Source organism: Dipodomys merriami, unplaced genomic scaffold, assembly GCF_024711535.1.
Source record: "Dipodomys merriami isolate MVZ:Mamm:240054 unplaced genomic scaffold, mDipMer1.0.p SCAF_171, whole genome shotgun sequence".
NCBI classification, from domain to species: domain Eukaryota; kingdom Metazoa; phylum Chordata; class Mammalia; order Rodentia; family Heteromyidae; genus Dipodomys; species Dipodomys merriami.
The window spans coordinates 2,204,477-2,276,565 of NW_027203060.1; the positions used below are offsets into that span (position 1 = coordinate 2,204,477).

Sequence of the window (72,089 nt, forward strand, 5' to 3'; positions counted from 1 at the left end):
ATACATACACACACACACACACACACACACACACATATATATATATGCACGCGCGCACACACGCGCGCACACACACACACACACACACACACACACACACACACACACACACACACACACACACACACACACACACACACACACACATTTTGCCAGTCCAGGGGCTTGAAGTCTTAGTCCTGGAGCATGAGCCTCTTTGTGCTCAAGGCTAGCACTCTACCACTTGAGCCACAGCACCACTTCCGGCTCTGTTTATGTGGTACTGAGGAATCAAACTAAGGACTTCGTGAATGCTAGGCAAGCACTCTACCACTAAGCCACAATCACAGTCTTTTGGTGGTTGTTGTTTGCTAGTCCTGGGGCTTGAACTCAAGAAATGAGCACTGTCCTTCAGCTTCTTTTTGCTCAAGGCTGACTCTCTACTAAGTCACATTCCCAGCCCCTGGCCTCAAAAGTCTCAGTCTGATTTTCCATCAACTTCCAGGAGCTGGGATTATAGCTGAGTAGCACCTCTTTCAATATGCAATGAGAATCTGAACTCTTATGTCTGTCACTGATCTTCATTGTGGAATCTTTGAGAAAAGGGGAGAGGATAAAATAAGTGTTGAGTTAAGACATAGGTGGATGCTTGCTCTGCAAGACCTGAGCATTTATGATTAAAAATGGGTTGAATGCTTCATCTGGGATCACTTTCTCAATCTCAGAGAATTTTCAGTTTGGTTTATCACAGATCTATCTTTCTTACTGATTTTTTCCTATTATTATGCTGATGTAAATGCTAGTGATTCCTTTCCTTTATGATTGTGTTGCTTCTGCCTTTGTTGGGTAATTTTGCTTTTGTTTTGAACAGTTTTGTAATATACATTAAAATTCATTAATTTTATACAATTTGTCATGACTACTTAAAACATATTTTACCACATTTTCAAATGCCTTGCCACCCAATTCCTGGATTGGGAATGTAGCTCCCTGGTGGAATATTGCCCAGTATCCACTAGACCCTGGCTTACATCCCTAGAACTCCAAAAATTTATATTTAAACGTCATCCATTATTAGCCAGGGTGCTGGTGGCTCATGTTTCTAATCCTATTCAGGAGAATATGAAGATTGCAGTTCAAAGCCAGCCTGGGTAGGAAACCCCTGAAACTTTTATCTATAAATAATTACCCCAAAATCCAGAAGTGGAGCTGTGGCTCAAATGGTAGAGCTCTAGATGTGGGCATAAAAGTTCAGGGACAGCATCCAAGCACTGAGTTCAAGCCCAGGACTTGAGAAAAAGTCATCCATCATCCAAATAGTGAGCATAAAATAACAAATACTCTCTCAGCTCTTATACACTTTGCCCTTCAAGCCCTTTGACAGAAGTTGAATGATATACTTTTTTCTGACTTTTCATTAACAAAATAACGTTTGAGTCTCATCTACATGGTAGCATATAACCATTCTTAGTTCTTTTTTGTTGCTCAATAGTATTTTGTATGGAGGAAAGTTGTTTATGTAGTCACAATATTATAGGTATTTGTGCTATTCCAATTGGGTATGTGGACTATGTATCCATAAGTATTCATGAGTGCATATGTATTCATTTAGTGTGAACAAACTATTGAGTAGAAATATCAGTATAAGGTAAATTTATGTCCAGTGAAAAGAACCTTCTAAAATATTTTATGAAGTGGTTGCATTGCTTTATATTGCCACCTACAATACTCCTATTTGTTCTAGTGGATGTGAAGAAGTTTAGATCTTTTCTTCATTTGAAGTTCTTTTGCACCCAAGAATCTCCATAGTTTTAGTATCACGTAAAATCACTCTAGCTATGGTGATGAAAATTTCTAATCCTGACACTTGGGTGGGTGAGGAAGGATGGTCAGGAGTGCAGGCCTATCTTGGCTACATACTTAGGTGGCTGCCAGGAAAAAACAGAAACAGAAAAGAAAAAAAAAGGAAGAGGGAAAAAAAAGCAAGCCCTATGAATCATTTGTTTTCCCTCTGGTTTGTAATCTAGTTATAAGACTTGTTTGGCTTTTTGTGTGTGGCTTCTTTCAGTTAACAGGTTTTCAATGTCTATCCATGTCATGGCATGTAGCACTACTTCAGTACTCTCTATGGTTGCATAGCATTCCCTTTATGAATATAGCATGTTTTGATTGAGTGTTTTCTTCTATTGAATGGTAGGTACTGCTTTGCATATCTTATTTTCTAATTTTTGTTAGAACTCTTGTTTTCCATTTGGTTATAGATTCAGGACTAGAATTGCCAAATGAGATAATTCTATATTTAGTTTTTCATACTTTTATTTGCATCAGTTGTAGAAGGGCTGACATATCCATATATGCATATAATGTACCTTGACCACACCTACCTCCTTCAAACCAATATCAATAAGCCACACCATTCAATTTTCACACACACACACACACACACACACACACACACACACACACACACACACATACATATATATATAATGTATTTTGATCGTATTAACTCTTTTTCATTTGTCTATTCACTCGTATCATTCAGGATAGGACCTATTTTAAATTCCTGTCACTCATCTTTTAAGAGTGTGTCAATTGTCCAGTCCAAAGGGGTTGTGCCAATTTCACACGTGCATATGTTGTCCTTCAAATCAGATTAATCCCCTCTATTACTCTAACTTTCCCCATATCCCCAACCTCCCATTATTCAATAGCTTTCATATGAGCTTCATTTTGCTATCTTCATTCATAAATGGAATGTGTTTGTTTTCTTTCCCTCTTCTTATCACCTCAAACATTTCCAAGTTTACAAACATTCCTATATGCTAACATACATTTTTATATTTTATAGGTTGCATCCACATGAGAGAAAACATTTCATTTTTTAGTGGCTGAAAAATATCCCTTTGTGTATATGTTCCATGTTTTTAAAATCTATTCATCAGTTGTAGGGTATCTGGGCTTAGCTATTGTGAATAGTACTACAAAGAACAAGGTGCACACATGATTCCATTGCATTCTGACATAGAGTCAGATATATGTCCTAGAGTGGTATTGCTGGATTATTGGAATTTTCAGTTTTCTGAGAAACTTCCATACTGATTTTCATATTGATTTATATTCCTTCTAAGAGTTTCTAAGCGTTGCTTTTTCCTCTGAGTCCTTACCAGCATTTGTTGATGTGTTCATCATGATGGCCAATCTGACTAAAGTGACACAAAAATCTCAATGTTGGTTTGACTTGTGTTTCATTCTTGGCCTGAATGTTGAGTATTTCCTCATGTGGCCTCTGTGAGCATGCCTTAAGAGCCCTAAAATGGGACCAACATCTGTGCACTCTGCTGAAAACTGATCACCAGCTACATGGTTACCTTAAGATTGACAAAAGCCCTGTGAGCCAGAAACCATCATACTGAGCAATTTTGAAGGCTACTCACCTATCACACACAGCACTGTCCCACTGTTGGGCCTTGATTCTTGGCATAACCTCTACAACAAAAGCTTCTGGTTTTATACCTCAGTTGAGATTTCTATTTCAAAGGTTGTTTCTTACACATGGACTGTATCACAAATAAAATTAAATGTTGGTTTTATTTTTATATTGAATGGTATTTTTCTTGTTGTTAGGGATTAAGAACAGGGCTGGTCCATGTTAAGTACACTAGGTCTAATATGGAGCTACACTCCAGAAAATAGAGGAGTTTTTATTTTGATACAAACAGGTAATCCCTTGAAATGTTTGGAGGATTTAAAGATAGCAATAGTATGGTATGATGACACAGGCCATTAATCCCAGCAGGCCAGTCTTGCATTATCATGAGACCATAACATTCAAGCATTAAACAAAATGTAATATAAAAGAATATGGGTATTATACTGGCAAGTTTCTGGAAGTAGAGTAAAATAATATCATGTAAATCATTTCCTTTCTCTGAACCCTATTCAATCACTATGGAAGTCACTATGTCGATTCCTCAAAAACAAAAAACAAAAAAAAAAAAAACAGAAATAGAATTCACATTGGCTCTAGCAATACAAAATTTGGGCATTTACCCAAAAGACTGAAAGTCAGGATACTGTAAATGCAGCTGCACACCCATGTGCATTGCAGCACTATTCCCAATAGACAAGTTAGGAAAACAGCCCAGATGCCACACAAGCAATAACTAGATTAACAAAGTGTCTTATATGTATATAATAAAATGGACTTTTATTCATCCTCAGGAACAATAATATAATGTCATTTTCAGGGAAGTTTAACAGATCAAGAAATAATCATATTGGTTGATGTAAGTCAGGCTTAGAGAGACAAATGACGTGTTTCGAGTTTTTTTATTTTTTTTACTCATCGATGAAAGTTAGGCTCAAATATGAACATACACGTGAAAGCATACAGTGCCACAGGCAAATATACACAATCAAACTGACTAAAGGATCATATATGCAGGGATGAGTTTCCATGGTATAACTCTTAGACTTTTTGACTGGTCTCTTAGAACAGTTATCGGACAGTTTAACAAAATGAACACCAGGAAGCTGAAACATGTCTTGAGGGATGGAGATAAGGGGAGGTACAGATTAATGGAAAGGGGAATGGAGAGCAAACAGGAATATACTCAATGTGTACAGATGTAAGGGGAATTAGGAAATCTGAGGAGACAGATGTGGCTAGGATGGATGGGAGGGTGAGGGAGAATGATAAAAAGGGTAACACTGATCAAGATTCCACATACATATAAATGGATGTGTTAAATTAAAACCCCAACATACAACAATTTGAAAATAATAAACAAAGAACATAGAGAAAAAGACAACATTGAAATATGAAAAGAACTGCCAGAAACTTCCAGACTCAATTAAAAGATCATATTTTATGTTATCAGTACTGAGGAAGGGAGAAGATAGCTAAGTGCATACTCAATATATCCAACAGATTAATTGCAGAAAAGTTACCAAATATTGAAAAAGAGAAGCCCATCAAGGTACAGGAAGCATTTATAACACTCAATAGACCACACCAGGGCAAACCTCCCTTAACATATTATACTTGAAACATTGAGCACAGGAAAAAAGAAAATGAAAATCTTTAAGTAGAAAAACTAAATCACTTACATAGGAAAAGGTGTTCCGATAGGATTGGAATAAGAGTTAATTACTCAACAGAAACCATAAAAGCAAGGGGGGGAAATGGAATGATGAATTTTAGCTTCTGAAAAGTAAACAATTGCCAGTGTAGAATACTCTATACTACAAAGCATTCATTCATAACTGATGGCCAGCCCTATGATATGCTGGTTACTTTAGAGATCAAAAACAGATGATTACAAAGGAGGGGGTAACAATGCTCAATAGGAAATGTACTCATTACCTTACTCATGTAACTGTAACCCCTTTGCACAGTATTTTTACAATAAAAAAGATACTCAGTGTAAGTTTTGTGAAGGTAATGGTTGCTTTTGTTGTTGGTGGTTTTGGTTTTTTTTTGTTTTGGGTTTTTTTTTTTTTGGCCGGTCCTGGGTCTTGGGTTGAGGGCCTGGGTGTTGTCCTTGATCTCCTTTTGCTCACGGCTAGCCCTCTACCACTTGAACCATAGTTCTACTTCTAGCTTTTTTGATAGTTTAGTGGAGACAAAAGTTTCACAGACTTTCCTGCCTGGGCTGGCTTTCAACTGTGGTCCTCAGATCTCACCTTCATGATTAAATGTATGATTAAATATAGCTGGTATTAAACGCATAAGCTACCACTGCCTAGCTAAAGATGATGGGAAATTAACCCAGGTCTTCACATATGTTAGGCAAGTGCTCTGTCACATCCTATAGCCTTAGTACAATACATATTTTTTAAGTTCACTCTTTTTGTGTACAATGCATGGTTAGCATGTACAAAGCTGCAAAGCGCTGAATTCAGTCTCCAGTACAGAATGAAACCAGAAGCAAGAGCAGTAAGAGACAGCAAGAAACAAGAAAAGGAAGAGGATGAAGAAAAAGGAGAAAGGGGGAGAAAGGCTACCAATCCTAAACAGTGTATTGTTACTGAAGTTCAACCTCTTGGGGAAGATTTAATAAGCCAGATAATCAGATGGATGTTTCATATTTTTGAATGACTAAGTTTTCACCTCACAGCACAACAGATGTACTTACTTCTCATTTACAATGAAGAATTTCAATTACAGGACATTATGTCAAGTAAAATAGATTGACAAGAAAGACAAGTATGATATGTTCTCTCACACTTATGGACCAAAAAGTAAGAAACTGTAGGTGGAATAATAATTATCAGAAACTAGGAAAGGTGACAGGAATATGGGTGGAGTAAAAGAATGAAGAAAGTATGGTTGAATATTCTTTTTGCACTTTTCATTTATGTATAGAAATATCATACTATGTCCCATTAATATGTACAAGTACTATGTGTTAAAAAAAGAAAAAGTGTGTGTTTGTGCATGTGTATTTGTGTTAAGATGCTGGTATCTTATGCTGCACATTTCAAGAGTAGCCCATTACAAACTATTAGTTTTCTTTTTGGTTTTTATTTATACTAATTTCTAATCAAAAACATGAATTACTAACTGAAATAATTGAATGAGTTACTTAGTACCTCATATTAGGAAAAAAAATTCTCTTTAGCACACAAGAACAGCAAGAAAGGAGAGAATAGCATGGGTTGTCCAAGAATAGCAGAGGGGAAATTATTACAACTGCTGAAAGAGAGCACTGTTGATTCTAACTGGAATTTACATCCTTGTGCAAAGGAAGAATTTCATTTCATAGTTCTACATAGAGACAATAACAATAATTAAGAGGGAAAAAATAATTAAGAGGATTCAAAGCTAGGCACCAGTGGCTCATACTTTTAATCCTACTTAGGAGGCTGAGATCTAAGGATCACGGTCCAAGGCAGTCTGGCAGGAAAGTCCATAAGAGTGACTTCAAATTAACCACCAAAAATCTGAAAGTAGCAATATAGCACATGTGGTACAGCATTAGACTTGAGGGACAGTGCCTAGGCCCTGAGATCAATACCAGAACCAACACAAAACAGCAACAACAAAAACCAAAGCCAGGTACTAGTGGCTGCTCAAAACTTTTCATCCTAGCTACTCAGGAGGTTGAGATCTGAGGATCATAGTTCAAACCCAGCCTGAACAGGAAGTCCATAAGATTCTTATCTCCAATTAATCACCACAAATCTGGAAGTGGAGGTATAACTCAAAGGTAGAGCACTAGCCTCACGCACAAAAAGCTCAGGGCCAATATCCAGGCCCTGAATTCAAGTCCCAAGAATGGTGCGTGAGTGCACACACATGGACACACACACACACACACACATACACACACACACACACACACACACACACACACACACACACACACACACACACACACACACACACACACACAATCATTGCTTACATTGTTGTCTGTCTTGATAAACCCACAGCTGGAATTGTCCCAAAAGGTTTCATAAGGAAGTACATCAAACGGCATGGACATTGGTATACTGTGATTCTAAAAAGAGAAGTACTGGAGGTCAAGTGATCTGCCTAAGTGTTTATCAGAGGAAATTATAGTGGAAAACATCACCAATACCAGGTATGATAAGGGAAAGGATGTGGTAATAGGCGTGTCCACTGAGGGGATCAGTTTGTGCTAGTGGGGACACGTGGGGGGAGGGCGGGGGGAACTGTTAGTGGGAATGTGAATCAGTGCAGCCAAAAAGAAAATCAGTAATGTCAGTACTTCAAAAAACTTAAAAATAGAACTATCATTAAGACCCTGTTGTACAACTTACTCTTAGTGTGTAGCTGAAGGAATCAGTACTAACATATGGTAAAGATATGTGCATGTTCTTGTTTTTGGCAGGGATATTTATAGTAAGCATATCAGGGAATCTACCTAGGTACACATCAACAAAAGCATGGGTTAAAAATAGCAATGCACAAACACAGTGAAGTTTAATTCAGACACATAGAGGAATAAAACTGTGGAAAACAGAACTGGGTATCAGCATGTAAAGTGAAGAAATAGGCCACCTGAGAAAGACAAATACTGCATGTTTTCTCTCATATGTGGAATCTAGTACAAAAAACAAAGACATGTGAAAACAGGAGGGAAGAACTAGGAGAGAGCAAGAAGAGTGACATTGTCCAAAAAGAAATGTACTCTACCTAACTTATGTAACTGTAACCCCTCTGTAATCACCTTTGTAATACCAATTAAATTAAAAAAAAAAAAAAAAAACAAAGACATGAACTGAAAAAGGGATGTGATTTAGAAGACGAAGGAAAACATCAGGGGGGTAGGAGTGGAACAAGAGAAGATTATGAGAGCAGGTATAAATATGATAGAAGTCCACTGAATACCTGTATGAAAACACCATGAGGAAACCCCTAATTTTGTAGAATGCAAAAAATGTGCTCTGACTTCTTATTTAAACAGGGGGAGAAATGTCAGCCTTTCTTCTTTTGGTCTCCATTCCTGCCCAAATGAAATACCAAAAAGAACAAGAGTGTCATCTTTGTATCTGACAAAATTAGGAGACAACTGTATTCAGTGGGCTTCCAGAAACATAGACAATCAAGAGCTGTGAAGAATTCATAGCATGCTGGGGGCCACAGATATGAAGTGGCAAAGACTAGGACTCATGGCTGAGGGTGGACATATACTCCAATGTAGGACCACAGGCAGCTGTGGTAACTATAATAAAGTTTATAGCCAGTCAGGAGGTTTTCCAGACCATGTGAGGTCTGAGGAATAATAGGCAGGAGCCATAACAAGGAAAAACTCAGACAATCCTTATTTGTGAGTAGTTTGTAAAGATAGGAGAAAGAGTTGGAGGAACTAGAGGAAAGAAGAGGCAGAACTTCTCCTATTTCTTAACTTAGGAGTAGTAAAATCTGAAACAATGGACAAATTATTTTGGGAAGTTCTCACTTGCTAGAAAATCCACTTCCCAAGGTGGTAGTGGCTCAGCCTGTAATCCTAGCTACTCAAGAGGCTAAGACCTGAAGATCATAGTTCAAAGCCAGCCAGGGCAGGAAAGGTCAGTGAGATTCTTTATCTCCAATTAACCAACAAAAATCCAGAAATGGAGCTGTGGCTCAAATTATATAGTGCTAGCCTTAACAAAAAAGCTGAAGGACAGAACATAGGCCCTGAGTTCAAGGACCAAAACACACACACACACACAGATCTGATCTGCTTAGAATGTGCCTTTGGTGTGTTCCCTCACATGAAACTTCAGTGAAAAGCAGGTCCAGGAATAAACCTTCCATTCAATGAGAACCACTTAAAAGTTAACAAAATGAGCTGGGTGCTGGTGGGTCACACCTGTAATCCTAGCTACTCAGGAGGGTAAGGTCTGAGGATTGAAGTTTGAAGCCAACCTAAGCAGGAAAGTCCATGAGACTCCAATCAATCTCCAATTAATAAAAAAAAAACATATAAACAAAACACACAAAAAAGGTCCAAAGAGGAGCTGTGGCTCAAGTAATAGAGGGCTAGCCTTGAGCAAAATGAAGCTCAAGGACAGCACCCAGGTTGTGAGTTCAAGCCTAGGGCCTGTAGAAAAAAAGTTAGCAAAACCGAAAATGTATTTTAAGCCAGGATTTCCATTCCTAGAAAGTATATACTCACATAGAAGGACTGCAGGTGCACAGTGAAAAAAAAAAGTTGGCAGTTGTCCAATGTCATCACCAAGGTTTTGCTTCCCAGATCCATGATATATTTTTATTGTAAAACAAACTCCTGGGCAGAGAAAAGGAAAAAGTGAAATATTTACTTTCGATAAGGTAGTACATCCACACAGTGCAATTTTCAAAAGCTATGAAAAAGACACACACTTGTCTTCTTCCAACTTGACTTCCCCCAAGCCATCGCCTGTCCCTTCCCTATGATCAGGAAATTTGGGTTACTAGCTTCTTGTATCTTTTTCCAGAAACAGTTCATACACATGCAATCAATGAATAAACTGAAAAACCACTGTGCATAACAACTGATATTCAATCAACCAACCTCAAAGGCAGATAGGAATTATAAACTTCCTGAGACTGGCAAAGAAAATGATTCTCAGATCAGCCGGGACCACCTTACATGAACCTAGAATCATTGAAACTAGAATGCCATTTCTAATTTAGGATGAACTGTGATAGTTGTGCAACTCTTTCCCCGATTTTTTTGCAAGTTCTGGGGCTTGAAATCTGAGCTGGGTGCTATCCCTGAGCTTCTTTTGCTCAAGGCTAGTGCTCTACCACTTGAGCCACAGCAACACTTCTGGGTTTTTTAGTTTATTGGAGGTAAGAATCTCACAGACTTTTCCCGCCCCAGCTGGCTTCAATGGTGATCCTCAGATCTCAGCTTCCTGAGTAGCTAGGATTACAGGCGTGAGTCATCGGTGCCTGGCTTCTTTATCTTAAAAAATTATTTTTATTTCATATACTCACATCCATTCACATACGCACACAGACACACATTTTTATATGGTATAAAACATAAATCTTTTTTTTGTCAGTCATGGGGCTTGAACTCTGGGCCTGGGCGCTGTCCCTCAGCTCTTCAGCTCAAGGCGAGCGCTCTACCACTTGAGCCACAGCGCCACTTCCAATTTTCTAGTGGCTTATTGGAGATAAGAATCTCACAAGTCAGTCTCTCCAAAGGACACAGTACAGATGGTGACAAATAATTTCCTAGGTGAGAGAAAATGATCACAGCCAAGAACCACAAAACAGGATGTGTGCTGCCAATTAAAAGGTCATGCCTGTAAATTACTGTACTTGTGATTCTCCAGCCAACATGGTTATTCAAGAGGAGTATCCTTAATGGAAGTCCACAATGGAAGCTGTGTAGAACCTGGAGTTGGGCAGGGTTTACATTTATAAAACATCTAGGAAAGTTAGACCTTTGACCCTGCATGTGCCCTCCCAGACTGTCATTCGCTCCCCAAATTATCTTCCAACAAAATGAGCCTTCTTGGCCAGGTATTGGTGGCTCATGCCTGTAATCCTAGCTACTCAGGAGGCTGAGATCTGAGGATCGAGGTTCAAAGCCAGCCTGGGCAGGAAAGTCCATGAGACTCTTATCTCCAATAAACCACTCAGAAAAACAAAAGTGGTGATGTGACTCAAGTGGTAGAGTACTCACCTTGAGCAGAAGAGCTGAGGGATAGCACCCAGGCCCAGAGTTCAAGCCCCACGACTAACAAAACAAACAACAACAACAACAAAAGAAGAACAACTAAATGAGCCTCCTCCTCTTGGACTCTGATGGTTAGACATGGCCTAGTCACTGTCTTTCATGCAGGACTGGCTGACTGGTTGCTCTTGGTGTTGCTACAGGGAAGATGCCCAAAATGCCTAGAAACAACTATTTGACCTTCCTACAGCCAATAAAGGACATAGTTCAGTGGGGTGGGGGCTGGAATGCCACGGGTGGATTTGGACTTCTGTTTCCTGGAAGTCATATGGCCACCTGGTGGGCCACACGTGTACAAATGGAGGTGAGGGAGGCCAGACCTAGAGAGGAAGAGATGAGGATGCAACACAGGATGAAACAGATGGGCTAGAATTAGATGAGGACAAGTATAGCTGAAAGTAATGAGGGGCAGAGTAGGCTGAATAGGAAAAATGAGAGGAATAGCCAGGGAACTGAGGTTCTTGAGAGTAGTAGCATGTGCCCTCGGTCAGCCTAGACTCCAAGCTGCCCCATTTACGCTATTTGTGGTACGGCATTTCCTAACATTTGCAACACAGAATTAACATCCATCTTCAACCATTTCCCTAGACTCTTCAAAGATGACTCAGCATTCCTAACATGAGCTTTGTGAACTTTAGCCTATAAACCACCAACGTCCATACTTGAGTTTTCATATTTTAAACAATTATTTCACCATATTGTCTGGCATATTTAAGTAAAATTGCCAAAGTATGAACTGTGATCCTCTTTACCTATCTTCTGAGTCTGTTAATCTGAGAAAATCCCTTGAAGCCATGATAGCATCTCATATGCTACCTTTTACACCACTAGCCTAGAACTCCCAGAACAGAAAGGATCATAGATCAAATGCTCAAATCATGGGCTTATTAAATCAACTTAAAAACACAAAATATTTAAAAAAGAAAACCCAAGTAATAGAAGGAAATTATGATACACTAAGGACAGGATGCAAACAGGGTTGAGGACCACATTTTGCAAAGCAGGTGTTGCACAGTGTTTACAGACTCCGCCTCTTCCTCCATCTGTCTGTCTATTGCATCAACTTCACTAAGCAGAGCTGAGAATTGAACAAGGGGCTTAATCAGACTGAAAGTACACCGAGCTTACGACATACCCTGCTTCCCTCCGCTGTCACTCACCTCCCGAGAGATGGATTTTTTTCTCTATTATTGGGACAATACTCAGTGTCCTCAATTAGTGGCTAATTTAGATAAAAGGTAGTTCAGGTTGGAAGATGCCTTGACTTCATCTTCCCGTGCCTTTCTAAGTAATGTATCTTGGTTCCCTTATGTTTTTTAGCTGTTTTTCAGCATGTCTTACTATGAAGTGACTTGTTAAATATATTTACATATTTACATATATTTACATTTTGTGAGTATGGCCTGTCTCAAATCTACTTGCTTATCATCTATATAGCATACAGCCTGATTTTTGTTCATATCTTATATGCTCCTAGCTTGCTTATTATGTTTAAACTTTCTTACAAGTTTCTTCTGTCATGTTTTTGTTATGTCCTTCGGAAAACAAACAAAAAAAATGAGAGCTAGTGCTTTTATAATATGAGTAGGGGCCTTTATAATGACTGAAAGAAAATAACCAAGATTTTCAAATGTCCTTGATATAGTGGTCTTCACTAGACTATAATCATTTAGAGGATAGAGAAACTGGGAAATGACTTTATGCCAATGACTTTGTCGATGCAATAAAAAAAAACAACTACAATGACAAATTGTCAAACCAGGGATAAGAGAAAACTACTTTGATAAAAAGTGTGTCCAAAAAAAAACCCATAGGGAAGAAATATCCTGGAAAATAGAAATGAGGAAAGGAAGGATGTGTGCTAGGCCTGCATCTATTCAACATCATACTGCAAGTGTGATAAAGCAAGAAAAAGAAAAGGAAGCTGGGTGCTGGTGGCTCACACCTGTAATCCTACCTTCTCAGGAGGCTGAGTTCTGAGGATCATGGTTCAAAGCCAGCCAGGACAGAAAAGTCCATGAGACTCTTATCTCCATTAAAACACTGGAAAACTGGAAGTGGTACTGTGGTTCAAGTGGTAGAGTACCCACCTTGAGCTGAAGAGCTCAGGGACAGTGCCCAGGCCCAGAGTTCAAGCCAACAGAAAAAAGAAAAAGAAAAGGAAACGTGACTGGAAATGAATAATGGAAGCATTTAATCTCTGAAGATGACAGGCACATAGAAAAGATGCTATTAGAATAGTGGAATTCATTGAGGTTGCTTAATACGAGGTCAACCTAAAATATTCCTTTCTTTATAGAATAATCAGAGCAAATAGTGATGCCATAATATCGTATTTCAATTGGGGGGGGGGGTAGAAGCAGGGAGAAACCCTGAGTCCATTGAATGGAGACTTTGGAAGTATGAGCTGAAATATGGGTGGGGTGGTTTCTGCTTGTGAAACACTAGGAGAAATCACTTTGAGGCTTTCTCAAAGATGCAGAAGGTCTTTAAGAAACAAAAGGTACACATGTGAAAAAGGACACATCTATGAAGTATGAATGCATAACAACTGGATGGAGAGAGTGAAAAGACTAGGGATGTTTCTGAGGAGGAGAAATCAGACAGGCTCTCTAAATCAAGGAAAGGATGAGAGCTGTGCAGATCTGCACAGATGTCCTGTGCCTGCATAAATGGGAACTCTCAGAGGCTGAAATTTTTACTTTAAGGGTTCAAAATCTGACTCACTGGCTGGCAACTTCCTTGCATCTACCACCCCAAATTTCTAGTATTCACTTGCCCCTTGAACTTTATTTTTTCCCTTCCACCGAAGGCTCTTTTTTCTGATATGTAAGGAATTATTCAAGATTTCAGACTACTTGCTTAGGCTTGAGAGCCTCTGATAGCTAAGGGCTTAGAGGGCTGTGCAATAAAGCAGTCCATTTGCATGATGGCCAAACCTACCCATACTGTTGGGGAGGAGATAAAACTTTCTTCCAGAACAGGAAGAGGGACAGAGGAAGGAAAGAAGGAAAAGCAGTGAGGAAAAGTTGGAAGGATGGACAAAAGGGAGACAGGCAGGAGGGAAAGAAATAGAGATTACAGAAACCTTCTTCTCTGGGTCCCTCAACACTGCCATTAATGAAAAGGTGAGAAGCTTCCATGCATCTTTTCCCCAGCACCTAGGGTTGGACACTGTGCATGGAGCCATCATGTACTGTCATAGAAAACAGAGATATGCAAGGGTCAGATTAAGAACTCTACCTGGCAGTAGTGTCACAAACAGGACCCCGATCAGAGGACTGTGTGGAGATGGCATGTGGACACTCACAGTCACCTAGTTGCAGGGGCAGACAGACTGCCCAGGGAATTTGGAAGTGATGTAGCTTCTATAAACCACCTTCCTTCCCTATCTCCCAATGCCACTCATCCTGCACCAACACAGATGACTCCATCTCAGGTGGTCAGCCCTGAGTGATGAGGAAAAGACAAGAAATTTCTCTTCTGCCCTGTTCATTAATGGGATGCCCATACTTCCACTCAGGAGAAGAAACAAAACTGGAGGAGAAACAAAATTCTCATAGAAACTGCTGCTTTTGGTGATGGATACAGTAGTTTTCAGCAGAACCATGTTGCCAGGGGAAACCACTCAAACACAGGTGAAAGATAAAAAATATTCAGAGGCATCAGAAAGCTTCTGTAGCACCTGAGATTTAAGAGGCGATGGCATCAGATAATTAGAAGCCTAAGGTGGTCATGCATAGTGACACACACCTGTATTCCCAGTACTCAGGAGTCTTAAGTCGGGAGGACTATATGTTCTGGCTGGCCTAGTCTACCAAGTCCAACCCCATCTGAGAAAACAAAGCACAAAAAGTTGTCAGAGAAGATGGCCAAGTCTGATTAAAGCATGTGCTACTTAGAAGAGTCATGGCTTTCCTCAATGCTGTCCTTAGATGCCACAAGAAAGTGCTCTGAGTTATGTGAGAGGGCCTGGATCAAGTTTTCAAGGTCTCCCTGCAGTACTTGACACTAGCTGGGGCCAATGTTGCCCAGACAGATCACTGTGCCAGGTTCCAGTCCCTCCAGATTTCTCTCCTTGCATTACACCAAATTGCTTTCATGGGATCTCGTGAGATTACACTGACAGAATGGTGCTAACACAGTTGTATAGTGTGATGCTCACATAACACACAGGTGTCTGGCCTAATTATATGGGTTCACCACAAAACATTGGGCTTGAATTACAGGTGTGGGTCTGGATCCAAGCTCTTCTGCCAGGATTTTTCGTGTTGCCTCTGCTTTCACTAAGAAGAGCAGAAAGTATTTATTGTGAATGTGCAAAAATATAGAAAGGACAATGGAAAAAGATAGACACATTATACAAAGATGAACCTAAGAAACTGTATGTGTCTATACTGGCTAGACTGGAACTTTGTCCTCTAACTCAGATGTTCCTCTTATCCATAGCTTTGCATTCTATCATTTTGTTAAATTTAAGTCTAATTTGCCTGTAAAGATTAAATGGAAATTTCTAGATACAAACAATTGTTAAGTTTAAATAGTTACCACTCTCTTTTTTGTCAGTTGTGGGGCTCAAACTCAGGGCCTGGGCACTGTCTCTGAACTCTTTTGCTCAAGGTTAGCACTCTACCACTTTGAGCCATAGTGCCACGTCTGGTTTTTGAGTGGTTAATTGGAGATTAAAAAAAAAAAGTCCCATTGGGACTACTCTGCCCAGGCTGGCTTCAAACTGTAATCCTCAGATCTCAGCCTCCTGCATAACTAGGCTTACAGTACCTGGCTCAAATTGATGCCACTCTGAGTGGCATAACTCTCTCATTAAATCTTATGATATCTTCATCTTATCTAGTGTATCCACACCTTATCTGCTACCTGCTCATCAGTCACTTAATAGCTGTCTCCATTATCAGATCTACTCTCCCAGTACTGCAATGCTTGTGTGAGATAACCCTTAATGGGTAACCTCATTACTTATGAATGGCTACAAAACAAGGGTATTGAGGCTGGCATTCAGACATGCCAACATGAAGTCAAAAAGTGCTTCCCTTATGTAAAATGGTTAAAGTCTGCTCCTTAAAAAAAAGTGTAATGTGAAATGACTAAGAAATCCCTACTTTTGCATTGTACCTCAAATATGAAAGCCATGGTACATTAATATATAAATGCATATTTAAGGTGTTAAATCATAGGGTTCATTGCTTCCTGGGTTTTAAGCATCCAGTGAAGACTTGAAATTGATCCTTAGTAGACAAAAGGGCACTAATGCCTCGCCAACTGAATGTTTAGACAACAAACATTTATGATGAGCAGTTCTAGAGAATAGAAAAGCTGAGATCAGTACACTAACAGGTTTGAGATCTGGGGAAGGCTCATTACCTATCTGAGCATGGCATCTTCTTGTTGGGACTGGATCTAGGAGAGAAAACCAAGCCTAGCATGTTTAACCTTTTACAAAGACACTCATCCCATCATGGGGCTCCACCATCAGGACCTTATGAAAGCTCAATCACTGCATAAAAGCACCACAACCAAGTACCATCCAACTGGGGGACAGGACTTCAACTTACCAGTATTGTAGAGGGAACAGAAGATGGACCACACAAACACGCTCTGTAACCGTATCCAAATATTTTTCCCCATGATTTTTATAAACAATATTTCATTATTTCAAAAAAACCATTAAAAATGAAAAACAAGGCAAGTGTTGCCAAAATGATTATGGATATAAACTGTGATAGCAAGAACATTAAGTAAGAAAAAAAGAGGTATTTAACATTAGTAAAAGTAAACATGCATCTAAAAGCATGATGGAAATGCAGATTCATGCATTTAAAAACTTTAAATGAGTTTAAATCTTTAGGGGGCTGGGAAGGTGGTTCAGTGGTAAAGTGCTTGCCTTGTATGCATGATTCCCTGGGTTCTATTTCCCAGTACCACATAAGCAGAAAAAGCCAGAAGTGGTGCTGTGGCTCAAGTGGTAGAGCACTAGCCTTGAGCTGAAGAGCTCAGGGACAGCACCCAGGCCCAGAGTTCAGGCCCCACAACCACAAAAAAAAAACCATAGATTTAGTTTATAAGTTGCTAAAAATAAAAGTATGACATGAAAAATATTTGATGAGAGTTCACAGAAATGAACACTCATCTCTTAGCATATCTGTAAGAAATGTAACAATTCAATGATAACAATTCATAAAGGTGACAACGTAAGTGCTTTGTGGATATAAAACTACAAACCATTGAATTCCAACGCTGAATTCACAAATAGATATAACTAAATGGAATAGCACAAACATGTTTTGAAAAATCAGAAATATTTTGTCTAGGTACAAAACAATTTTTAAATGGAAAACATCTGTCACCTTAAATTAATCTTGTGTTTGAGGGAAAATAAATTATAAAAACTTTAGAAATAGAAGTATATACATTACATATTAAAATATGAGGAAGTGGACAACACTTTTAAATAAAAGAAAAATGCACACATTTAACTCATAGATTACAAGTGCAATTTAGAAAAAAATAAGCCAAACATTAACACAAATGCAAGAGAATAAATTCCAATATGGTAAAAAGTAGTAATAAGGATTAAATGAGATACCACTATTTGATTCTAAAATAACTAGGTTAAGATTATACATGTTCAAAGACATCTCATTAAAATAGACAAACTATTACATTAAGAATAAGAAAGGGCTGGGTGCTAGTGGCTCATACCTGTAATCCTAGCTACTCAGGAGGCTGAGATGTGAGGATCAATGTTCAAAGCCAACCCAGGCAGGAAAGTCTGAGATTCTTATCTCTAATCAACTACTCAGAAAAAGCCACAAGTGGCACTTTACCTCAATGCTAGGTAAATGCTAGGCTTGAGCAAAATAGCTCAGGGTCGGTATCCTGCCTCTGAGTTCAAACCGCAGAACCAGGGGAAGAAAAGGAAATAATATCACATGCACAGGGGAGATATTAGGTACTAATATACCTTAGATTTCCAAAAGAACTCAAACTTCTCTGTCCTAAAATAGAAACACTGCCTTAAAATAATAATTAAAATAAAAGCTGACTGCCAGTGGCTTATGGCAGAATCCTAGCTATTTAGGACACTGAGAACTGAAGATGACAGTTCCAAGACAGCCTGCACCAGAAAGCACATGCCATGACACTCTTATCTACAATTTACCACTAAAAAGCCAGACGTAGAGCTGTGGCTCAAGTGGTAGAGCACAAAAGCTCAGGGATAGAACCCTGGTCCTCAGTTCAAGTTCCAGGGCTGGTAGGCACACAAAATTACTGATAAGCCCCGCTAAAATGAGGGGAATGGGAGAGGAACTTAAAGTCATGTTAAAATCTTAGCAAAGTAGAAATAGATGAGACCTCCCTTAATCTGAAAAGGGGATCTACTGAAAACTGACAGCAAACATCCTAGTAAATGGCCAATAAGTGAGATTCTCCACACATACATAGAGTAAGAATCTCCTATCAGCAGATCTATCATCATCATCATCATCATCATCATCATCATCATCATTATCATCATCATCATCATCATCATCATCATCATCATCATCATTTCTAGTTAGGACTGAATCAGCATTCTCAGCCAATGCAATAATCAAAACAAATAAGTAAATGTTTAGGACAGGAAGTTGAGATGAACATGAGGTGACTTGCAGATGACATTTTAATGAACTGAAAATATCTGAAAGGCTAGACTCCAGTGGCACACACCTGTAATCCTAGCTACTCAGGAGAATGAGACTTGAAGATTAGCATTTGAAGCCAGCCTGGGAAGGAAAGGTTATGAGATTCTTATCTCCAAATAACCAACAGAAAACCAGAAGTAGAGCAGTGACTCAAAGTAGAAAAGCTAAGGGACAGGGTCCAGGTCCTGAGGTCAAGCTCAATATCTTTCTCCCTATCTCTCTCCCTCTTTCTACCTCTCTCACTCTCTCCCTCTCCCTCTCTCCCTCTCTCACACACACACACACATACAAAATAAGATCCAAACATGCCTTTAGATGATTAAAAGTAATAAGTAAATCTGACAAGACTTCTGGATAAAGTGTCAACAAACAAAACTCCATCTATACAATGGTTTTTCTACCTATTTATTAGAAATGCTAGACAATGAAACTTTGAAATGGTGCTACTTACTATGGTATTGATTTTTGTAAGTCAGACAACTAAATTTAAAGCTTGTGCAAGACTTCTGCAGAGAAAATTACAAACACTATGAAAACAATGTAAAGATCTAAGGACACAGTGAAGTAGTGGCATAGGGACAGACAAGCAGATAAACAGAAGAGAATCAAATGTCTAGAAACAAACATACATGCAGATGATCAGATTATCAACCACAAATCCCATAAGAAAATGTAGAGGGGGAAGAAATGTTTCAGTGTCCATGATGCTAGAAAACGCAGGTACACAGGTAAAGATATTTTCACACAAAAGATCAATGATGTTACAGAGAGGATCCTAAGTGGCCCCTGTTTGTTTCCTCTTCATAGTAAGCCAAGAACCATTAGCTCTGAGCCTTCTGTACCAAACTCAAAACCTTACACATCTAATTAAAGACATCTCAATTACAATTCATAGTCATTTAGAACCTGCTTGCTTTGCATACACTGCTAAACTCTGCCCAATATCTATAGATAAAACCAGCCCAAGAGGCTACAAAGGACCCCCAAGGAGCTGACAAAGAGACTAGCCACTCTGCTCTGAGGAACATCATCTAGATACATAACCCCTTCTCCAGTTCCGCTTCTTACCTGGACTTTCACGGCCCACTTCCCTTACTGGGTGATGGTCCCTGCTATCATCTCAGGAGGTCTCTGCCTTCTCATAAAACCAGCAGCACCCAAATGATAGTTTGGTGTGTAACACTGGTAGGTTTGGGACTATGTCCCTTCATTGATGATTCCGAAATCCTCTAATGCATTACTCACTGCAGTAAACATGGGAATTTGAAGATGATTAAGGAACTTCTGTGGATTAGTAGGATAATCAATTGGCAAAGGATCCTGGAAGGCCTCAAAAAGTGTGACTCAAAATTAGGAACACCATTGAGACAGTTTGACCTGACACTGCTCTGTGTTCTATCTTCTTTGCTGCTCTACCCGTGTCTCTCCAGACAGGCCAAATCATAATCCCACTAAAACTTGCATGAGTCAACCACTTTGTTAGGACTGACTTCTGAAGATCAAAGGGGCCAAGAGGTCTGGAGAAGGAATTAAGCCATACATTTGGGACCCACTAGGCCAGTGCTGGACAGTATGAGAGCCATGGGCCTAAACATAAAGAGTGCGGTATTGTATGCACCTGGAGTGAGAGTGAGCTATCCTGACCCCAGGAGATATACAGTGGGAAGAGTTCCATGTGTGGGCTACTGATATAGGAAATTCTGAGAGGAGATGAGCAGAAAAATCTCATCCTTGGTGACCATAAATAAAGGTAAATAAGACAGATATGACATACTGGGCTAAGGGGCAGCCCTAACACTGTCAGAATGAATTGTCCAAGCAGCTAACATCAAGGGCTAAGACATTTTTCTGTGGATGACATCACTCTAGCCTCTACTTTGAGGGGTAAGGAGATCCCAACGCTTGAGATGATCCAATTAAAGAGTGAGTTAAAGAGCATAGAGGCAGGGACATTTATATATACTCAGGGACTCTGGAGGAGGTGGCTGCCCTTCGCACTTCAACTGAGAAGCCTAGATTGGGTCTTGCTCACACCAGCTTTTTACCAGGAAGTCACTCAGAGAAGAGATGTATCCAACACCCCTGCCCCAAGAACATACATAGGGCTGAATTGTCACCCTAAGCAAGGGCAATGGAATCCCTACAACATTGTGCACAATCAGTGTGGAGGGGGAATGACAAGCCCCAAGAGGATTTAGACTATGGTCCAGCATCCTCAACACAAGGGCAGCAGTGGTCTTTCTTTTCACAGTGGAAAGAGCTTAAGGGGACATTCAATGGATGGCACACCCTGTCAAACCCTATTCTGACACTTCAGTTGCCCTGGGTACTAAGCTGTGTGTAATTCTAGCATGGAGGAGCCCTTAGTAAACACTGTAAGAAGGGACTGTACTGATTCCTGGTTAGTGGATAAGACACTGACTCCTTGTCAGGGATTTGACAAAGTCAGGGTTTGGAAATACAAGCCAAAGATCTTTGGGATGAAGAGATATAGGAGCTGGGTGCTGGTGGCCTCATACCTATAATTTTAGCTGATCAGGAGGATGATATACGAGGCTCGTGGTTGAAGACAGGCAGGAAAGTTCGTGTAACTCTTATCTCCAACTGACCACAAAAAGCCAATGTGGAGCTGAGGCTCAAGTGGGAGAACTCTAGCCTTGAGCATAAAAGGTCAGGGACAGCACCCAGGCCCTGAGTTCAAGTCTCAGGACTGGCATAAAGAAAATAGATGTAGGGAAAAAATGACCAAAGTAGCCCCTGCTCCATCCATGTTGGTGTGCTCTACTTATGCTCACATCAACCAAGACATGGAGGATTTGAGACAGACTCCCCCAGATGAACTAATCAAAGCAACAAAGCCAGCAAAGTCTTGAAGGAGAGGGAGTCCCCAGCTCTTTGGAACAAGCTACCTTACTTGTTCTATCAACAGGCAGTGAGGTAAGGGCTCTGCAGCACCATAGAGCTGCAGAAATGGAGTGCTACTACAGGAGTTGATCCAGTTAACTTTCCACTCAGTCATTAGAGAACATACAGGTGCCAGGCATCTAAACCATGGGGCTACTGCATTGGAGGAAACTTGAGAAAGAAACTGGGCTACTGCAGAACTGGTAAATAAGTTCCTCGCACAGCAACAGGAAGAACTAGTCATAACTTAGTGATGGTACAACACTGCGCAGGTGCCTGTGGCTCACATTCTGCTAATGTAGCTACAGAGGGTTCACTTGGCAGCTTTATGGATGTTGCACAAGGTGTCATCAGATCCAGGCTCCTGCTTTACTACAAAGTAAAAATAACACAATCACTTTGATTATCCAGGAGGTGGTAGCTTACACCTATGATCCTAGCTAGTCAAGTGGCTGTGATCTGAGAACTGCAGTGAGAAGCCAGTTGGAGCAGGAAAGTCTCTTGAGACGTCAATTAAACACCAAAAAGCCACAGGCAAAGCTGCGGTTCAAGTAGCACAGCACTAGCCTTGAGCACAAAAGCTTATGGACAGCACTCAGGACATGAGGTCAAGCCCCAAGACCAGCACAAAACATAAATCACTTTGCTTGAGACAGGCAATCTAGAAATACATTACAATAGCTCATAAGTTTTCTAGGTAAGGACTACTGAGAAATCTGACACCATAGTCCTGCAAGATCTCAAAATACTGCCTATACCAATTGTATTATATCTCCCTTCCACATCCAAACTGTACCATATTGAAATGTCTACCAAATAAGGAGAACAGTGAAGGAACTGTGGCCAGTGCTGCTTCATGCAGAAACACAATTACAGCTTCATGTTCACAGAAGCCACAACTCTGGAATTCACAGCATAAAAACCTGCACCTCCAGCCATTTCCTCTTGATAATGGTGCACCCCTGATATGGACCTGATCTTTGGGACCCTTTCCAGCTCCCATCCATGCCTCATTCAGCATTGGCAAAGCACACCACCCAAGACTTGGTACAGAGAGGGATTTCATTGCTCTCATGTACTGTGCTCTGTGAAGCAGAGGAGGCCTACTCTCTATATCTATGAGGTAGCCCTGTTTCTCCTGGGCCAGGTGACCCTACTTGTGTGATTTCTCAGTGGTCCATCAGATGTCCCGCTTCTAAACACAGGTGACCTGGTACTCAACATCAACTTCTGCAGCCTCTGACCTGAGAAACACTTTCCATCTCCAGTGGTGACTACACATCTACTGCTGGCCTACACTGCCCTGGGGACAGTGGTGACTACACATCTACTGCTGGCCTACACTGCCCTGGGGACAGCAGGGTTACTTAGGAACCAAGCCATATGCACAGTGCACAGACAGGTAACACAGGGCAGATAGGTGACAATGGCAACTCTGCTTCTGGTATATTTGGGATAGTCATTTTCCTACTAACAGGACCAGACACTAACACCAAGGCCTTCACTCCTCTTCCTGAGTCTACTACTACAGCCATCACCCATTCCAGCTTAGTGTATGATCCAGGGGCGTTTTCTAAGTCCTGTGATACAACTTTGACTACAGACAAGATCCAGTAATCAGCTACTAACCAGTGCCACCAATCAGAGCAATGAGCCACTGTATGTAGTCCCACTGACAGCAGGCCCAGGGGGAGCATGCTTCTGACATTAGAACGAGGATGCTCAGGATTAGTGCAGTGAAATTAAAATTTTAAGCTTAAAAAGAGTGCATTTGTAAGCATAATGTGATATCTAGAGATTGGGCAGGGTGTGGAAAGGCAGGGTGGGAATGTGAAGGGTGTGTGTTTGTGTGTGTGTGTGTGTGTGTGTGTGTGTGTATGGAAATACTACACTGAACCCATTATTATGTGTAATTAATACATGTTAATTAAACATTTAATGAAAATAAAAAAGAGAGGTACTGGTGGATCATGCCTATAATTTTAGATACTCAAAGTCTGAGAGCTGACGATCATGATCCAAAGCCAGATTGGATACGAAATTCCTGAGACTATCTCCAATTAGCGTGCAAAAAAAAAAAAAAAGAAAAGAAAAAAAGCTGGAAGTAGAGCTATAGGTCAAATGGTAGAGTACTAGTCTTGAGCACAAGAGCTCAGGGAAAGCACCCAGGCCCTGAGTTCAAGCCCCAGGACCACCATAGAAACAATGATGAGAAGAAGGAGGAAAAGGAAGAGGAAGAAGAGGAGGAAGAAGAAAGAAGGAGTAGGAGGAAGATGATGACGACCCAAAGATAACAATAAAACATCAGTAGTTCTAGTTACATACCAAATTGTTAATGTAATACACCTGAAGATAATAAAAAAATGAGAATATGAAACAGTTAAAGCATGTAATACAGGGCTGGGAAGGTGGCTCAGTGGTAGAGCGCTTGCCTTGCATGCCAGAGGCCCTGGGTTCGATTCCTCAGCACCACATAAGCAAAAAAAAAAGCCAGAAGTGGCACTGTGGCTCAAGTGGTAGAGCGCTAGCCTTGAGCTGAAGAGCTGAGGGACAGTGCCCAGGCCCAGAGTTCAGGCTCCACGACCGGACCCCCCCCAAAAAAAGCATGTAATACAGATGTAACACAAAGCAACTTTATGGGAGTACACGGATGCAGCATGGTAGATGTTGAGGATGTCCTGCCAAGAATGAATGCACCAATAATGGCTGGCTTTTGTCCTATTTATGACAATGCTCTCTTCCCAGCCTTCAAGTATCCTACTTGGTGAAATAATAAACCAAAAGATCAGGGGCATCTTCCCATCCACCACCTCCCTGGTCATCTTGCTACATAGATGGAAAACAATTCTCAGCACTGAGGCCTATATATCAGAGCTTATGGCCAACTTGGAAATTCTTCCCTAACCCACCCCATTACCAACCCGTTTCCCCATTAACACATGACTTTTATATCACTCCTTAGAAGTGAGCTCCGTGATCAAAAAGCTGGCTGTTCCAGAGAACAATGTAAGCATGGGTGTTTCTGCAAAGACAATTCTTGTAAAAGGTGGCTGACCCCCAGGGAAAACCCTAAGCAATCTGTGCATGGGTAGGGCCCATCCAAATGGACAACCACTGTCTTAAGCTACCTGTTCCCACACACCCAGTCCAAAAGCTGCTGATGTCGGGCAAACGGCCACCTACAACAGCTTCCTCTAGATCAGAAGTGATGCAGCATATGGTCTCCACCAAAATACAGCCATGTCCAGATCAGTAGGAACACAAAGACTCATACGTGTGATATAATCCATGTCTACCTCTTAATGAATATAGCCTCTCTGAGGATCCCATATATGAGTACCCCTCAGTCCAGAGTTTATTGTATTATGTGACAAAATAGAACAACACATTGCAATACAAAAAATTCACAGGACACCTGTATAGATCATGTCATGACATACAAGTACACCTATGCTATTTACAAATGGCTGTTACCAGGAAAATGAAAGTCAGTGCAAATGTATAGAAATGAAGGAACACAATTGCCCACCAAACCAAAGCAGTATCTAACTTAGCCATAGCCATCCTCACATGGCAAACTGAACTGCATGCTGGGCTCACGGATACCTATCAGATCCTAGTCTAAGTTGGGTAGTACTCTCCATTTAGTAGTCCATTTAGTATTTAGTAGTACTTCTCTTATAACCTTGAAATATCAAGGTAAGCCTCGCCTATAATCAATGACATCCAACAACTGTATCCAGAGGCCAATCTCACACGAATATGTGGCCAGTTGTGGGCTGCATCAGTAACCAATTGATTGACTCAGACTCAGAATGCAACTTTGTCTGGTGAAGAATGAAGTTATATCATCTGCAGAAAAAAAAACAATGGAACTGGAGATCATCATGTTGAGATAAAAGTCAAGGGCAGTGTGACAAATAGGACATGTTTTTGTTCCTCGGCAGGATTTAGATCCACAATAGTAATTATAATATTGATAGAAGTATGATTGCACCAAGGCATCTATATGGAGGGAAAAAAAGCCAGTGAAGGCAATGGGGGGACAACACAGATGGATGAGCTAAGAATGTGACTGAAGAACTCGTGTGTGTGTGTGTGTGTGTGTGTGTGTGTGTGTGTGTGTGTAATTGTATAATGAAACCCAACACAAACAAAAATGAAGGGAAAACTAAAAAAGGCTGGTGTGTGTGTGTGTGTGTGTGTGTGTGCATGTGTGTGTGTAATTGTTTAATGAAACCCAACACAAACGAAAATGAAGGGAGAACTAAAAAAGGCTGGTTTTAGGAAGAATAATCCAGGGGGGTGAATTTGATCAAAGTACACTGTATGCCATCACACCCTCTGTACAACATACACTAATAAACATTTAGAAAGGCAAACAAACCAGAAATACTGTAGGAAAAAGTGAGTATGGGCCAGTAAAGTTATCTTTGGAAATGCCTCCATTCCCATGCCACTGTAAATATCAGGTTTCATGGCACAAAAATGGTTGCCACCCCAATACTAGCTGGGAGTCCTAAGCAACCTCTTCAGCTCACCAAGCAGATCACAGTGCATCTAGGAACAAGCAGTACTGGTACAGTAAGCCTTCCCACAGGGTGTGAGAGAGAAACATATAGGCATACATGAGCACACAGAGAGACACGATCACCATACATCCACTTCCCAGTGGTTGGCTACTGGACAGAAGAGAGGACAGACTTTGGGTCTTCTCTCTGGGTCCTGTACCACCTCCCCTGACTTATATCTCACCAGCAGATGAAAATGTATAGAGTGCTCCTGTTCAAATGACTCAAAGAATCAAAGAATGCAGTATAACTCAAGATTGATTTCATCATCTACCTTGCCCATGCCTGCCCACAGTACCACCGCATGGAGCACCAAGCTCAACCTTCAACGTACCTTCCTGTTTCCTGCCCTAGCATCTAACTAGTCAACCCTGCCCTTTATCCTTGTCCTCCTCATCCCTCTGACTATGACTTCCATCACACCAATCGCCCTTCTCCCTTCTCGCTGTGCTGCTCTGAGTTCTTGGTTCTCCTACCCTCCACTTTACTCAGACAGGATAGGCCTATGAGGGGAAGCCTGTGTACCCCCCTGGATGGCCAGACAATTGCACATTTCCACAGGCATGCTGCACAGTCTATCCACACCCAGTCAGAAATTAAGAACCCGACTCACTGGGATGCCCTGATAATCCCTCAGAGCTTTTCACACATGACACTGGTCAATTAACACTCACCTGTGGAACAGTCAAAAGAGACAGAGCCAAGATTATTGCGCATCCACTGAGTCACAGGCCTTGGATGAGGAATTTCAGTCTATATCCAATTCAGCATTTTTGAGTCTGCACATGGCAAAGGTGAATGGAAAACTGTTATGGTTGAAGTTCCTATAAAACAAGGTCCACAACTAACATTTTTAAGTACCTACAAATCCCAAGATTCATTCAAAACAAAGACTATTATGCACTGACTATTTCTAGAAGAGCACTGCTATATTTCCAAAAGGATAAACTCTCTCCAAAGTATGTATAAATCTCAAGGGAAGTTTCACAACATCCTGGGCCACAACAATATTCACTAATTCTATTAATCAGGATGTTCCACTGACCAGACAATCCCACTCCACGTGATGCTGAAAACAGCCAGTACACTGTAGGATATAACCACAACACTTGGGCATAGCACAAAACAGGGAAACTTAGAAAGCAATGAAACCGGGAGAACACACTCAACAGGCTAAGTACCATAGACTGATGGCTGGGAACCCCTGGGTAATGCATTCTGAGTCAATCTAGAAACTGAGCCTGCCTCATAAAGATTACAAGGAAGACTTGAATTGGCTCAATTGCTGGCTGCATGCCATGGCTGGGATGTGTCCACAAAAGCCTATGTGTTCAAAGGCTTGGTACCCATGGAGGGGTCTGTAAAAGGAGGCTAGCCTTCAGGACATAGGTGCTTTGTGGAGACCCTTAGGTCACCAGACACATGCCTTCCAAGGAACCCTCGTCCCTTTCTCTGTCTCTTATTAGCCCATGTTTATGAGGTAAGTCATCTTCCTTTGCTTTACCCAAAGAAATGGGGTAAAGCCATCATGAATTAAAGCCTCTAAACCTTTTTCTATACAAGTTACCCCAGGCTTTTTTCTTATAATAGCAAAGAGCTGTCTAAAACACTACTTTGAATAGCTTACCACAAGATAGGGAAAATCCTCTAGAGAGGAAGAGACCAATTCCCAAAGCTGCTAAAATTCCTGCTATGTAATTTCTAGCATACAATTTAAAATTCTATACAAAACAAAAACCTGGACCAAGACCAGAAAAGAACCATAGAGACCATACCTCTGGATTTTTCTACATATTGACTTTAAAATAATAGGAAATGAATATGTAAAAGTGAAGAGAGCATAATATGAATATTATCACTTAAAAATTGGGTGTATTTTTCAAAAGCCACAGAAATAGTACTATTTATTTTAACAATGGGGAAACAGAAAGTAAGAAAACACATGGTTTCTATTACCTGACTAGAGATAGATGAAAAGGAGATTATTGAGCAGGTAAACACAAACTTGAGAGAATATGAAACAGTGGTATAAGCAAGGATTCTTTAGATAGGACTGGAAAGACCAAGGAAACAGAAGCAAATATTCACAAGTGGGACTATATCAATCTAAAATAGGAAGCAACAGAGTGAAGAGACAACCCAAAGAATGGGAAAGTTTCTTCATCAATTATTTATCTGATAAAAGGCAAATACCCATACTATATTAAAACATAAAAATTAATAAAAAACAAATACCAAGCAAACCACTTAAAATGAAAAATGATCCAAACACGTACTTCTCAAAAGCAGCCAAGAAATACAAAATATAGCCACCAGGGAAATGCAAATAAAAACCAAAGACATCTCCCACCAGTTAGGATGGCTATTAAGCAAATGCTGGCCATGATGTGGTGTCAAAGAAAACCTTATGTACTATTGGTCGCTAGTGGGAATGCAAATTAGTATAGACATTATGGTTCTCCCCCCAAAAAATTAAAAAATAGATCAATCAAAGAAATGAACTGCACATCCATGGTTATTGTAGCACTAGTTACACCAGCTAAGATATGGAATCAATGTAGGCATCCAACAACAAAATTATGTATAGATACATAATGGAGCATCATTCAAACCTAGAAAAGAAACACTGTCATTTGCAGTAAAAACTTGCCAGTGAAAGGTTTTAGGCTAAATTAAATAAGCTAGACACAGAAAGACAACTATCATATGTCTTCTCTCATATGTGGAAGGTAAAAAAGCCTGAAAGGGTGACTCAAGAGGTAGAGCATCTGCTTAGCAAGCACAGAGCCTCAAGATAATGCCCCAGGAAGTACCACAAAGGAAGGAAAGAAAAAGACAACCTGAAAGTAAAATAATGATAAGAATTGAGGAAGGGTACAGGGATGGAGGAGGGTGGTGGATAAATCGAGTTTGGATTTGAAAAGTATATGCTGGATACAAATACAGAAACATTACGAGTGTAAAAATAGTGTGTTAACAAAAATGACTAAATATTTGTAATGATTTAACACAGGCACAAGGCGAAGAGCTCTGGCATAGTTAACTGAAGAGGCACAAAGGGAGAGGTCTTCTGCCATCCGGTGGTGAGCATGTGAACAACCAGAACTTTCCTGCCTTGCAAGAGAGGGTGCCACGTGCTATAGTTACAAGGAAACCAGTGTTTTAGTCTATGCAGGTTACTAAAATAAACCAGACTTTACACAAGAAAAATTTCTTGCTCTAGTTTTTTGGATGCTGAGAGTCCACAATCAAGGTGCTTGCAGATTCAGTGTTGTTGAGGACCTGCTTTAGTGCTTCTAGTTGTCCTCACATAGTAGAATCAGTGAGTGGCGTTTCTTTTATAATGGCATTGATTATACTCAAAAGGCTCACCACCTAAAACCATCATCATTGAGGTTAGGATTAACATGGGAGCTCTGGGGATAGATATGAACCATCAGATCACAGCAGATAACCAATCACAGAATTCACCCCACTACCAAACAGCATGCTCTGGGAACGAAGTCTTGCTTCTTCAAGCCTCCCACTGAGCTTTGTCCCTCACTGCAACAAGACTCAACTTTCTTAACCACAAGTGTATTCCTGACTCCTAGCTAGAGGGCTTACACAATGTGAACACTGTTCCTCACAACAAACGGTGCTTACATGAATGTTTTTTATCACACTATGCACTTATGATTCAGGCTCTTTTATGGATGACACTTAGATTTTCATATAGCTTTTACATAATTAAAAAGGATCAACAGTAGGAAAAAATGTTTCATGACAAGACACCTACTGTATTAAATAAAAATTTTATTCATAAAGAAATCACATTACAAATGTGCCACTGACTATCACAAATGAATATTAAGCTTTTTTTTCTGCATGTTAGGGACACAAAAATGCCAAATACACATTCCTTGTCCTTGTGAGGGAGGGGCTTGGGGTCAGATCCAAAAACATCTAAACACTACAAATTAGAGAAAACATGAAAATTTGGAAAGGTGCTTTGTGTCTTGAAAGTTGATGTGGAAAAGCTTTGACTGGATGGGCTCATCAGGAAGGACAGAGCCCATAAATGTGATGGGTCCCAATCAACAGGTAAGAATGAGGAAGTAGGGTGTAGAGAGTAAGCCAACATGCCAAAAATTGAGGTGAGTCAGGAGAGGAAACGAGGGTGAGAATTTCCAAGCTATACAGGTAAAACTATGGACAGTGGTCAGGCACTGGCTGCTCACACCTATAATTCTAGCTACTCAGCAGGCTGAGATTTGAGGATCTTGGTTCAAAGATAACTGAGGCAAAACAGTCTACAAGACTCTTAGCTCCAATTAGGCACCAGAAAATGAGAAATGGAGCTGTGACTAAAAGTGGTAGAGTGCTAGACTTGAGCAAGAAACCTCAGGAACAGTGCCCTAAGCCGAGTTAAAGTCCCATGACCAATAAAAGAAAAACCTACAGAGAGCAACTGATGGGTGAATGAAATGTTCAGTTTCTTCATCACACAGGTGGTGACAGGCTATGTTTACATTCTCAATTTCTGTTGTGGTTTACCAGTAAAATGATCCATTTTCCTAGGTAAATGCTAGATTTCAATATGAAATTTTCAGTGTATTAAATAGTCCAAAGGGACGTACAGTGAGATTCATACTATCTACTTATTATGCTGGGAAGGAAAGTTAAAAACATTACCTACATATCATCCAGAAATAATATAAAGAACAAAAAGATTTCTTCTAGTCCTCTTGATCTTGCATTTTGGCAACATGGCCTATATTGTCAAGGCTGGCCTTGAACTCAAGATTCTCCTGCTTCAGCCTGCTTTGCTGAGAAGACATGCACCACCACCACCACTACCAGTAATCTTCTTTCTAAATAGAAAAAAAAACTGATAAATGTAACCAAATCACTATTACAGAGCAAATTACTCAAAGGTAGAGTCTATAGACTATTCCAATCTGATAGAGATGAAATAAAGATAACATTAAAATAAAGAGACTCATCAAGAAGAAAAGAAACATAATAAACATTTCCACAGGGGATACTTGAATGATGAGGGTACAAAGTGAATTTTGTAACTAAAGAATTAATTTCTGCAAGACACAAAATAAGTATGAATGATATTTTTGGTGTTGGGATGAAAGCCAAGGCTTCACACATGCTAGGTAAGTGTTCTAACACTGAGCTAACCTCCTGGATACATATTTTGTTTTTATGCATAAATTTGCCATGTGGGTTGAGGGATGAGGAGAAGAAACGTCTGAGAGATGAGAAGGTAGGAACTAGTTATGGAAAGCAGGTCATGGAGCAAGCAGACACCCACCTGAACAAGTAAAATGTGGCTAATTGGCCCAACAGAAGCCCTTAGTGTTTAGAAGGTGCAACCAGGTCCACATCCAACACATGGGGTGTTGGAGGTCAACAGAGGACAAAGTGGACACCACACCCTCTTGGCATGTGCTGCCGTTAAGTACACAAGCAACTTAAAGCTATGGTAACAATGGATAGATGGTGACTACCCGAATACCAGAGAGAGAAAATGTTTCTATAATCTGAGATGGACACTTATGAGTATATTACTGTACAAAATGTTACTTTCACTTTCCAAACGTTACTATACTTACAGGATGTTACTATTAATAGAGGAAGATAGACAGCTGTGGTCCTTAAAGCCTATAATTCCAGAAATAGATAGGCAAGACAAGAGGATGCTGTCTTCAAGGCAGCCTGGGTAACATAATAAGACCCAGTCTCAAAAAATGAAATAAAGGTAAAGAAAATTGATAGAAGAGTGCTGCATACCTACTCGAAGCTGCACACCTGTCATGTGTTACACATTTACCTTAGCCCTTCAATCTGAAAGGTAAAACCTATTAACAGGTTCATTGAATATGAAAGTGAACTAATTTATGGGTTATTGAGAGTCTACTTCATCTATATATGTAGTATGTAATGTTGAAATCGGATGAAATAGTAATATTTTCTTTTTTTTTGAAATAGTAATATTTTTTTAAGACACATTTTCCTTAATTTGGGCAGGGTCCTGAAAATTTCATGCTTCCCAAGCAGGCAGCAACAAACTTGAGCTATAATCTGAATGCTTTTTGCTTTATTATTTTTTGTGCCAATTTTGGGGCTTGAACTCAGGACCTGGGCACTGTCCCTGAGTTTCTTTTGCTCAAGGCTAGAATTCTATCTCTTGAGCCACAGTGACGCTTCCAGCTTTTTTTTTATGTGGCACAGAGGAACTGAATCTAGGGCTTCATGAATGACAGGAAAGCATTTTACCACTGAGCCACATTTCCAGCCCTGCTTTATTTTTTTGAAAGAGTTTTTTTCAATACTAGCCTGGGACATCATCCTGTTAATGCTTCATATTTAGCTGGGAGGAAAGCAATGCACCACCATGCACAGAATTGTCTTGGTTTAAATATGGGTCTCGCCACAATCATTTTGCCTGCGCGGGTCTTAAACTGAAATCCCACATTCTCCCAGCTCAGCATCCAACTTTGATTAGGTTTAGGATGAAAACTTTCACAATTCTTCCTTTAAGGCTTTTAGAAACTACAGAGCATTCTTGTTATCTATAGTTAATCTGCATGCAGTAGAACCTCTAAGCAATTCCTTTGTGTCTCTTTTCATTTGATTTTCCAGAGACAAAATATTACTAGGTGTCTCTACTGTGACCTGGCCTCATACAGGATTTCTAGGGCACACCTTTCTATCCATTCACACACTCCATCTCTCTTCTTCCCATGCCCACACTGACAACGTGCCTTCTATCCTGTCATCATCAGCCACACATTAGTACTCCCTCCACCCGTACTTCATCCTGTAGCACTCCTCTCAAATAACATCTGTGTTCTCCTCAGTCTTTCATTCACAAAAAGGAGGCAAGCCAGACTCTCCCATCTGCTATCCTCCCCAGCCCTGCCCCAACTTCCTCCTTCCCACACCACTCTTAAGATTTGGCCTTCCACCTTCTCTGATTTGCTATTACCATAAGCCTCCTAAGCTGCAGGAACAGCCCAGCCTCCCTACAACCAGGATGGCCAGGCAGGAATCCACTGTCATGCAGGGGCCTTCCTCAACCAACTCTCCCCAGCCCCAACTCACCTCTTCTCTCCAGCATAGTCCTTCATTCTATGTCTCTCCAGGCAGGTACCCTTCACTGAGCACATGCATTTCAGTCTGTCCCACAGGATGCCACACTTCCACAGGTATGTCTGGTCACCTCAAGAGCAGACTTGTCTTCAAGGTTTTCATTTGTACCTAGACCATACTTGTAAAAGAGTATAAGAAGTCAAAATACCATGTACTGTTTTAGCTGAAAAAGCAAGCAAACCAGGTTACTGGTAAAAATGCTAGATGTCTATCACTGCTCTACCAAATTCGCTGAAGACCCTTTGGGCTTAGAAGATGTAGTGAGGAATCCTTATTTATGTGTTTAGGTAGTGTCACCTAAGGTCCTAAGGCCTGAAAATGAAAAAAAATGGCAAAAAATTGGAGGAGGGTCACAGAGCAAGCCCAGGAGCTACATGGAATTCACATGGTCTTTTTACGTAAGCAGAAACGTCTGAGGGCGCTCAGGCCATCCCAGGGGATGGGGTGAGCCAGTTTCACTAGCAATACTGGATGCAGGTTTGATCTAAAAGTTTCAAATTACAAATGTATCTAATTAGTTACACATTCTCCAGTATAATAAGCACAGGCCTAAGAATCCAAGTCTACAGAGACAGGAAGGGCCAAAGACGAAAGCACTGATCTAGCAAGCAGAATCTGAGGACTGTCAGGGGTGGTAAAGTATAAGCTTAATGACTGTACAAGGCAGGACAAGATAAAACAAGTATCCGAAGTATTTAAAAATAGTATAGGGGCTGGGAAGGTGGCTCAGTGGTAGAGCGATTGCCTTGCATGCATGAGGTCCTGGGTTCGATTCCTCCGCACCACATAAGCAAAAAAAGAAAAAAGCCTGAAGTGGCGCTGTGGCTGAAGTGTTTCAGAGCTAGCCTTGAACTGAAGAGCTGAGGGACAGCGCCCAGGCCCAGAGTTCAGGCCCTATGACCGGACCCCCCCCAAAAAAAAATTTACTATAAATATGTACGGCTTCTAAATCTGAATTGGGACCTCAGAATGCTATGGAAGTGCTATTACAAACCTGAGATCAAAGGGCTGGTTTAATTCAATGAATAAATAGGCAACAGATCTTTCTCAACAGAAGAATTACAAATGGTCAAGAAAATATGAAGAAATGGTCAACATAATTCGACATACATAAAATACAAATCCAAACTACACTCAGATTCCATCACACCACACACAAAGTGACTACAATACCTGGGCACTAGGATCAAGTGGTAGAGGCTTACACTCAAACCAAATTAATGTCCCTCTCAAATATAAAAACACCAACCTGGTATGAGACCAGGCGCCAGTGGCTCATGCCTGTAATCCTAGCTGCTCAGGAGGCTGAGATCAGCAGACCAACTTCAAAGCCAGCTTAGGCAGAAAAAAAAGTCCATGAGACCTATTTCCAATTAACCACCAAAAGGGGCTGGAAACAAAAACAAACACTATGGATGGGAACGTAAATGAGTGCGGGTGTGACATTAATCAGTATGAAAGTTCTTCAAAAACTTACAATGGAACTTGGAAATATATCTAAAGAAATGTAACTCAGCACATAATGGAAATACACACACTTCCATGGTTACAGTAGCATGAGTCACAATACCAATTTACGGAATCAACCTAGGTGTTCATCAACTGATGACTGAATTTTAAAATGTGGTATATATACAAATTGGAGTGTCATCTAGCCACAAGGAAGAATAAAATTTTGAGTCTTCCAGGAAAAAAAAAAACATATACAAGTGGAAATCATTACATTAAAAGAAAGAACCAAGATAGAGAAACACAGGTATCACATACTCTCTGCAATAGCTGTAGACTGAATAATGACAAAAGTGGAAAACTAGGAGGGGGTGGAACTTGTGTCACTATTTGAAGCTGGGAGGTTCAGGTGAGTGGGGAGGGGGAAAGGAGAGGGTAAAGGAGAGGCAGATCTAATTGAAGTACTGCATAGGCGGGTGGGAAGAAGGCAATGAATCCTTTCGATTATTTTATAAAGGAGAGAAGATGTAAGAGAGAATATAAGCAGTGAAGTTGATCAAAGAACATTAGACACCCGCATGGTAATATTACAGAGAAATCCTTTGGTACAATTAAATTATTGCTAATTAAAGAGAAGCATGGGAAAAGAGCATTTGAGACACACAAAGACATTATGAAGTGCTTTGGGAAGTCTTAGCTAAGAAAATAAGATAGCAAATAAAGAAAATTCGGGGGGAGGATTATGTGCTGCCCTGCGCATCCTAGATAACTGGGTGAGGAGAACCACTATTCAGATTGTTATATGGGGATTCTAAACGGCATGAAATGATACAATTTGTTTAATTCGATGATAGGGTTGAGGCACTGCTCCATCCCTGCATATGACTGGAGGGGGGGGGGCAATTTATTGTGGTCTGAAGATAGGAGGATACAGATCTGGCTGACCTCGTGATTTCTGTGGCTCTTCTTCTTGGGGACAACCAGCGCAGAAACTGCTAGAGCATCTCAAGCGGGTCATGGTTGAGGGAACACTCACAAGGTCCCAGGCGCTCCCGGGGGACAGATTACTCACCATCAACGCTGGGAAAGCTGATAATGGGAAGAGTGCTGTGCAGACGTCAGCAGAGAAGCCCAGTATCCTAAAATATTTCACGTCTCATTCCCTCAAGACTGATCGAATGCAAACGGTCGCAGTGCTCACCTTCTACCTACTTGTTAAGAGCATGGAAAAGTTCTGGGAAAAAGTGAAGCACTTGGCCCAGTGCTGGCACTTAAGGCCCAAATGTTAACCATTACCGTGTTGGTGTCCACAAGCCTAACTTCTCTTCCTTCACGTTGAACTGGTTCACCTGCGAAGTCTTCATCCCTTTTCAGCTAGCTCTCGGCCCTGCTCCAGGGCGCCGCACTCCCGCTCAAGGGTAGCAGCCATCCTCCTGGTCACCTTACGACGGGACGAACCGAGACCCGGGAAAGGAGAGAAAGGAGATGACCGCAGAGGCTACAAGTCCCAGTCTTTGGCACCTGGCAAATTGAGCTCAGCCAGGATGGGAGAAGCTGCCTCCGGTGGCAAAGGCACACAGCCATGGCTGGGAGGCACTGGATCGCAAAGAAGCGCACGCGGGGAGCCATCGCGCTCGGAACCCGCACCGCCTGGTCCACCACCCACCGATTCAGGACGATCCGCAGACACAACGATTTTCCCACGCCGCCCCACCCGCAATGCTCCCGCTCCACACGCAAAAAGCCCGCAAGGCCTACCGGGGAAGAAGAAACAGCACACCAAGAACAAGGCTCTCGACAGCCAATCAGGTTACAGCTCCCTCCCACCTAGGAAGAGGAGCCTATGCCACACGCAGCACGTTAGGGTCACACCCACCAGGCTTGGAAGGCCAGGCCTGCTACGTGAATGTCTCCACCCACAGGAAGCGGGACCCTGAGTCTCCACCCAGCACTTAAGAAAGCATACCGCACAACTACCCAGCATGCCCACCGCACATAGCTTCCGTTTACCTCACGGGAAGGCCTGAGTCTCCAAAGAGCACACTGAGGCACAGCCCACCGAATAAACTGAGCCACAGGCCAGCCAACTAGCAGCAATTCCCCTCTTGCTAATGGGAGGCTCTAAGTCTCCCACCCTCGGCGTACAATGCGCCGAAAGACCTGCCCTCTAACTATTTCGTCCCGCCCCTACAAGCTCAAATGGCCAGGCCACCACCTACAACTTCCCTCCCGACAGGTCCCGAGTCGAAATTCCCTGCCCAGCAAGTTGAGTGTCTCACCCACTAAGCTCGCCCAGCCAAAGGTCAGCCAGTGTCCCGCCCTTAGACCTAGCACTCTACCCCCTTCATCTTCTCTCTATTTAAGGAGTTAAACGCTAAGTCTCCACCTACTAGCCCAAGACGCACCCACTCAGCTAGTAATTGTACCAAAGGCCAGCCCACTACGTACCACGTCCCGCCCTTATACGTACAGGCACGGAAGGCCAGCCCACCACGTACAACGTCCCTCCCGCCAAGTGGGTGGGCCTCTCAAGTCTCCACCCACCAACCTGAAAACTTCAAAGGCCAGGCCTTCTGGTGCTTTGGCAATCCCACAGGAAACAGACGCTGCAAATCCCCGCCTTACACGGAGAAAGGCAGAGCCGAACTACAAAACCCAAAAGCCAGCAGACAGAAAACAAGGTCCTTTCCGCCAGGGAGAGGCTGGAACGCCACGCCCAGCAAGTAAAACCTCCCCAACCCCAAATACAAAGCCCTGTAAACCAGCACACTATTATAGAACGCTCCCAACTACTGGGGAATCGAGTTCTCCGCCCAGTACACACAATCTGCAGGTACAAAGTCGCACCCACCAACGTTCAGAGTAAATAGACATAGCTGCGCACTGGTGGCTCATGCCTTGAGGCTGAGAACTGAGGATGTCAGTTCGAAGCCAGTCAGGGCAGGAAAGTCCTTGACACTCGTATCTCCAATTAACCACCAAAAAGCCAGAAGATGCAGAGTGTTACCCTTGAGCAAAAAAGTTGACGGACAGCACTAAGACAATGTGTCAAGCCCCTGTGAACAATGAGGGAGAAGGAGAGGAGCCACAGGTTGGGGGGGGGGAGAGATGGACTTAATACTTCAATCACAAGTAATAATACCACCAGAACGAATATAATAAAAATACACGATATTGGGAAATTTTATGTCGGATTTAATTTTGTTTGTGTCTGTCATGGGGCTTGAACTCAGGACTCAGGGCCTGGGTGCTGTCTCTGAACTCTTTTGCTCAAGGCTACCCCTCTTCCATTTTTAGCCATAGCTCCAATTCACATGATCAGTTGGAGACAAGAATCTACCAGGACTTCCCTGCCAAGGCTGATTTCCAACCATGATCCTCAGATCTTAGCCTCTTGAGTATCAAGAATTACAGGCATGACATGTGTTTCTAACGCATTTATAAGATTATTTCTTTGTTGCTTTGTATGTCCCTCCCCCACAGTGTAACCCCTGCTTTCACTATATTTGATGTCAGTATAACATGTGGAGGAGATGGGGACAAACAAGTCGTTTAAGGATTCAGGTGGACCTGTTGCAACAATGAGAAGTACAAAATGTCATGTCAAAACCAGCTTTACAATGTCGGCGTGGGGGGGGAGGGGGGTATAATTGGGTGGGGGGAGGGGGGAGGCGGGGAAGGGAGGTGAAGGGTAAACAAAGGAGGAGGCTGCAATGCTTGGTAAGAAATGTATGCATTATCCTGCCCATGTAATTGTAGCCCCTCTGTACAGTATGTTCTCAAATAAAATAAAATAAAATTTAAAAAAAAAAAAAGAATTACAGGCATGAGCCACCACAACCTGGCTTATTTGTTGTTTATTCAGCAACCAAAAACCGCATTAAAGCAGGAGCTACTTACATATTCCTTACAGAACAGACATTATATAGTGCAAAGCCCACCCTCCCCCCAAAAAGAAAAAACCTGAAGGAAAAAATGAGTAGAACTTATAGCATGTAAATATTAACCATAGAATGTTGCATAGGGTCTGGGAATGTGGCTTAGTGGTACAGTGCTTGCCTAGCATGCATGAAGCCTTGGGTTCGATTCCTCAGTATCACATAAACAGAGCCAGAAGTGGCACTGTGGCTCATGTGATAGAGTGCTACCACTGAGCAAAAGGAGCTCAGAGACAGTGCCCATGCCCGAAGTTCAAGCCCTAGGACTGGCAAAAAAAAAAAAAGAAAAGAAAAGAAAAGAAAAAGAAAAAAAGCAAAATATGTTATCTAGCTCTATGTAAATAAGAGATAAAATAAAAATTATGATGAAAATTATATTCATTAAGAAACTGCATATTTTATGAGTTTAAAAAAATCAATCACGCATAGTGGTGCATGCCTGGAAAGGCAGTAATCTGGAGGCTGGGACAGGAAGCTAGTGAGTTTCAGGCATATCTGGGAAACAGAGTTGAGTACAAAACCAATTTGTACTACACAAGCGTTACTGAATGCTAGCTCAAAAAGAAAACTCCAAACCCAATATATTAAACAATTAGAAACATATGCACACTAGAATGATACCCATGATATATCATGGAATCCGCAACACTGAGGGATGGAGAAAACATTCCACAGTAGCAGTTGAACACATCAAAATGTAACTTGTGTTACAGATGGCTTCAACAAAGAATGAGCCAAAAGGATTGAACAGATATCTAGAAAACACAGGACCCACCAAAAGCAAGAGTACAGTCTCTCCCTTTGAGAGTTCCCACACTGTTAGATTGTGCCTCTATGTTTCTGCTTGTCAGCTTTGTGTCTACTTCTCTCCTTACTTGCTTACTTACTAAAGTCCTGTCAAGTTTTCTTACAAAAAAAAAGAAGCAAGAATATACCCTCTGTGCAAGGGCATTAGGAATATTTTCCAAATAATAATACACTATACCCTAAACCATAAAACAGTTCAGCATTGAAAAAGGAAATACACAGTACATTACTTTCTGACCAAAATAAAAAGGAATTGCACACTAACAGAAGGGTGTTTACAAATAGGTAAAAAATAAAAATATACTCCTAAATAACCAGAAGTCTAGGCAACAATGAGGAAATGAAAAGAAAACCCATTGAGGTGAATGCAAACTAAAGAACAGTACATACAATCTGATAAAATGCATAGTCAAAGAAAAAAACATGTGTGACTGGAAATTAGATCTTGTCTCATTTTGTATATCAGGAAAGCTCAAAATCATTATGTAGCTCAGACTGGCCTTTGAATCTCATGATCCCCTTGCTTCAGGCTCCCAAGTGCTGTGATTACAGGTATATGCCACGATTCCTAGTTTCAAACGAATACTTTTTAAAGATCACAAAGTTATAAAAAGTTAAAACTACCAACAGAAAAAAAACTAGACAAAGAAAAGCTAAATACAAAGAAATCAGAAAGAAGGAAATGGGAGAGGTAGAGAAGGAAAAGGAAAACAATTGTTGTTACTTTCGGGAGCTGGGGGGGGGCATATGAAAAACATTTCCTTTGTTCTCAATGAAAAGGCAGAAAGAAAGCAAAGGAATGAAATGAACAGTGAAAGAGAAAAAGTCACTAAAGGCAGCAGAACTGGTGGGAACCCTACTATAAGACTACATGGCAAGAATGGATGTATGTAAAATGAAATGAGAAAATGTGTAGAAGGCAAGAAAACCCTTAAAATTGGAATGTGTATTTAAGGATTAAACATATTGAACTTAAGGCTTCCAATAGAAACAGATCAGGTCTAGAAGACAATACTGAAGAATTCTATGCAATAAAAAATTGCATCATCTTCTAGGGTTATAGGTACATAGCTTTTGAGCTTTTCTGCTCATCTGATAGGATTATGCTAGACTTATACTAATTATTGCATTATAAGGGACCCATATTTCTTTGGGTCTGGCTTATTTCACTCAATATGAGTTTTTCCAAGTCTTTCCATTTCCTAACAAATGGGACGGTGTCATTCTTTCTGATGGAAGCATAGAATTCTGTGTGTGTGTGTGTGTGTGAGAGAGAGAGAGAGAGAGAGAGAGAGATAGAGAGAGAGAGAGAGAGAGAGAGAGAGAGAGAGAGAGAGAGAGAGAGAGAGAGAGAGAGAGAGAGAGAGAAATCAATTCATCTACTGAGGGGCATCTGGGTTGGTTCCATAGCTTAGCTATGGTGAATAAACCTGCGATAAACGTAGTTGTGCTAGTAGCTTTAGAATGGTCTTGTTTGTGATCATTTGGGTAAATGCCCAGAAATGGGATTGCTGGGGCATAGGGGAGATCTATGTGTAATCTTTTGAGCAACCTCCATACTGCTTTCCAGAGTGGTTAAACAAGTTTACACTTCCACCAACAGTGCAGAAGGGTTCCCTTTTGGCCACATCTCCTCCAGCATCTGTTGTTATTAGAGCTTTTCATTATAGCCATTCTAACTGGGGTGAGGTGGATATGGACTCAAGAGGTTTTTCTTTGCTGTTGTTTGGAATGTACTATGTGATTTTCTTTTGTTTCTTTTGTATGTTCTTCCCTCTATGGTATAGCCCCTGTTGACACTGTATTTGATTTTGGTAACCTGCGTCTTGTATATTCATTTATCTAATTTGGGGAGGGGAAGGAGAATAACAAAATGCTGAAATAAGGATACAGGATGACCCATTGCAACAATGAGACTCACAAGACACTATGTTGGAAATGAACTTGACTACTTTGGCGGTGGGTGGTGGGGGGGAGGAATGGGGGAGGTGAGGAAGGGAAGGGATAGTAGGAGAAAGACAATGCTTGATGAGAAATGTACTCATTACCTTACTCATATAACTGTAACCCCTCTGTACACCATCTTTACAATAAAATGATTTTTTTAAGATAGAAAACACTTAGAAAGATAGCAAAACATACTCTAATAAATCTTCAGAAATAAAAAAAGAGGAGAGTAGTCACTTTCCATTTCCATCTGTGAGGTCACCATTACATTTATGTTCATAGAAAATTATAGCGCGTGCATAGAAAGTAGCTGGTAAACCATTTTTTTCTCATTGAGAAAACATACTACCGCTGAAGCTGACATCTGAAAACTAACAACTAAAATAAACACAACAGAAACTATCACGGTCAGTTTACCATAGCATCTGAATGAATAAACAAATGAAAACAAGCAAAAGAATGGCCAGTCACTGTTGTTTGACAATGTGGACCATGCCCTAACCACTTCCCACTAAGAAAGGGCAAGAGGTATTTATTTCTGAGGGATTGAGGACAGAAGTTGATTTTAGCCTCTCCAAACAGGCTATGACTCTTTCCTCGTATAATAGAGGAAAGGAGGCCCAGTCTTTACCAAATGTTATTGATACACTTTTCATTTTAGTAAACAAACTTTGTAATCAATCCAATTTGGGGGCACCTTTTGTCACTACCCCAGGGATATTGATTCTTAGGGCAAGTGGGTAATCAGCCTCAATAAGGCCTTGAGTTTTTGTCATTTTACTGTTCGCCACCAGGGGACGGCATAGGAATGACCATTCTGAGCTGAGTCCCTAAGCTCTTTACACCAAAGCCCATGTTTGAGCAGGCATTTGCTTAGCCATTTGATCTAGAGGTTTCAGGAAGCATATTAAGCAGCAACAGTAACTGTACTTTTTTCCAAATTGTCAAGTCCCTCCTTTGGGGACACTACTGGAAGTTCAAAATAATGGTGTCCCTTAGATCACTGGGACTTGTTATTGCTCTGATCCCCACTGGAAAATAAAAATATACGTGTGTCAAAAATGCTTTGATGAGTACCCACACCTGGTGGAGGTGGGGAATGTGTCTGCTAGAATACGAACATTCAGTTTCTAGGAGCTTGTCTGTTATGGGATTAGGAATCATTCTGCCTCTGAGTTCCAAATGTACTTTCCAAAATCAACAGACTTTTATATCCACTGTAGGCTAACTATCCATGGTCATCTGTCAGTGAGAGCTTGCTTACTAAGGTTTGAAAAGATTTATAAGTCAGCACTGGTCATGTCCAGTGAAGAGCCTGACACTGGTCTAATGGCAAATCTTAGTTTCTGATGAAATCACAGAGCAGATTTCTGGGTCCTGTTGGCAATGATTGTTTGATTGGGGGGATACTTTAATTATCCACTGAGGACATGGCTAAGGGTACAGTGTTGTATCCCAAAGATGAAGTCAAATGTCACTGACTCATTTTGCAGATTTTGCACTGAACACAACATCTTACACCATCTGCCTCTACCTGTAGATTCAAAGTTAAGAGGACAAAAGAGAGCATGGATTTCATAGAAACTCAGCCTCATAGTCACATGTAATGCCATCAATTAAGCCACCAATGTCTAGAAGAGGAGCTGTAACAAAGAAATCAGCCTGCTTAACTCTGATATTTACTAAGCTGCATTTTTTTTTTTTTGGTCGGTCGTGGTGCTTGAACTCTGGGCCTGGGCACTGTCCCTGCTCTCTTCAGCTCAAGGCGAGCTCTCTACCGCTTGAGCCACAGGGCCACTTCCGGTTTTCTAGTGCTTTATTGGAGATAAGAGTCTCACAGAGTTTCTTGCTCGGGCTGGCTTTGAACCACGACCCTCAGATCTCAGCCTCCTGAGCAGCTAGGATTACAGGTGTGAGCCACCGCGCCTGGCTCTGAGCTGCATTCTTTAGTAAGCAGTGTCTTCTAAGACAGAGAATACATTATAGATGGAAGGTGAGATGGTAAGAGTCAGTATTCTTCACTTATGTAAGATCCTTGTCACAAGACATAATGTTTGGTGCCATCCTTTAGCTATTAGTGGTGATATTTTTTACCTCAGTGAAGAAGAAAAGGTTAAGTGGTTTCCACCAAGAAGTGCCCCCCACATAGTATAAAAGCCTTCGTCTTGTTGGGTAAGTTTTCCTGCTGATTCCAAAGTCTATTCCAATAATGGGAAAGTAGTCGGGGGTAGGCTGAGGATGGAGCAACCACGATACAAGGATTTTGTTTGTTGTGTACTGGGCCAATATGAATAGCTAACTTGGAAACCAGCCTTTTCTTTCACAGAGCTGAGGACTGAAAGCAGGGCCTATACTTGCCGGGCAAGTGCCCTTCCACTGATCTAACTTGCCAATCTGAGGATTCAGCCTTTTAATTCACTATCCCTTCTTCCACCCAAACAGGAAATCTCCTGGGGTAGGGACATCCTTCTACAGCCTGAAAGCTTGCAACTTGCAGTTTCTTTACTGCAGTTAGGAAGATTTGGGTAACTTGGGTATCAAAGCCAGCCAATGTTGTTTATTTGGGAAGCCCTAACCACAGGGAATGTCTGCATGAAGAGGCCATCCAGAACTGTCAGAACACTATGTGTGACAGAATGCCTAGCCACTGACATTGACCAGAGTGTAGAATACAAGGCTATCTCTAAAGGGAAACCTCATGATGGGGGTGGTTCATAACTTGTAATCCTAGTAAGAGTCGTAGTTGTTCCAGTGAGTCGCCAATAATTGAGACCCCCCTTTCTCCCCTAGGTCTCTTGCTCATCACACAGATCATCTGGAGATGGTTTGTTAGGCTTACAAGAGGGCAGCTTCACTAATGATGGTAAGTTTGATTTAATCTAGATAGTGTTTGCCATATCCATAGGCAATAACTGAGTCGATTGTGTTTGTCTTTCATGAGGTTCTATTAAGTCCAGGGCAGCTCTGGCATTTGGATTTATTTCAGCCCTGCCCATCTATGCCCAGTAAAGAGGATTGAGTGGTCAGCAGATCCCACAGAGAAAGTTGGGTAGACTCAGGACTCGGGGAAGACGGCATCCAACCTTCTTCATGCCAATGCCATTTGTCATTTAAGAAGCCCACACTTTTATCCTCAAGTGCTGAAACACATCTATGGCCTGGGCTAGCATTTTTCAAGGACAGTTTGCCCAAGTCATTTGAAGACCTATTATAAGGTAGACAACATGCTAAGCCATAAAAATGCGTATCAGTCATACAAGTGCAAGGGCGATCCAGGGCTGCCCTGTGAGGGATCCTCAGTTCTGCTCTAACTCTACAGCATGCTTGGTAGGGATATTATACACATCCTGTACCATGGCAGCCAACAGGTTAAGTTCATCCCCTGTTAGGTGGAAGTAACTCCCTGCCAGGTATATTCTAGATAACCAGGCAGTCCTGTGCTAGTTTTTAGGTCTTGCTTGGGGAATTACACAGGTGCTAGGGCCCTGACACAGGGCCTAGGCTCTGTCCCTGAGCTCTTTTGCTCAAGGCGAGTGCTCTACCACTTTGAACCACAGCTCCATTTCTGGTTTTCTGGTGGTTACTTGCAGATAAGAGTCTCATGGACTTTCCTGCCTGGGCTGGCACTAAACCCCAATCCTCAGATCTCATCCTCCTGACTAGCTAAGATTACAGGCGGCAGCCACCAGTGCCTGGCTTCCTGTTTGATTCTTATTGTGTCTTTTACCATTCAGTCATCCTTTCAGAAGAATTTTCACATTCTCTAAATGTGACTATTACTAGTGACAATCAGGTTTGAGGCACATTCGTGTCTTGGAGCCTGTGTGATTCACAGCCGAACCATTCCTGTGTCACAAGTGTGGCATTTATGGAACCCTCTGGATAAACTGCTGCTTCTGAGAGAACAAAACCTCCATGAGCACTTAATCCAAAGGCCACTTCTGGCATGAGTGGAGGACCAATCACCATAACAGACTGACACTGTTCCAACAGGAAAATATCCAATCGTTTCCTGTCCACAGTTTTTCTCTTTCCCAGCACTTCATCAACTGTAGGTTGCATTCAAAGTTCTCCTATCTTCTGACACCTTTGCAGAAACAAAGTATTTTATTTTGGGGGTATGACATGGGTAGGACAGTTGTTGGATGGAACCTTGTGAGTGCTTGTGGCCTGGACCTGGAGAATTTGGGAGAAGCTTAGGAAGAAAAGTAGGCCATGTGGATGCTAAAGCAGTAACCTTTCATCTGCAAACTTGCGATACATGATGGAAAGCCAGCTAAAGGGAAATGCCTTTCTTATGAACAAGGTGAACAGGTATCTTGTAAACTTCCACTTGCACCAGGGCTTGCTCCTCAGCTGAGTGTGAGTCCATATGCCACCTCATAAGGAACCCAGAGGCAAAGTCCAATGCCAAGAGAAGCTGTGTGATCACTGCTCAGAGTCCTAGGGATCACCTCTCATGCACCCCTGAGGATGAAGTGAGGGTGAGAGTGAAATGCTCAGATACTAAGGGTAAGTGTACACATGCTCTGGTATCTATGGTACACAGGTCTCAAGGATGAAAAGTATTGGAAAGTAGTATGGATATGTCTGAGAAGTTAATCCAAACCCATAGCATGCAGATGGCTGATACTGTCCTCAGACATGGAAGACTGGACCTTGGACGCAGTAAACATCTCCATAGAACAAATAATTGTGGCAGAGCTTTGCAGTCACTTGCTCTACTGGCAGACTGGTGAATTTTCCCATGGAAGGGTCAGATCATCAATCTGGCTCCAGAAGGATGCTCTTCCTCAGAGCAACTTCCACAGGAAGGGATTGCAGAGAGGAATACCTTTGTGTGTGCTTGTGTGTGTGTGTGTGTGTGTGTGTGTGTGTGTGAGAGAGAGAGAGAGAGAGAGAGAGAGAGAGAGAGAGAGAGAGACAGACAGACAGACAGACAGACAGACAGACAGACAGACAGACAGACAGACAGAGACAGAGAAGGAGACAGGGAAAGGGGAGGGAGGGAGTGTGTTGGTGTTAAGCCTGAACTAAGGGGGCCTGCATGCTGTCCCTGAGCTTCTTTTATCAAGGCTAGCACTCTACCACTTGAGCCATAGTTCCCCTTTTGCCATTTAGGTGGTTAATTGCAGATATGACTCTCATAGTCTTCCCTGGCCAGACTGGTTGTATATCATGATCTTGAGATCTCAGCTTCCTGTGTAGCTAGTAATACAGGCATGAGCCAGCAGCTCCTAGTGAAATGGCTCTCTGAAAACTCCTCTAAGCCCATCAGAAGATGGCATGTTTTCAAATGAGAGGGAAGGGTCGCATGCACAACGTCTTAGCATAGCCACTCAAGCCCCATATACAATTGCATGCTTGGTATTTATTATTGTGTTGGTTTTCATTTCCACTAAGAAAAATCAGGGTAAGTCAGGAAAGCTCTGTATACATAAAATCTGCGAGGAAAAAGTGAATCTTAATCTAAGACAATCTAGGCTACCTAGAGCATTTAATTATTTTCTATGGTGGGGATGAAAAGTGCTGATTCTGGTTATTTGGGCCAAAGTTGATGACAGGATAGTCATCAGGTTTGCATAAAATGTAACAGAAACATGGAAGTGCTCGTGCCTCCTACTCTCCTTCATAGAGGACCAGGGAGACACAACCGACTTCACCTCCAGGAGCTACCAAATCACATGGCTCTAACTCTGCAGGGTCTAACAGAACAACACAGAATATTGTGGAATTGGACACAGTGGGGAGGGAAGACACCATCTTTTGTATGAGTGTGTGTGTGTGTGTGTGTGTGTGTGTGTGTGTGTGTGTGTGTGTGTGGTGTATGTGTATGCTGATACCTGGGTCTTGAAATCAGGGTGAGGGCAGTCTTTCATACCTCTTTGCTGAAGGCTGACGCTCTAGGAGTTGAGCCCAACCTCCCTTCAAGCTTTGTAATGGTGAATTGGGGATAAGTGTGTCATGTACATTTCTGCCCAGGATGGCTTGGTTCTGTGATCTCCAGGTCTCAGGTTCCTGAGTATCTAGGATTATAGTACCCAGCAAAACACAATTTTCTTGCTGTTCACATCACCTCTTTCATTCTTTTATATTTTTGTGCAGTTCCTGCAGTGCTCAGGTAGGGGAATATAATATGGGCCATGTGGATAAGTGCTTAGTGTCCTTTCCACCGGAAGGGATGCCACTAAATAGTACAGTCTTCCTCAGAAATTGCAGGTACTAATTGTCTATTTCCAGAAATCCTATTGTGGTCTTAAAAAATTTCGAACAAGTGAGAAAGGCTGGTGGAATTCTTAGTGGTGACAAAAGCCAAAGGACATGCCTAAGTGTCACTCCTCTTGCTGGTGAAAGAATTTCAGGTTTTTCCTGTGTGACTTACCACTGACAGTGTGCCAGTTGAAGAGAGTTGGGCCAGGGAACATGGGGAAGCAGCGTCTAAAGAAAAAACTTTCCCCAGTACATATGACGGTGCTTGTGCTCAAGGAGGTATCAGGAATAGGAAGGCAGGCTAGCCCTCTGGGTAAATAGAAGGCTGTGCGGTCGTTTTTTCACCTGGGAGAATGTGTTCTGGGTACTGGCAGGCACAGAAAAGAAAATGCAAGGTTTAGTAACTATTAACATCTTTTTCTTATAATGCACAGACATCTTATTATTTGAATTCGATTTTATGGGGCAGGAGACCTCTTTATGAAAGAACATTAAAATGTCCCTCATCTCAAAACAAATGAATATACAAATTCCTTAAGAATAGGTATTTTGACCCATTAAAATGGCAGACCTGTATAATTTTTTCTTATGTCAAATGTGTCCCCTTTGGACACTAGCCAAATGGCTCTCGAATATGCACTTTGTAAGTCTAGCAAAGAGTCTGCTCTCTTTTTCCTCACAAGACAGGGTCTGAATGGCCTAGTTGTAAGAGCATCCAAGACTTCTCCATTCCTATCTTGGGCAGAGGCAACTATCAGTTAGAAGAGCATCATTTCAGGTATACATCAGTCATGAGGAGAACATTTTGTTACTCAAGCTTGTGATGGAAGAAGAAATCTTACCAGACAGCAAGGCCCTCCTCTCAATGGCAGCAGGCAAAACTTAGGACGAAAATACAGGTCTCAATTGGGTGCTGGTGGCTCATTCTGTAGTCCTATCTACTGGAGAGGTTGATATCTGGAGGACCACAACGCCTAGCCAGCCCAGATAGCAAAGTTCAGGAGCCTCCACCTTCAAAATCCCCAGCAAAAGCCAACCACCTATTTTTGCTCAGATGGGTCAGAGCCAGCCACAAGCAAGGATGTCCAATAAAAGCTGAAAGCACTGAGTTCAGCCCAAAAACCTGAAACAAAGGAAATAATACAATTTAAAAGCAGGATATACAGGTTTTCTGTTCTACGCTAGTAACAGCTCTTTTTGCCTGGGCCTGACTTTTGTCACAAACCTGGTTTTGCCTTGGGGAATCCTCTGCCCACCAAGAATCCTAAGCAGCCAACTACATCTCCTGAAATGGCCAGGACAATTGCTCTCACCAGTAGTCACGAGACAATCTTCCTGGTAAGAGTGGGGAAATTCATCCCGGGCTGGAAGGTTCCCCTCTGGTGAAACCAACTAAGAAGAGAAGGAACTGTCCTAAAGCTCCCAACTTAAATGATCTGAAGCCAGCTTTTAGTTATTCCCTCCTCCAGGTTCATGCTGCTGTCTGTACTCTTTAATAAAGAGGGAAACATTTAACCGTTTTTCCTACAACATAACTAAAATACCAAGTAGAGGGGCTAGATGCCCACTGACAGAGGTGTATTATGCACACTGACGGAGGAAGTGGCCATCCTATAATTTCTGGTTGTTGGAGCTGTGGATGAGAATATTCTGGGACTGTCTTATTCATGGGCCCACAACTTGTGTCCGCGTGCAAGTATGTAACCCTAACTTGGCCTGGTGATCAGCTCCTTGCTGCCCTCTTTCCTTTTTTTTTTTTTTTTTTTTTTGTATTTTGCACCTTGTTTTTTTTCCCCAGAGCTGAAGACCCTTGCACTTGCCGGGCAAGAGCTCTTCCACTGAGCTAACTCCCCAACCCCTCTTGTTGCCATCTTATCTTCCCAATCACTTGACTCCTACTGCCTTCTCTGGTGACTTTTGCCCCTGGCACCTCCACACCTGCTGCTTGTTTAATGTAGTCCTTAATACTACACGCTTCCAACTCCAAGGGCCTCTTGACCCTTTGAACAGGGCAATGTTAACTCTAGGCTTCCCAACGAAGCCGGAACCATCTACCCCATTCCTAACCTATACCTACCTGATTGTCACCAGCCCCATGTTGTCCACACCACCGTATTCTAGACAGCAATTCCTTGTTTGCTGTGTGACTATAGATCAGATGTTGTTCTTTAGATAGCCTCAGGCACTAGCAGACCTGTGGAAGTTCTCTGTCACCCAGTGGGTTCTTCACCAAAGAAGTGAGGAACGCAGTTTGGCGTAAGAGCTTCTATTCTAACTTTATCCTCTCTTGGCACTGTCCTCAATCTTCAGAAATGTCCTCCCAGAATTTTCTTGCATATCCAGTAAGGCTAGGAAAGGAATAAAATGATAGGAAAGGAAAACAAAGGTTTGGGATTAGTTGCAGATGACAGGAATATATACATAACATGTTGCATGATATTTGCAGGCCTCTGATTTGAATCAAGAAAAGATACTTAGCTACACTTTGGTTCACACCTATCATCCCAGCTAGTCACCAGTCAGAATTGGCATTCACAGTTCCAAGTTCAAAGCCAGACTGGACAAAAAGAAGATGAGATACCCTCTTCATAATAGCTGAGCATGAGGATACCGGCCTGTCATCCTTGCTGCTCAGGAAACTCCATAAGAGGAAGCCTGTCCCAGCTACTTCTGATGCAAGCACAAACCTTGTTCCTGCAGGGCAGAGTCTGGCAGCAGGCTCAAGTGGTAGAGTGCCTGTCTAGGCAAGTGTAGGGCTGAGTTGGAACCTCCTGCACTATCAAAACAAAATAAGATAGAATAAAAGAGTTTCTACCTTTAAGTTGATCACCGATGGCTCAGTCCTATTATTCTAGCTATTGAGGAGGCTGAGATGTGAGAAATGCAGTAGGAAGCCAGCCTTTATAGGAAAGTCTGTGAGACACTTTCTTCCAATTGACCACCAAAAAGCCAGAAGTGGAAGTGTGGCTCAAATGAGAGCAAGGTTTTCACTAAAGTGTCTGGATGTTAAGCTCTAGATGTTAAGGCTAAGGAATGATGGTGCCTGGGCCCTGTGGTTAAATCCTAGCACCAGTACTAAAAAAGACCAAGTTTGGACCTTGGTAGATTAAAGCAATAACGTAAGTCAATTCCCTTGCCATCAATTTCCAGAAATGAAAAAAAAAAAAAAAAGCTTGAGTGAAAACAGAGAAAGGACAGCACTAAGGCCCTGAGTTGAAGCTCAGGCACAAAAGGAACAAACAATAACACTAACAAAACAAAGAGAAAACCAATGATGGTGAGACACAAACATACAAAAATAATAAAAGGTACGCTTGGGCCTGGGAGAGCACGCCCTCATGTGGTCTACCACCTGCATTACAAGTGCAAGGTCCTGTTTCCTGCCCCAGAAACTTTTTCTTTTCTTTCAATGACAGTGCAAAGAATATTTCTTTGCCCCACGATTTCACAGAAAATATTGTTAAAACAGATTTCGATTTCACAGAAAATACTGTTAAAACAGATTTTGTTAAAAGAAAAGCAATATGATGCTATGTGTGACTAAATCATGAGAACATTCATAAATAGGGCACAAAATAAAAATTCATACAACAGAGCAAGGGAAGAATGTGGTCACTATTATGGCTGTTAGATAAAATATGTAATGACCCAATTAAGCTGGAAAGCAATGATGGAAAATGGAACAAGAAATATATTAGAAGACTTAAACTTGACCATGCTTTCTATGGAAGAGAAACTCTACAAGTGTGAAAAGCAAAAACTTAAAGGAAGTTTAGATGCTGGCCATCCCTCGATTTAAAAAGAAATCAATAAATTCAGAGAAATGCTTCCTATAGGTGAATATGTGAGGAAGCAGGATTTGTCTGTGCTGCTGTGGGGACGAAAATTGGCACAACTACTGAAGAAAGCAAGTTGGGCTAGTCTGAGCAACATAGTGACATCCTGACTCTCTGCCCCTGCTTCTTCCTGTCCTTGCTGTTTCTACCTCCCTCGCTTTTTGCTCCCTGTCTCTGTCTGTTTGTCTAACTGTCTCTGTCTTTGTCTCTCTGTCTCTGTCTCTCTATCTCTGTCTCTCTGTCTCTCTCTTTCTCTCTCTCACACACACACCTACACAAAAGTCAAATTGACATCATTTTATGCATTTGAAAATATCTATACCGTATGGACCATGATTTCATTCTCGCATGGATAATCTAAAGAGGTTTTTACATCCATTCCGTGGACAAGGTACAAGATTGTTCCCGATAATGCTCCAAGGCCAGAAACCATCTTAGTTTGCATTATCAAGTTAGTGTACAGTGGGATGGCACAGGAATGCCATTATCCTATAAGTCTATACCTATAGTCATATGCGGCTGGGATACCACTCGATAGTGGCATAGACAAAGAATTTACCCACCGCTACAGTGAGCAACAGGTAATTCTCAAATATAATACAGAGTGAAAGGAGCTAGTCATAAAGGAAGCATTTGGGTATGATAGTGTTTACTAAGTCTATAAAGCTGCACTATTCATGGAGGTGTACAAGCAAGGAGATGCTAGAAAGCAGAGCACTGAAATGATTATCACCAAATCCAGATAATGGCACATCCACAAGAGGGCATGAGGGTTGTGATTGGGAGGAACAGAATGGCTCTATTCTGGAAGGCTGGCAACATTTTATTTCAACTAATAGACCAAGGCCAACAGCTTGGTCCTGGTTTCGTTGGTGTTGGAGGCTCCCCTTTGTACCTCAGACTTGAACCCTGCTTCCTGCCAAGACTGAATCAAGAGAGAGAGAGAGAGAACAGAATAGAAATTTTGCTGAGGTTTGAATTCTTGTGGACGAAGAAAACTTGATTTTTCCGGCCAAGAGGCCTCCAAGTATCTACTATGCTCCAAGTATCAAATGCTAAGGTGGGATGGAGGTGGAGGTGGAGGGAAGACTGGTGGGTTGTTCCAGTGACGAGACTTCCACGACCCAGTCATCCCGTAGAGTTTTCACTCACCAGACCCTTCACCCTATATTTAGGTCACTGGTCAGCTCACTGATGACAAACAGGTTGGAGGGGCATCGTCATTCATTTGCCCACCAGGCATGATCACGGGCTGCATCCACGACAGCAAGACTTAACTGGAGAACAGCTAGCAGGTGGTTGTCAGGCTGCGTTTTACTCCAGGGAGCCAACTGCAGCGATTTAGGCCTTAAAGTAGACTCGTGGAAGTGCAGCTCGTGCCAGTCTAGAGACCTCCCTGAGTGGAGAAGCAACGGAAGGAATTCCTGCTTGCTCTGTGACACTGGGCCTGAACCTCATGTGCTATTGAACAGGAAACTTGTCATGGCGTAAGCGATGATGGTGGACGGCCAAAGTGTGCCTTCAGGCTGAGAAGCTGAGTCTGTAGGAGAACCCAGGCTCGGGTTGGCTGTTCCAGATTCCAAAATGAATGGCTTTCACCCTCCAGGCTTTGCACTTCCAGGCTGACAGGTGCTCACGTGATTGGGCCCCATCCCTTCCTCTGATGTCTAGGCCAGGAGGACGAAATCGTATGCAGGTGGGCATTTTGCTCTGAGAGCTTGCTCAAGACCATTCTGGGTGCAGACATGTCCTCGCAGCCAGGCAGCCAGGCAGCCAGAGCTGAGCCCTGTTCAACAGAGAAGCAGCAGCACCAGGCAACAGGCTGGGGGCACCAGCAAGGCGGGCAGGAAAGTGTTAATTTCCTCTGTAGGCAGTGGGGTAGGGACTTGAGTCATCCCGGGTGCCAGATAGCCTAGGTGCTGCAGCTCCAAGGGCCAAGGAGCTGTCATTTGCCCCCATTGGGTCTGATGCCCTTGGCGACTTCCTAATAGCAACAGGGGTCCTTATTTGTGTCCTGGGGGCTGTGCCCCCGGGCTCTCCATGCAGTTCCAGAGACCCAGTACCCGAATATTTAAATCACTATGGCGTTAAACACGTTTTAATATCTGATAGGGCCAGTTTCTGCGCATTGCACATTTTTTTTTTCCTTTGAGGAACATGTTTGGGCCCGCGGCAGGGGGCGGGGTCGCGCCTCCGCCTCGGCTCTGGTTCCAGCAGAGCCTCAGCGACACAGAGATGGAAATCCCGAGGCTGCTGCTGGCTCGCCGGACGGCGCAGGGCGGCGGCGGCGGCGGCGGCGGCGGCCCCGCGGGCGGCGGCGGCGGGGTCCACCGAGGCCCCGACTCGCCGGCTTGTCAGGCCCCGGCGCGCCGCCTCCTCCTGCTCCGGGGGGCCCAAGATGGCGCGCCCGGGCCGCGGAGCGACGAGGCCCACAGGGCCTCGCGGGGCCCCGGGCCGAGCCCAAGCCCGAGCCCGCTGGCGCCCAGGCCGGATCTTGCGATCGGCGGCGGCGGCGGCGGCGGTGGCGGCGGCGGCGGCGGCGGCGGCGGCGGCGGCGGCGGCGGCGGCGGCGGCGGCGGTGGCGACGACTTCTTCCTGTTGCTGCTCGACCCGGTGGGTGGCGACGTGGAAAGCGCGGGCGCGGAGCAGGCCGGAGGGCCGGTGCGGAGGGAGGAGGCCGAGGCGGGCCTGGGGCCCGAGCGGGGCGAGAGCAGCGCGCAGCCCGCCAGCCGCCCCGCGCTGGTCCCCCGCCGGCTGGCGGCAGTGGCGGCGGCCTCGGCGCCCGTGTCGGTGCCCGTGCCGGCGCCGGTGCCGGTGCCGGTGCCGGTGCCCGTGCCCGTGTCGGTGCCGGTGCCGGGTCCCGTGCCGGGCCTGAGCCCCGCGCCGGGCCCCGCGGCGGCCTTCGCGGGCACCATCACCATCCACAACCAGGACCTGCTGCTGCGCTTCGAGAATGGAGTCCTGACCCTGACCACGCCCCCGCTGCCCGCCTGGGAGCCCGGGGTCGCGCCTTTCCCCCAGCCGCAGCCCGGGGGTCCGGCCGCCCCGCCGCCGGCCGGCTTCCCGCAAGCCGCCGCCGCGCAGCTGGGAGACTGCCCCGAGTTGCCGCCCGACCTCCTGCTGGCGGAGCCGGCCGAGCCCGCGCCCGCGCCGGCGCCTGAGGAGGAGGCCGAGGGGCCGGCGGCGGCCGCCCAGAGCCCCCGCGGACCGCTGGTGCCCGGCCACCCGGGCGTGGTGCTGTACCTGTGCCCCGAGGCGCAGTGCGGGCAGACGTTCGCCAAGAAGCACCAGCTGAAGGTGCACCTGCTGACGCACAGCAGCAGCCAGGGCCAGCGGCCCTTCAAGTGCCCCCTGGGCGGCTGCGGCTGGACCTTCACCACGTCCTACAAGCTCAAGAGGCACCTGCAGTCGCACGACAAGCTGCGGCCCTTCGGCTGCCCCGCCGAGGGCTGTGGCAAGAGCTTCACCACCGTGTACAACCTCAAGGCACACATGAAGGGCCACGAGCAGGAGAACTCTTTCAAATGCGAGGTGTGCGAGGAGAGCTTCCCCACGCAGGCCAAGCTCAGCACCCATCAGCGCAGCCACTTCGAGCCCGAGAGGCCCTACCAGTGTGCCTTCTCGGGCTGCAAGAAGACCTTCATCACCGTCAGCGCCCTGTTCTCCCACAACCGCGCCCATTTCAGGGAACAGGAACTCTTCGCCTGCTCCTTCCCGGGCTGCAGCAAGCAGTATGACAAGGCTTGCCGCCTCAAGATCCACCTGCGCAGCCACACGGGTGAGAGGCCCTTCCTCTGCGACTTCGACGGCTGCGGCTGGAACTTCACCAGCATGTCCAAGCTCCTGCGGCACAAGAGGAAGCACGAGGACGACCGCAGGTTCACCTGCCCCGTGGAGGGCTGCGGCAAGTCCTTTACCAGGGCCGAGCACCTCAAAGGCCACAGCATCACCCACCTGGGCACGAAGCCCTTCGTGTGCCCCGTGGAAGGCTGCTGTGCTAGGTTCTCTGCCCGGAGCAGCCTCTACATCCACTCCAAGAAGCACCTGCAGGACGTGGACACTTGGAAGAGCCGCTGCCCGGTGTCCACCTGTAACAAACTCTTCACCTCCAAGCACAGCATGAAGACCCACATGGCCAAGAGGCACAACCTGGGCCAGGATCTCTTGGCGCAGCTGGAGGCGGCCAATTCCCTCACGCCCAGCAGCGAACTGACCAGCCAGGGCCACAGTGATCTCAGTGGCCCCGAGATAGTGTCTCTCTTCTCCGACGTGCCTGGCACTGGCTCTGCCGCCGTGCTGGACACGGCCTTGGTCAATTCGGGAATCCTGACGATCGATGTGGCTTCTGTGAGCTCCACTTTGGCGGGGAGCCTCCCCGCCAGCAGTCCGGATGCCCTGGGGCCCGCTGTGGATGCCCGCGCCCTGAGGCCCGCCAGCGACCTGCCCCAGAGTCTGGACACCTCGCTCTTCTTCGGAACCACGGCCTCTGGCTTTCAGCAGAGCCCCCTGGACCTGGATGATGTCTCCAGTGGCAGCGTGGGGCCCTTGGGCTCCCTCGGCTGTCTGGCCATGAAAAACGCAAGCGCAGAGCCCCAGGCTCTGACGCCCAGCAGCAAGTTGACCGTGGACACGGAAGCTCTCACTCCTTCCAGCACCCTCTGTGAAAACAGCGTCTCCGAACTCCTGACTCCAGCCAAAGCCGACTGGCATGTCCATCCTGACTCGGACTTCTTCGCACAGGAGGAAGACAGCCAGTTTGGCTTCTCCAACCCAACAGGAAACCATGGCTGTCACAAAGAAACAGATCTTATCACAGCGACGGGCAGCTCCTTTTTGGTATGAACCGACTCTGTTCCTTCCCCGCCACGCCACGGGGCTTGCTTTTATTTCGCTCGAATTTGAGGGGCCTCTGGACTGAATGCTTCCGGCCGTGGGATCATTTCTCACTGCTTTGAGAGACAGCCCCTCCCTCCCTGGACTGCAAGTGTGGAGATTTTCATTCTGATCTTGAGTGGAACTGACAAGTTCTGTGACCCTGAGTGAGTCACTTGACTTCTCTGAGCCTTAATGTCCTTATTTATAAGAGGAGGTGGTTTGATTGGGTTGCTCTATGGTCTTTTCACCTCTTTATTTTACTGCTTTTATGATCATTGTGTATAAATTTATTGTATTTTATAATGAGTAATCATTGCCTATGCTTCTAATGTAATGAAAAGTGCTTTCATTACTTTGAATATTGAATGAGCAGAGTTAGAGGAATTATACCTTTAAATAATTTGATGAAATTTTTATAGTGCCAACTGTTATATCCATGAGTGGAGTACCAATAAGCTCAAAAATGTTTCTTCTTAATCTTTCATCAGGATATCTCTTTTCCGAATGGGTGGGGGGTCTGTATTGTTGTGAAAAATGCCCAGCTAATGAAGTATTGCCTCTGTGTTTTTAAATATGTGGCCTTAAAGTAATTATGTAGTAAGCCTTAGTTTCCTAGTTTTAAAAACAACTTTACAAATGTAAAGTTTTCCAATACATATTGGTGGACTTGCTTTTCTTTCCTCATAATTGGTATTGAAGGGAAACTCTGTTTTGGTGTGCTTTTGTGACCATTATTACTTTTCTTGTGCTTTTAATTCCTTCTCTAAGGGGTGAAATTCACATTATATGAAGTCATAATTTTGTAGAAAGTAAAGTTTTATAAGTGCTAGGAAGAAAGGAAGGGGATTATTCCTTGTTTTCTTTTCATGTAACATTGCCCACATGTCCATGTGATTTGCTTGTGTTCACACTCAAAGTCATCTCTGGCCCTGTGTGTATAGTCTACTGTTCCAAGAAAATCTGGGAATTGACCAGTGGGAAATTTTCTCCCCTCTGCCCTAGAGAGATCACTGCTGGCCTCCTGTGAAATGAGAGACTTTGCATTTTGCCTAGATTGTATCTTCCCTTACATGAATAATGAATTTTCCAGATTATGTAGAACTTTCACACTTAGCATATGTGATAATCACAATCTTTTAAGGTAGTTATAGCAGAGTCAATACTATTATTGATTTTAAAATTGATATGACAAATGGATTTTAGTACATATGTGTGTTGTATGTGTATGTGGTATGTGCATGTGTGTATATATGTATTATATATGTAATATATATATATATATATATATATATATACCAAAATAAGGAGGATATAGTTCTACCTCTCCCATTCTACCCTTGTGAATGTCATGTTCAGTTTGTTTATAATCATTGCTCTATTCCACCTTAATCAATAAATGTTCTTCTGCCTGTTCTGCTTCCTTTCTACCTTGCCTTGTATATGTATATTGCCTTGTATATGTATGCCAATCCTTCCCATGCATCTACGTTATTTATTTTTAAATTAGGTCTCTTTTGTATTCAATGTTGGTCAGTTGTTTTGCTCATGGTCCATTTTCAGCCACAGTATTTACTGCAAGTCTCTGTGTGCACTGAGAATTTATTTTCTAGATTCAGATGATGTTTATATATGAATCTGATGTTATTTGTGATATTTTATATAATGTTTTAAGAAGTACTACTTTTCTAAACTTTTTACCATGTAGTTCTGCTATCAAGTACTATTATTAGTTGTTTTGAAACACGCAAATGGAGTACTGTTTACAGGTGAATACTTGAGAGCAACAATTATCATGGTACTGTGGCAGTGCACTTTATAATTTACCACTTTTAATTGCATCTGTACTATCTTTATAATTCCTAAATTGGGTATACTTATTCTGCAAAAGAGTAAAAACATTACATAAATTTGTAATTTAAAGAAATAAAATTTTATTGTGTCCTGGCATTGAAGAGCTCTTGTTCAGCACTTTGGAAGGATTTTAAGACTGTTTTAGAAATGCATTTTCATTAGTAAAACAAATTGTATTCTCTTAGATTATTCTGCTTTTCTTATAGAAAAGAATGTGTAAGCCTAAAGTCTATGCACACGGGTCATAGGCATCTATTAAGATATGTAACCATAAAGATATTTAAAAATGCTGTCAGTCTGTTTTTAATCTTTCAGAATACTTTCCTCCCATAAAACAGTCATAAACTTTACTTTTGCTTATAGTTTGTGTAATTTTCAGAGGATACATTTTATTTTCCTTAAAGATTAAAATCTTATAATTGTCTTTAAGATTTCTCTTTCTATTGGTTCTGTCATAAATTTGTGATTTTTCAAACCATGGGACCTGATTTGGTTTGATCTCATTTGCCTTTTGTGCCTCTTCAGTTTTGATTTATTACTTTCCAATTGAAAACACAATAATAAAATGTGTTGTAGTTTAGTTAAGCTTTTCCTTGATTTCAAATAAAATAATAATTAACACCCCACATGGGAATATTCGTAATTGTTCAGTAATTATTAATATTAAACAGATCCACTTGGTGATTTTTATGGTACTAAAGATCTAATTTTGATGTAGCTCATTCAAAATGTGTGATAATTGAAATGCAAAATGACCAAATTTTATGTATATATTATTTTTGAAAAATAACTTTGCTTAGCAGTTTTTCTTAAAGCAAATTTTGTGGATTGCTGTGGTTGTGCATGCCCATAATTCTACCACTCTGGAGGCACTGGAGGGGGAGGCAGTTTGAGGCTAAACTGGATTATAGTCAAGACCTTATTTTTAAAAACCCGCAAAATAATACAAATAGGAAAAAAACGCAAAATGTGTACTCTGTGGGTTAGAGAAAGTTGTGTAACATGAAACATTGTATAAAAAGTAAAGCACTATCTAAAAATAAATTTTCAGATATTTTGTAACATCTTTTAAGCTAGGGACCCTATTGTATATTTCAAGTTAATTTACTAATTATGTGTACAATGCAAGGTAGAGAGCACTAGGGATATAGAAAGTGAAAATCTGAACAGTTTATTTTAGAGAAGGCACCAACATTCATGTATTAGCACTTCACAGCTAAACAGTGCCATCAAACATCAAACATTTTCAGACATCTAATGAATGCTTTGGAGGAGGGAAGGGGCAAGAGATTTAGATATATAGACAAATTTAAAAGTAGAATTGACTATATAACAGCTTGAAAAAAATCTAACTCAAATGCAAAGCATAGTGTTAGGGTTAGACTGTAGAACTATGAAGATAGATCATAGTAGATAATACCTCATTTTAGACACAGTTAATCATCAATGGAGATATTTGAGAAGGGAAATAAAATATGAATATATATAAAGATTAATATAGGGCTTCTTATCTATTGTCTGTTACTGGCTGACATTGGAGGTAAATGATGGCATGAGAACTCAGTTACAGGTATGATATCCTGTGTTTTCTACATAAACAAGCATAGTTCCTTCCCTTAATTGTTATAATAGCTACTGATGGTGATATCTCAAAGAGAACAGACACCCAAAACCAGAAAATTAGCAGAATAGTCACTTAGTGATTACATGTTGTTTAATAATGAATTTTCTGCCTGCACTGTAGACAGACAACAATTCCTCTCTTTCTGTTTTTTGCTGACATTCATGGACATATGATGCTGCCTACAGATTTTTTTGTTTTTGTTTTTAGTGTTGGTCCTGGGGCTTCACTTGAGCACCTGGGCACTGACCCTGAGCTTTTTTGCTCAAGGCTAGCAAACTATCACTAGAGTTACAAATATACTTCTGGCTTTTTGGTGGTTAATTGGAGATAAGAGTCTTCCTGCCTGGGCTGGTTTTGTACTGTGATCCTCAGATCCCAGCCTCTTTAGTAGCTAGGATTATAGGCATGATCCACCAACCCCAGGCTACAGAAAATACTTTAATATTTTAAAGTGGACAATGATTCTTAGGAGTGCCAATAGTTTGGATCTTTTAGAAGTACCTCTGTCATTGTCAGCTTATTAAGAAGCTGGCAGTTCCTGGGATCCCTTTCTGTGTGAGGCACTATAAGTCATAACACAAAGTATATAGCATTAATTTACTCAAAAATTTTGAGCACATATGTGATGATTTCTGCCTTTACATACATTATGATCTAGGCAAAAATCAACAAGCAATGGAAAATAATTTATAGTAAGTTCTAAATATATGTTAAAGTTAAACAGATCTAATTAGAATAGCAATTGTCATTCTCATAGTATGAACTAAAAATTACAATGAGAAAAAATCCAATGCATAGATCATGAAATGCTATTTCAAAATGTTAGGAGTTTAACATTCCCAGAAAAGGCTTTTAAGCCAAGATATAAAAATTAGGACAAACTGTCCTAAATTATAGTTTATACAGAATTGTGAGTGTTAATTTTAATTATAGCAAAAATAATTTGGGAAATAAGCTGTAAATTCTGCTTTATTTTAACTTATTTTAGATTCAAATATTACATGTTGCATGTGGAAGTGATTTTAATCATATGTTTATATGTTGTTTTCAAGTAGGAAAATCATAGCATGAATAAATAATATTAAGCTTGCCTTTTTCTAAATCTAGTTTACTTTTTCTCAGATGCAAAAGCAAATTTTATTTTTCTGAAACACAAAACTAAATGTTTTTATTAGAAATTAAATCATTTCATGTAAGAATACAAGATGAAGTATATCTAAACTTCATGTGATATTTGGAACTGAGAACTGGAGATTAATGTACAAAATCTTAAGATTTCACCATTTCAGATTCTGGCTATATTCTTAATAGCAAAACACATTTTGTAAAGGGAAAGAAAATACAAAATGAAACTAAAAGTGATTGAAAACAGTAGATTTCCAAGATCCAAACAATCATATAACTGGTAGTATAAAACTAAAAGATGTCACCTTTCAGGCATTCTTACTTTGGAATAAAGGCAAGAAGTGATTATCTGTATCAGGATCTATTTCCTTTTCCTGTTTACACAAACAATGGGCGGATATAATTTCAATGTGAAGCTCCATTATGCTGCATGTGGAAGAAGGAAGATTGTCACATGTCTTGTTTGTCGGGAAATCAGCACAGAAAGCTGAAATGGAAATTCCACAGGCAATGACTCAGTGAATATAGCAGCAGTTCATCTCAGGCTAGGTCCAATTTTAGAATATGTGCTGCCAAACAGAGTGAGCAGTGTTGGCATTGGTTAATGCTAAACATAGCCACTTCGTATTTCAAATGAGATGTAACAGATTCCCATTCAAGCCACCTTATGTTCTTTGTTGTGGAGCTAATTGTTATTTTGGTTAATTATAAATAATATCAATAGGAATTGGATCAGATGCTAATAAAAAATGATAAGGCAATACATTTTTTAATTTGGCCTTACTTTCAAAATGTTATCTAAGTAAAACTTATTTTTCTATTTTTCATGTGAGGACTCACTTTTCCCATTGGTTATACTACTGTTATTGGTGTACTTAACAGTAGGGCTTGAGAATATTGTGTTTGTAATCACAAGTTTAGAAACTTGTATACTTTGAAAAAGAGAAACCTAAGCTATCTTTTTTTCTTAGATAACAAAAAAGGCTTATGGAAAGGATAAATCATTGGAAAAAATAAATTCATTTTTCAAAATATAATTGTCCACAGTCCCCAGTCCTCTTCAGAAGACTAGCTAGATCATTGAGTCTTAGTTGAAACTATAGAAATTTCACTGTCATGTATTTAATTTGGGCCATTGGATAGAACTATTCACTTTTAAATACTTGTACTAAATTTACTGAATAGTAGATATTATGTATACTCTATATTATTTATTATTATTATAGCAGTATGATTTTTTTAGAGTACTGAGGTTTGACCTTAGGGCCTGACACTTACAAGGGCTCTACCATGGTAGACACACCCCTAGCTCTAGTGAATATATTTTTAAAAAATAATTGATGGAATCATGGTTGGAAAGTGATTCTATTGTCCTTCACTATATATTTTCTTAGGGTAAAAATTATTTCAAGATAAAATGTTACCTATATATTTAAAAAATAGTTGAAGATTCTTTCCTAAAATGGAAATAAAAATAAAATTTGAAAGGAATTATTTTTTAAAAGTTAAAAAAAGTTTCCTCTACAGTGAAGATTTTGGTCTTGAACATATTATATGTATATATATGAATATATATATATATATATATATATATATATGTATACAGGTATTCGGTCAAATTTGCCTGGATAAAACATGGTAGAAACATTGAAATTTTGTACTGTTTTAAATGTTAGCAATAAAAATTAATCAAATAAATGTTATTGCTACATTAGTCATCTGTCTCTAATACTATCTGGCCTTCTAAAATTTTACAGACAGTAAGACATAGAGAGAAAAATAATCCAGTTTTAGGACTTGGCTATGAAATGCTGAAATTCTATCAAGTTGGATGCTTTGATTATTTTATATGAAGATAGTTGTTGTTTTAGAAATTATTTCCACTCCAAATATTCTTTATAACTATCTTAAACTAAATGTGAATCTTGACTTTGTGCCATTGGAATTACTAATTGATTTAGTAACTTCTTTTCCTTTTTATGTTTTATGATTATCCAATAAGCATTCCAATAGCAGTTTATAGGCTATTATATATTTTAAAGGAGAACTCAAATTTATTATGCTAATGGGCCCAGAAGAGTTCCTACTCCAAATAGGCTATTATTTTTGAAGCTATATTTTCTATTTCAAACATTCCTTGGTTTAATTTTATACCACCATATAATTCGCCCCATAAAACCTTTCTTATTTTAAAAAACATTGTTACTTTTTATAAATTTCAAAGAAATATAAAACATGTCACAAAACTACATAAACCATGAGGATACCTGTGCCTGAGATTTCACAACACAAATACAACTTTGCTTGACGCCAGTGTCTCATACTGTAATCCTAGCTACTCAGGAGGCTAATATCTGAGGACTGAGGTGGGAAGCCAGTCTAGGCAGGAAAGTCAGTGAGACTTTTTTTTATTGTAAAGGTGATGTATAGTGCGGTTACAGTTACATACATAAGGTAATGAGTACATTTATTTTTTAACAGTGTTAACCCCTTCCTTAATTTCTCCTGCTATGAGACTCCTATCCAACCACCAGAAAATGGTAAGTGGAGCTGTGACTCAAAGTGGTAGAGCAGTAGCCTTGAGCAAAAGAGCTCAAGGGTAGGGCATAGGCCCCAAGTTCATTGAGTAAAAGAGCTCAAGGACAGAGCACAGGCCCCAATTCCAAGCCCCACAACTGACAAAAAGCAAAAACAAAAACAGGAATACAACAATACAACTATGAAACTTTTACCTAGAGGAACTATCAAAACCTCAAAGGCCCTTCATGTTCTCTTCCTTGCACTTGAGTCTTGAACTCCAAATAAATAGTCTTGACTTATAAAATCATAGATTTTAACTTAATTAAGCTTTATTATTCTTAAGATAAAAATTGATAACATGAAACTTACTATTGTAAAGAATATGATTCAGTGGTTTTTACTACATTCACAATGTGGTGGAATCATACACAAATATTCAATTTCAAAGAATTTTCATTACACTGAAAAGAAACTCCACAGCCATTCTCCCTTGCCCTCATCTCCTGGGAATCAGTTATTTCACCCTCTATCTACAGTATAGATTTTGCCTATACTGCAAATTTCATATGAATGGAATTATACTATATATGACCTTTTGTGTCTGTCTCTTCTTGGACATCCATGTGACAGCATGCTTGTATCATTACTTTATTCTTTTCATACTAAATTATATTTCATTGTGTGGATATATATGGGGGTTGTATGAGGTATATATGAGGTGGTGTATGTACTGTGTGTAATGCCTATGTCTTATTTTTTACTGATTTATTAACAAACATTTCCACTCTTGGTTATTAGGAATAAGTCTATAAAATTTATATATTAAGTTCTTGTATGAATACCTTAAGACTCCAGATCAGTTTTGCTTCTGTCTAAGCTATGGTAAGTATATATTCTTTTTGTGTTTACTTTTTTTGCTCAGCATTTTGTTTGTTAGATTCATTCAGTTTATTTTTGAATGTATAATAGTTTGTTTATAATAATTTAACAGAGTTCTAATGTTATCTACCATAATTATTTTTAGTTCTATTTATGGGTATTCATATTGTTTTCCATTATTGACAAGAGTCAATTATGCATGGTAAATTTTCAACTATATCTCTTTCAGTGATGACATGAATGCATTTCTAGACTGTCAAATGCATATTGATATAATTTTTTAAATTATTGAGGTATAATGGCAAAGTTTTAAGGTGTACAATGTGATATTTTAATACACATAATGAAATTATTGCCACAATAAAGTGAATCAACATATTTAAAATGAGCTTTAAGATGAGCTTAAAAACAAGGAGCACAAAAATCCAAAAAATTGGGGCTGGGAAGGTGGCTCAATGGTAGAGTGCTTGCCTTGCATGTATGAGGCCCTGGCTTCAATTCCTCAACACCACATAAGCAGAAAAAGCCAGAGGTATTGCTGTGGCTCAAGTGTAGAGTGCTAGCCTTGAGCTGAAGAGCACAGGGACAATGCCCAGGCCCAGAGTTCAGGCACCACAACTGAAAAGAAAATCCAAAAAATTATAAGATTCATATTTTATGTTGACTACATGTTGAAATAATATTTTGGATTTATTAGCTTTAAATAAGTCATGTCATTAAATTCTTTAAATAATATCTTTTATTCAACCAAGCACCAGTGGCTCATGCCTATAATTCTGACTACTTGGGAGTCTAAAACTGGGAGAATCGAGGTTTGAAGCTAGCCCACACAGAAATGTTTGCAAGAACCCTTCTCACTGGAAAGCTGAATGTGGTGTGCATGCCTGTTATTCAAGATATGACAGGGAACCTAATGTGAGCAGATTATGCCCAGGTATGTGCATTGGCAGAAAGAGAGACAATATAAGCAAGGTAGAAGGCCTGGCTCAAGTCCCTGTATTTAAACCCGACTTTTCTAAATGGCTGCTGGCATTCATCTCATTCCAGTATCCTCAAAATCGTATCTAATTAAACCTAAGAAATTCATCTAAATATCATCAGCTTAAGTACAGAGTCTCATCTATATCGTTTAGCCTTGTGGATCTTCATAGAGTTAATTGGTATTGACTGTAAAAGAAAAAATATACCTCAAAAATATTTCTGCTAACAACACCTTTTCTGTCTTTAATTTCTGCTGAGATGATACTGAGTCCGCACCTTTGTGCTTCTGAGAGGTTTTTAGTCCAGTTGAGAATCATGACACATGCCCTGCATCTTCTGAAAAATCCCATTGTGCAACTGACTACACTGATAGTTTTTTTTTGGGGGGGGAGGTCTGGTGGTGGGGCCTGAACTCTGGGTCTGGGCACTGTCCCTGTGCTCCTTAGCTCAAGGCTAGCACTCTACACTTGAGCTACAGTGCCACTTCCGGCTTTTTTACTTTTTCTGCTTATGTGGTGCTGAGGAATCGAAGCCAGGGCCTCATGCATGCAAGGCAAGCGCTCTGCCTCTGAGCCACCTTCCCAGCCCTGATAGTTTTATCTTTTGAAGGTTTCAGCCATTTTTTCTATACTGTAATTTTGGAAATGATCTCTTAATTATATTGCATTTTACCATGTGGAAAGGCTAAGACCTTTCAAAATTAGCCCCAGCTTCTTAGTGTTGACAGGTTCTACACTTAATCAAACTCTTGCCAGGCTCCTCTGAGCCATCTTCTCAGCTAGACCTCAACGTTGGCCTATATTGACTTTACTCTAACATAATTTCATACACTTCAAACTCCATCATTAGGATGGAGTTTGGTAGCTAAGGCTACCAAAATAATGCACTGTTGCTAGTCAAAATTTTATTTTTAGAGCCCCATGTAAATTGAGGTTCCAGTACCATAGAGTCTACCCTCATTTTGGAAATGAAGGTGAGCTAGACATTCATATAATAAATCCTACTGGGTCTCTTAGTTTAGAAAACACTTGAGGAAGAAACAGAGGTGGAGGGAAAAGGCAAGAGAGGAAGGAGAGGGAAAAGTGAAAGAGGGAAGACAGAAGATAGGAAGAAATAAGAAAAGGAGAAATAAGCAAGAGAGAGGGAAAGGAGGGAGGAAGAAGAGAGGGAAAGGGCAAGAGATGTAAAATTAAAACACAAGCATACTAACACAGAACACAAGTTCCAACAAGATTGGAAATTCAGAAGGTACTAAAATAATTTGTACAATAAAAAATTAAAAGGGTGCTGATAGGCTTTTGTACCTTTACAGTGTAGGTTCTGAGTAAACTGTAACATTTGATGAAAAATGTATCAACTGGCAAGCCATGAAATTGCAGCTCAAGTTACAATTATACCTGGGGAATCCTGCTAAATATTTTGTGTGTATGTGTCAGCCCTGGAGCTTGAACTCAGAGCCTGGGTACTGTCCTTTAGCTTCTTTTACTCAAGGCTCATGTTCTACCAACTGAACTCCAGCTCCACTTCCTGCTTTGTTGGTGATTGATTGGAGATAAGAGCATCATGGACTGTCCTGCCTTGCTAGATTTGAACAACAGTCCTCAAATCCCAGCCTTCAGATTTGCTTGGATTATGGCATGAACCACTGGTGCCCAGCTCCTACTGAACTTTTTTTAAATTTAATTTTATTGTCAAGGTGATGCACAGAGGCGTTATGGTTGTATGCATCAGGTAGTGAGTACATTACTTGTTGAACTTGTTACCCCCTCCCTCATTTTCTCCCACTTTCCTTCCCCTGCAATCTCCACCCCAAGTTGAACAGTTCATTTCCAACATATTGACTTGTGAATATCGCTGTTGCACTGGTTCACCCTTTGTCCTTTGTTTCACCATTTTTTGTTCCCCTTCCCTTCCCTAATTCAGATAAATGTATACACAATACCCAGGATAACAAAATCAAATACAGTGATGACAGGGGATAAACCAAAGGAAAAAAAATTAAAGAAAAAAATCACATAGTACATTGAAAATAATAACAACAAAGGAAAACCTCTTATTTCCATGTCTTGGAGTTCATTTCACTTACCATCATCTTATATGGTCATATGTATATAACTATTGAGCTAGTCTGCTCATCTGCTAGGACTATCCTAGACATATACTAATTATTACAAATGAGGGAAACCATGGGATCTATCTTTATTTGGGTCTAGCTTACTTCACTTAATATTATTTTTTCCAAGTTTTTCCATTTCCTTGCAAATGGGGTAATGCCATTCTTTCTGATGGAAGCATAGATTTCTGTTGTTTATATATACCATATTTTCTTGATCCATTCATCTACTGAGGGGCATCTGGGTTGGTTCCATACCTTAGCTATGGTAAATAATGCTTCAATAAACAGGGTGGTGGCCGAGCACCGGTGGCTCACGCCTGTAATCCTAGCTACTCAGGAGGCTGAGATCTGAGGATCACGGTTCAAAGCCAGCCCGGGCAGGAAAGTCCGTGAGACTCTTATCTCCAGTAAAACACTAGAAAACCAGAAGTGGCGCTGTGGCTCAAGCAGTAGAGCGCTTGCCTTGAGCTGAAGGGCTGAGGGATAGAGCCCAAGCCCTGAGTTCAAGCCCCACAACTGACAAAAATAAATGAATAAAATAAAATAAACATGGTTGCACTGGTAGCTTAAGTATGGCCTTGTTTGTGGTCATTTGGTAAATGCTCAGAAGTGGGATTTCTGGGTCATAGGGGATTCTATGTTTAGTGTTCTGAGGAACCTTCATAGTGCTTTCCAGAGTGGTTGAATAAGGACCTATGGTCACCTAATTTTTGATAAGGGATCCAAAAAATAGATGGCGAAAGGCAGACTCTTCAACAAATGGTGCTGGCAAAATTGGTTAAACATCTGTAGAAAACTGTTAGATCCTTATATATCACCCTGCACCAGAATCGATTCCAAATGAATCAAAGACCTCAAGGTAAAAACAGATACCCTGAAAAACATTCCGGAAGGAATAAGAGAAGCACTAGGGTTCCTTTGCACCGGTCGAAATTTTCTTTCTTTCTTTTTTTTTTTTTTTGCCGGTCGTGGACCTGAACTCTGGGCCTAGGTGCTGTCCCTCAGCTCTTCAGCTCAGGGTGAGCGCTCTACCGCTTGAGCCACAGTGCCACTTCCGGCTTTTTCTGTTTATGTGGTGCTGAGGAATCGAACCCAGGGCTTCAGGCATGCAAGGCAAGCACTCTACCACTGAGCCACCTTCCCAGCCCCCAAATTTTCTTAATGAAGACCCACAAACCCAACAAATCAAAGACGGTTTGGACAAATGGAATTGCATTAAACTGCAGAGCTTCTGAATGGCAAAGGACATAGCTAGTAAGATCAGTAGAAAGCCCACAGATTGGGAGAAGATCTTCACTAGCCATACAACAGACAAGGGTCTCATATCTGAAATATACTTAAAACTCAAAAAATTAAGTCCCCCACTGAACTTTTTAAATTAATTCATATAATACTGATAATGAATAAACATACCTTACTTTAACTACACCAACTATAGGCTTGCCTAAGTTTCTGATGTGCATAGTTAGTATCCTTTGCCCTAAAGTATCCCAATTGTCACAGATGTTCCCATTCAATGGAGTATTAAGTATTTGACACTTATCAATTGCCTTTGTCAAACAGGACTCTGAATTAAGTAAATAATAGGTCCCATTGTAAAGCAAACAAGCCTCAGGGATTGAAACTAACTAAATTAGTCTTATTTAGACTAGACATAATTTTCCCTAATATTTCTCTAATAACCAACTGTTGCCTATTCCTTATTTTGCTGCTGTTTATTTTTTGTGCTGGTCCTGAGGCTTTAACTTGGGATCTGGGCTTTGTCCTTGAGCTTTTTTTTCTTTTCTCAAAGCTAGCACTCTACCACTTGAGGAACAGCTTCACTTCCAGCTTTTTTGTTGGTTAATTGGCAATAATAGTCTCAAGGACTTTTTCTGCCTAGGCTGTCTTCAAACCATGATTATCAGACCTCAGCCTCCTGAGTAGCTAGGATTCCAAGTGTGAGCCACTGGCACCTAACTGATGTCTGTTCTTAAACTCATAATGAATGGATTATGCTTCAGGATAGAGTTTTCACAACCATTAATGTTGGGACCCACTCATATGCAGTATTAACAAAGTAATTGACATTATCTAGACAGCATTTAAAAATATATTGCAATTATAAATTTGGCTAATATAATGTACATGAATTACAACTTACAGAGATTTGATTTGTATGGTTGAAATAAGGGAGCAAAGTGAGAATAAACTTAAATAAATTCAATAAATAAGAATTAGGAGGGGGCTAGGAAGGTGGCTCAGTGGTAGAGCACTTGCCTTGCATGCCTGAGGCCCTGGGTTTGATTCCTCAGCACCACATAAGCAAAAAGAAAACAGCCAGAAGTGGTGCTGTGGCTCAAGTGGTAGAGTGCTAGCCTTGAGCTGAAGAGCTGAGGGACAGCGCCCAGGCCCAGAGTTCAGGCCCACGACTGGACTCCCCCCCGCCCCGAAAGGAATTAGGATATATGCTTTCTCTCTACAAAAATGAAGCCAGAGTTCTCTTTGTGTAGAAAAAAAGAATTTTTCTTTGCTAAGTCTTCTTTACTATAGTTCACTTTTGTATATTTAAGTTTTTTAACAGGAAGTGGAGGAGTTGGAGTTCAGGCTGTTGGCAATATTTTTTCTTGTTGCTATGAGTTCCATAAGAGCATGTGCCAGTATAAACATGTTTTCCATGTGATGAAACTACTGTTCATAGATCAACTAGACATTTGGTCATTCACTAAGTAAAAGAGTAGTCCACAAGAGCCGGGTGCCAGTGGCTCATGCATATAATCCTGGTTACTCAGGAGGCTAAGATTTGAGGATCATGGTTCAAAGCCAGCCTGGGCAGGAAAATCCAGGAGACTCTTATCTCAAATTAACCACCAAAAGGTTTGAAGTGAAGCTGTGTCTCAAGTGGTAGAGCACTAGCCTTGAGCAAAAATGCTTAGAGACAGCACCCAGGCATGAGTTCAAGCCCCAGGACTGGTAGAACCCCTCCTCCTCCTGTAAAACAAACAATAACAAAACAAAACAAAACAAAACAAAAAAGAGTATTCCATGAAAGGCAACTGCATCTAAGCTCCTTCCTTCTCTTGAAAGAGCAAGGTCAGTAGTCATAATGGTATTTAGAACCTCAATTTTTATGGGGACACATGAAATATGGTACTGGCCTACACGAACCATATATTCTTTTGTTAAGGTTTAATTTTTGTTTAAAGGTATTTTGAGATAGACTAGGGTCATCCTATGGATGCAGCCTTGTCCTATTAGAAACTGTGTTAGTGTTTGTTCAAGTCTTCATAGAACAATGTTGAGGCTTTATTTGAGAAATTTACTGCATGAATTTTGTTTTCCTGCTCTAATAATTTACCATAAACTTTAGCTCTTAAGCAGTGTACACTTTTTTCTAGAAATGTAGCACCTTATTTCATCATCATATTACCTTCTTTTTTTTTTTTTTTGGTCGGTCGTGGGGCTTGAACTCTGGGCCTGGGCGCTGTCCCTCAGCTCTTCAGCTCAAGGCAAGCGCTCTACCACTTGAGCTACAGCGCCACTTCCATCATCATATTACCTTCTGCCTCTGTCTCCTTATTATAAGAACAGTTGTGATAGTATTATTTATTATATTATATGCAATAAATATGTATTGCAATCCAGGTGCAGATGGCTCACACCTGTAATCCTAGATACTCAGGAGGCTGAGATCTGAGGATCATGGTTCAAAGCCAGCCCAGGCAGGAAAGTCTGTGAGATTCTCATCTCCAATTAACCACCAGAAAACTGAAAGTGGTGCTGTGGCTCAAGTGGTAGAGTGCTCACTTTGAGCTGAAGAGCTCAGGGACAGCACCCAGGCCCAGAGTTCAAGCTCTACAAAGGACAACAAATATGTATTGCATTATATATGCCATAATATGTATGTATTATATATTTTATTTAAGATCCATCTGGGTAATCTAGGAAATTTTTCTCCTCTTAAGACACTGAATCTGTTCTGCAAAGTCTTTTTTGACAGATAAATCAGAATTCACGGGCTTTAAGCATTAAACCCAAGTATCTTTCAAGGATTATTATTTAGTCTAAGATATGTCACGAGGGATATTTAGTATATATTGTGTTAACTAGCAGCATGAAACCTGGTAGGTCAACTCCTATAGTATGGATTATCCAGTTTTATTACTCTCTGTCAGTCATGGGGCTTGAACTCAGGCTGGGCGCTGTCCCTGAGCATTTTCATTCAAGGCTAGCACTCTACCACTTTAAGCCACAGCTCCACTTCTGGTTTTCTGGTGGTTTATTGGAGATAAAATCTCACAGACTTTCATGCCCCAGCTGGCTTCAACCGGCAATCTTCAGATCCCAGCCTCCTAAGTAGCTTGGGATTACAGGTGTGAGCCACCAGTTCCCGGCTTCAGTTTTATTATTCTTAAAGGTCAAAATTTGGGGAATGGTCAACTCAAATGATGAGTTGAAGTACA

The 72,089-nt window shown here is 41.5% G+C and overlaps 1 protein-coding gene and 1 long non-coding RNA gene across 8 annotated transcripts; one reads left to right on the forward strand and one right to left on the reverse strand.

Annotated features, from left to right (window-relative positions):
- Nucleotides 1-4,204: 4,204 nt before the first annotated feature.
- On the reverse strand, nucleotides 4,205-36,763 carry LOC138829407 (uncharacterized). 7 transcript variants are annotated; one of them, XR_011372585.1, is made up of 7 exons: nucleotides 36,697-36,763; nucleotides 36,011-36,379; nucleotides 33,442-33,607; nucleotides 31,018-31,196; nucleotides 27,018-27,122; nucleotides 9,615-9,725; nucleotides 4,205-8,456 (listed from the first exon to the last, which is right to left on the reverse strand). It is a non-coding gene; the product is annotated as an uncharacterized lncRNA (long non-coding RNA). The 7 variants fall into 7 exon arrangements; XR_011372581.1 differs by having other exon boundaries at nucleotides 34,739-36,379; XR_011372582.1 differs by having other exon boundaries at nucleotides 4,205-7,487; nucleotides 8,342-8,456; nucleotides 33,442-36,379.
- Nucleotides 36,764-53,795: 17,032 nt separating this feature from the next.
- Nucleotides 53,796-60,083, forward strand: LOC138829408 (zinc finger X-linked protein ZXDB-like). Its single transcript, XM_070025726.1, has one exon. The coding sequence runs from the start codon at nucleotides 53,834-53,836 to the stop codon at nucleotides 56,516-56,518; it is 2,685 nt and encodes an 894-aa protein (XP_069881827.1). The 5' UTR covers nucleotides 53,796-53,833; the 3' UTR covers nucleotides 56,519-60,083.
- The last annotated feature ends 12,006 nt before the right edge of the window (nucleotides 60,084-72,089 follow it).

Excerpts from the sequence above, each read along its gene's own strand:
- LOC138829408 (XM_070025726.1), top strand. The coding sequence starts at position 53,834 with ATGTTTGGGCCCGCGGCAGGGGGCGGGGTCGCGCCTCCGCCTCGGCTC.